Raw genomic sequence first — 72,089 nt, 5'->3', positions numbered from 1 at the left:
ATTGATCTATCTATCTAACAATAAATAAGTAAAGATAATATAATCCAGATAACTACCCGGATCTATTGTTTGGGACCTTTTTCGTCTGCTAGCAAACTGTTTCATGCTACTTTGTATTGCCTTGGCTGTGTTAATAATTCTGATGTAATTGGCTGATATTCAAAGACTCAATATAGGATGAGGAAATACAGTTTTTAACCCCTACCCCCAATATTGTTTTAATTTGATTATTCTTCAATTGAAAAATCTATCAAGCAATCTATCTATTGGTTGATCTATCTATCTATTAATCTACATATCAATCACATGTCTATCTCTCTATCTCAATCTCATTTATTTATCAATATCAATATCTCTACAATCTCTACTGAATGATTCAGCTGTCAATCTAAAGGGTGTGCTAAAAAAAGCGGATCTTTTTAAAATTCTAATTGCACGGCTTGTGTTAATAGTAGAAAAATTTAGGTCAGTTGGGACATTTTACCATGTAGCTTTCTAACTATACGTAGCACAGGAACCATTCTTATAGTTCATAGCGGTTCTAACGGTTTGCGTAATACTTTTCTACTTCAAACACAAACTGCGCAATTAGATTTAAAATTTTAAAAAAGGACCCCAATTTTTTGCACACTCTTTGTCTATCAATTTATTTATCAATATATTTGTTGATCCATCTATAGATTAATACTTCAATCAATCTATCTATTATTATTGATTTATCAAACAACTAGCGGTTTCACCCCTAGCCTTTAGGGGCTTTGCCCCAAGAGGTTTGATCAACCTATTTTTGTTTTATCTAGATTTAAAAAGAAAAAGAAAAAAATGGGGGGGGGGGTAGTCGAACCCCCTTTAAATTTAAGTTATAAAAAGAAATTTTTTTTTTGGGGGGGGGGTATTTTTCATTTTTTTGGGGGGGTTGGTGGTGTCCCACCTTACAAGAAAATAGCTTAAAACCATCACAGGACCAGTAGGTATATTCCCTGAAGAGTAAAGCCCAATCAGTTCAGTGGTTACTGAGATCTTAAGCTTCAGACAGACAGACGGACAGACACATAGACTGAAAGACATCGTACTACTTTGTATTATAACATTTTAACATGTTGTAATGTATGAATCCATATATAGGACAGACGCTGAGGCCCTGCAGGTTGCTAAACGTGCCAAGGTTGCCTACTCAGCGCTGGTTATCTTCCTACTTCTAGCCTGGTCAGCAATACTAATAGGTAGGTAAACGTGACCCTAGAGGAAAGTAGGTTACAACAGTAAAAATTTTATTTGAAATTTCTAGACTAATATAAACTATTTTTTTGTCTGAAGCAATAGATCTCGGAAACTGCTGGTACAATCAGGGAAGCTTTAAAACGGTCTTCAAGTGGGTTGAAGCATTTTTCCTGGTCTCTCGCCCCCTGGAGGCTAGGGGCAAAGCAACTAGTAAAATAATCCTTGATATTTTCACCAAAGCAATCACACAAAATCTATTAAATTGAAATTGAAACAAGGATGTCAACATCCATAAGTAGCAAAGAAGAACAAAAATTATGGATGAATTAGTTTGTTATTAATAAATCTATCTATTAATCTATCTATCAATCTATCTATCAATCTATCTATCAATCTATCTATCAATCTATCTATCAATCTATCTATCAATCTATCTATCAATCTATCTATCAATCTATCTATCAATCTATCTATCAATCTATCTATCAATCTATCTATCAATCTATCTATCAATCTATCTATCAATCTATCTATCAATCTATCTATCAATCTATCTATCAATCTATCTATCAATCTATCTATCAATCTATCTATCAATCTATCTATCAATCTATCTATCAATCTATCTATCAATCTATCTATCAATCTATCTATCAATCTATCTATCAATCTATCTATCAATCTATCTATCAATCTATCTATCAATCTATCTATCAATCTATCTATCAATCTATCTATCAATCTATCTATCAATCTATCTATAAATATAGCTGTCTGTCTATCTATCTATCTATCTATCTATCTATCTATCTATCTATCCAGGTTCTGTATTTGCAGTAAGAGAGAATATCCATGACTGTGAGAGGTGCCCTAACCAAGACCTTTGTAGGTAAATATAAGTGATTACCCTCAATCTGCATCTGAACTAGCTGAACAGTTTTTCGGGGGTGTGGGGCGGGGTGTATTTCTTCCATCCCCTCCCCCAAAAAATCTACATACAAATGTTCCTTCTCTAGATTGTATGTTTTTATGCCTGTTTATCTGTCTGTTTGTCTGTCTGTTTTTATGTCTGTTTAACTGTCTGTTTAAATGTCTGTTTGTGTGTCTGTTTGTCTGTCTGTTTATTTGTCTGTCTGTTTATTTGTCTGTTTGTCTGTCTGTCTGTCTGTCTGTTTGTCTGTTTGTCTGTTTGTCTGTTTGTTTGTCTGTTTACATGTCTGTCTTTATGTCTGTTTGTCTGTCTGTCTTTCTGTTTATTTGTCTGTCTGTTTGTGTGTTTGTTTTTATGTATGTTTGTCTGTCTGTCTTTCTGTTTATCTGTCTGTTTGACTAGAATTCTAATTGTAAAAGCATACCCTGGTGACAAAAAGTTGAACTAAAAACTAATTTCAGATCCACAACACCAGCTTGGGGAGGGGGACCAGTAGAGGAGTGTTTGTCTCAGGAAATTCATATTTTTTTATAAGGGAAAAAAGAGCCATTTTTAATATCTTTTGCTATGACAGGGTGTTGGGTCGTGATTTGAACCTATAACCTTCCCGAAAACGATCTAAAGGGATAAGACAATGACCGATAGAATGATTTATATGCAAAATAATACACAAAATTACCTCTTCTGTAGAATACAATTACTGGTTGAAATGTTTAAATACTTAACTTAATGAACCAACCAATCAAAGCTCAATAAAAGTCTCCAAAGTTGATACCCAATGTTATGATAAAACTTGTATAGGACTAGTATAGTATAGTATAGTAAATATACTACTTTGTCCTGAAGCTACTTTGTCCGAGGCTACTTTGTCTGAAGCTACTTTGTCCAAGATCCGTAATTTTGTGCATCACCATTGGGAATGTACATCAATTTATCGGCCATTATCTTATCCCTTTAGATCCCTGTTTAAAAATGTGAATTTATGCTTAGGAGAAATTTATATTCTGATGTTTAATGAAGAAAATCTGGTCGTAATAATGGAGGAGTCGTTGAGTAATTCAGTGAGAAACAAGTTGAATAACAAAATGATACTATGTATCTAAATAAAAATCCCATATCGCTTCGAAACTGATTAATATCCGGTGGATTAGAACCGGTTATCTGCCATACTGGAAAATTATGCATATCATCGTTTTATATCCAGTTTTCTACGAATATAAAAATGTACAATCATAAGATTAAAACCAGTTTTTGTTAGTCCGTGCCTGCGGCATCTCGGGGCTTAAAAAACTGGTTTTAATCTTATAATTGTACATTTTATATCCACGGAAAGCTGTTTATATAATGATGCGAGAAATAAATATTATTAAATTTTAGTAGCGGAGCTACTCTATAATTCACTTTGTCTGTCCGTCCGTAAGTCAGTCGCTATGGGAAAAAGGTGGGTTTTCTCTTCTGCTATTCAAGATAGACGGCTGATTTTTTATGAAGATTTTATGATTATATGATTATTATATGATATTATTTACTAAGTATATTTGCGATTATTTTTATTTTATGAAATCTTCCAATTTTTAACATTCACAAAACGGCCTGCTTTATTGCATCAAGATCTATGACAGATCTATATAGGAAATAAACGTCTATATATGAGCTCGAGTCTTCCAATGGTAAAATGTTTAAAACTCATAATGCTCCAATAATCCTCATTAAAATCTCATTGACCAAAGCGATAAGACCTTTATTCTATTTGTTTATGGAATGAATTAAGTTTTTCACTTCATGTAGATATTTGAATTACATTGAAGTATTTAATCCTTTTTTCATAAATAGAAAATATACCTTCATAATAGAGTAAATCTAAGAAAACTGTATTTTAAAAGAATTCGATTGTGGCGACACTTCCTTTGTGTTAAAATATTAAAACTAAAATTTTAATCATATTAACCCTTTGGTGATGGTAATGTGAAAAAAATATAATTGAAAAAATCTTTTTAAAATCATTTAAATTAATAAATATTTACTTCTTTCTTTTAGATAGTAATGGCGGGGGAGGAAAATTGATTTATTGAGAAATAGATAAATAGATATGTACTTATAGAAAACTAGCCAATAGCGATATAGTTATATTGAGCCAACTCTAGTATTATAATATGATTATTCCGTATATAATTTAGTTTGACCGTCGGTCTGTCAGTCATCCTACAAAATATAAAAATAAGGCTTCTTACATATAGGTATTTTGATTTTTCTTCAAATAATGTATTCTTGATTTTTAAAGGTATAGTCCCTTTCGTGGGAACGCCTCTTAAGGGGCATTTAGTCGTATTTTCACATAATTTTTTGAAGGTTGTTTTAGGTTAGATTGGTTATTTTATGTTAGGTTAGGTTGAGTTGGGTTAAGTAATTGCCCCTTAGGGTTAGGCAATTGGCCCCTCATGGTTAGAGCCCCCTGCAGGGGCTAGAAGTAGGAAAAAAACTGCTGTGAAAATACGACGAAACGCCCCTTAAGAGGCATTGTCACGAAAGGGACTATACCCCAAATGGTCTTTAAATCTCCTTGTCCGTAAGATTATTTTGTGCTTCGCTACTTATGGATGTTGTCATCCTTGTTTAAAAAATCGACCACAAAAAAAAACATTATTCGGAAAAAATCTTCTAATACGATATGAAAAATCTTCAAAAAATTATGTAACTAAAATAATCTTAATATAAAAGTAACAGGATGTCTGTGTGTTTCTGTTTGTGCCGAAGGATCTTGCTAACCACTGAACCGATATGGTTCTCTTTTACTTGGAAGCTTATATTAGGTCCTGGAAAGGTTTTTAACTATTTTGGAGGAGGGTACCACAAACCTCTAAAGAGAAAAAATGTATTCTTTTTACTTTAATAGCCCTAGAGGCCTCTAGGGGCGTAGCCGCTAGTATAAAAATAGTATGTATGGTCATTATGTCAAAAAATATTGGGATCATGGAAAGAAAACGAAGTTGCGGGTTTCGTCGTATTTTCACAGTAGCTTTTCTCCTATTTCTATCCCCTGCGGGGCAATCATTTACCATAACCTAACCTAAAATAACCTTTCAAAAGGTACTGTGAAAATACGATGGAACCCGCAACTTCGTTTTCTTTCCATGACCCAAATATTGTATGTGGATATTACTTCAATAGCCCTAGAGGCCTCTAGGGGCGTAGCTGCTAGTATAAAAATAAGTATGTGTAGTCATAATGTATGACCACTTTTATTTAATGTCAGGGAGGGAGGAGACAATGAGCTGTTTATTACTCTAGTCCCCAAAGTTTTATAATAACGTTTTCTTATTCTTTGGCTTAATAACTTTGGGGACATTTATTTGAGGGTACAAACGTTTCAACAACTAATTGTAATCTACAGAAGGGATAATTTGGTTCATCAAAATTGGGGATGTACATAAATTTATCAGCCATTGTCTTATCCCTTTAGATCACTACATTAACCATTGAACATACATATCATTAATTGGAACAGGTTTTTATTTAAATTGTGTTAAAAAATTAAAAAGCGAAGCTTTTCTATAAATATATCCCGTCCGTACGTCCGTAAGTGTTAACTTTTATGATTAATTTAGACATGTTAGTTTTTTCCAATCAATTTAAAACTTTGCATTGTGATTCCGGTAACAGTTAGGCATGATTTAGAAAGCATAGCAACTCTATAATCATTACCAGAAAGTACGAACGTCTATTTTAAAATTTTGATTTACATTTTTGGCAAAAATTCTTTGCCTATTTATCTGATTTTCGGAAGAATGATTCTTAGGACAACAATATACCAAATTCTAAGCAAAGTATCTTAATAATCAAACCTTAAAATGTGAGTATGTCTTTAAATTAATTTTCTGATTTTTCTGACACTCTACAAATGTTAATGTACGTTTGTCCTACCCATCTAGTATAGAGCGTAGCTTTTATGTATGTTGTCATGCTTGTTATTTATAATATTTATAAAATAAACCGGTGAAATTTATAATAAATATTTTTGTAAAAATTTTAATTCTATTTTTATGTATTAAAAGTGTAGTTACTCTATAACTAACCAGAGAGAGGGGACAATGGGCTGTTTATTACACTAGTATCTAAAATTTAATAATAACGTTTTTCTGTCCGTTGGCTTGACAACTTTGGGGAGTTTAGTGTATTTTGATTGGTTGGTTTATTAAGTTGAGTGTTCAAACGTTTCAACCACTAATCTTACGCTATAGAAGGGTAATTTTGTGTATCAATATTGGGGATGTATATTAATTTATTGGCCATTGTCTTATCCCTTTAGATCCCTGGGGATTTTAATATTTAGACTTTCATCTGCTTTCCCCATGGATCTAAAGAGATAAGACAATAGCCGATAAATTGATGTACATCCACAATTATGATACACAAAATTACCCTTTCTGCAGTTTAATTTTAGTCGTTGAATTGTTTGAACACTCAACTTAATGAATTAACAATTCAAAATCAAGTCTCCAAAGTTATTAAGCCAACGAATAAGAAAACGTTATTATAAGACTTTGGTAATAACCAGCCCATTGTTCCAAATTTATGGATTAGCTTTGCTATTTCACACCCAAGAAAGAGATAATACAATGGACGATAAATTGATGTACATACCCAAAAATTATAATTATAATAATTACCCAAATACCTCTTCTGTAGATTAAAATTACTGGTTGAAACGTTTGGACAATAAAAATTGAAGCAACCTTTAAGTATTTAACAAAAGTTCCCAAAGTTTTAGAGGAAGCTTTTAGGTACTTTGGGTACCGCTGTATGTTAGATTCCATTGCCCCTTCCTCCCATGTTAAAACCCATATTTGCTCCTTTAAAATCAGCTTTCTAATTACTTAGTAAAGACAGGATACAAATATATTCTACAAGTAACTGTCTGTCCGTCTGTCTGACCAATTGGATTAATATATATCTGTTTGTCTGTGTTTATATTTGTCTGTCTGTTTGTTTGTTTGTTTGTCTGTTTGTCTGTCTGTATGTCTGTCTGTTTGTCTGACTGTATGTCTGTCTGTTTGTCTGTTTTTCTTTCTCTTTGTCTATCTGTTTGTCTGTCGATTTGTTTGTCTGTCTGTCTATCTGTTTGTCTGTCTGTTTGTCTGATGTTTGCCTGTCTGTCTATCTGTTTGTCTGTTTGATTGTATGTCTGTTTATCTGTCTGTTTGTCTATCTGTTTGTCTGTCTGTTTGTCTGTCTGTTTGTCTGTCTGTTTATCTGTCTGTTTGTCTGTCTGTTTGTCTGTCTGTTTGTCTGACTGTATATCTGTCTGTTTGTCTGTTTTTCTTTCTCTTTGTCTATCTGTTTGTCTGTCGATTTGTTTGTCTGTCTGTCTATCTGTTTGTCTGTCTGTTTGTCTGCTGTTTGCCTGTCTGTCTATCTGTTTGTCTGTTTGATTGTATGTCTGTTTATCTGTCTGTTTGTCTATCTGTTTGTCTGTCTGTTTGTCTGTCTGTTTGTCTGTCTGTTTATCTGTCTGTTTGTCTGTCTGTTTGTCTGTCTGTTTGTCTGTCTGTTTGTCTGTCTGTTTGTCTGTCTGTTTGTCTGTCTGTTTGTCTGTCTGTTTGTCTGTCTGTTTGTCTGTCTGTTTGTCTGTCTGTTTGTCTGTCTGTTTGTCTGTCTGTTTGTCTGTCTGTTTGTCTGTCTGTTTGTCTGTCTGTTTGTCTGTCTGTTTGTCTTTCTGTTTGTCTGTCTGTTTGTCTGTCTATTTGTTTGTCTGTTTGTCTGTCTGTTTGTCTGTCTATTTGTCTGTCTGTTTGTGTTTGTCTGTTTATCTGTCTGTTTGTCTGTCTGTTTGTCTGTCTGTTTGTCTGTCTGTTTGTCTGTATGTCTGTCTGTCTGTTTGTCTGTCTGTTTGTTTGTCTGTCTGACTGTCTGTTTTTCTGTTTTTATGTTTGTCTGTATGTTTATCTGTTTGTATGTCTGTTTGTATGTCTGTTTGTCTCTGTATTTGTCTGTCTGTTTGACAGTCTGTTTGTTTGTCTGTTTGTTTGTCTGTTTGTCTGTTTGTCTGTCTGTTTGTCTGTCTGTTTGTCTGTCCATTTGTCTGTCTGTTTGTCTTTCTGTTTGTCTGTCTGTTTGCCTGTCTGCTGTTTGTCTGTAAGTTTGTCTCTATGTTTTTTTATGTTTATCTGTTAATCACTAGAAAAATGATTGGGTACTAGTCCAATTTGAAGTCCAATATCCCTTACAAATCTTAAAATACCTTACAACCTGTTTATAAAGTAGCTTTGCTATTAAGAATATTTTTTTTTTGGGGGGGGGGTAAGGAATCAGAGAGGTGACACCCAACTTATGAAAATATTGATACATTGCTTGTTTAATATTTAATTAAGTAATACTTCAGTAGCGATTCTCTTCTGCAAGTCTGTCTGTCCGTCTGTCTCTGCGTCTGTCTGTCTGCTTGTCTGTCCGTCTGTCTGTCTGTCTGCCTGTCTGTCCAGTGTCCGTCTGTATATCCGTCTGTCTGTATATCTCTCTGTCCGTCTGTCTATCCGTATGCCTGTCCGTCTGTCTGTCAGTCTGTCTGTCCGTAAGCCTGTTGTCTGTCTGTCTGTCTGCCTGTCTGTCCGTCTGTCTGTCTGTCTGCCTGTCTGTCCAGTGTCCGTCTGTATGTCCGTCTGTCTGTATATCTCTCTGTCCGTCTGTCTATCCGTATGCCTGTCCGTCTGTCTGTCAGTCTGTCTGTCCGTAAGCCTGTTGTCTGTCTGTCTGTCTTTCTTTCTTTCTTTCTGTCTGTCTGTCTGTCTGTCTGTCTGTCTGTCTGTCTGTCTGTCTGTCCGTCTGTCCGTCTGTCTGTCTGTCTGTCTGTCCGTGTGTCTGTCTGTCTGTCTACCCGTCTGTCTGTCTGCCCGTCTGTCTGTCCGTCTGTCTGTCTGTCTGTCTGTATGTCCGTCTGTCTGCCCGTCAATATGTCCGTAAATTTTCTGCAATGATATTTATTTGTATGTCTGTTTTTTCTTCTACTGTATAATTTGTTTTGATAATGGAAGAAAACGCAGTAGCGTGTTTCGTCAAAATTGAATAAAAGAACCCAAAGTTTTATAACCAACGAAAATAAATAGTGTAATTCTAAAACTTTGGGTACCAATATAAGCTAAATTCGACTGCCCGATCCCTCCCTGGGTAAATTCGTTGTTAATTTGCTCAATATTTATTTTTGGTAAAAATCAATAAAAATTAAATAATAATTATTTACTTTATACCAAGTACTGTTGAGAACTTTATATATATTACTAGATAGATAGATAGATAGATAGAGAATTAGATAGGTAGATAGATAGAATGCAGTTTGGTAGATAGATACTGTGTTTCGTAATGATTCTCTTTAATTAGAATAACGTTCGATAATGACAAAAAAAGTTTCAAAGATTTTTACAATTTTTTCATGACATAATTAAAATGACAAATATTTAATATCTAATAATACTATGTAGAACGACGTCTGTCTGATTGTTTGTACCAAAGGATCTCGCTAACCACTAAACCGATCCGGTTCTCCTTAACAGGGTAGCTTCTCATAGGTCCCGGGAAGGTTTATAACTATTTTGAGGGAGAATACCACCACCCTTCCAAGATAAATCGCCCCTAGAAAAAAATTTACCCCCTCAAAAAAAAAATTTACCCCCCACAAAATTTTTTTATATATTTTTAAAATCAAAATTAAAAAAATGGGTTTAAGGATTCAACTTAACCCTCCTCCAGCGCCCCTTAAGGCCTCTAGGGGCGAAACCGCTAGTATATGATACAGATAGATAGATAGAGAGAAAAAAAGAAAGATAGTTTATCAATAATAGATTTATAAAAGTGAAGTTTAGCTAAAATCCGTGCGTCCGTAACAGATCTTTTCGTTAATTTAAACAGGTTTGATTTCAAACTAATTCCTATAACAGTTAGGTACGATTTAGAAAGCGCAATCATTACCAAAAAGTCCGTACGTCCAAACAAACTTATTTTTACTTTTTTGACAACAAATTTTGCTTATTAATAATCCTATTTATCTGATTTTTTAAATAGTGATTCCCATTATAACAAGGTACAGTGTTATAAGCGAAGCATCTCTATAATCAAATCCTAAAAACGTAAGTATATCCTTAAACAGCATCATGTATTTATGCAGTTTTGCAACAAATTTACTTAAAATTTTGTTTTGACCTATGCATTAATATTCAGTTTATTCAGTTCTGACACTCTACAAGTGTTAATGTTAGTTTGTCCTTCTTTGAAAGCTTCGCTTTTATGGATGTTTTTATCTTTATTTATGCTAATTTGATAGATAGAGAGATAGATATAAATATATAGATAGATAAATATATAGATAGAAAGTTGAATATTTTTTCTCGTATTCCTTCGAATCCGGTGGATAGGAACCGGTTCTCATAAATACGAAAAAACTATGTCTAGCATCGTAGTATATCCAGTTTTCTACAAATATAAAAATATACAATCATAAGATAAAAAAACAGTCTTTTAGCCCGTGCCTTCGGCACCTCGGGGCTAAAAAAGCTGGTTTTAAATAATCTTATAACTGTACATTCTATTATCTATATCCGCGGAAAGCCGTTTATAATAGGATGCGAGAAATAACTATTTTTTAACTATCTGACTTTTGTATTGCTAAACTGATTTATAAGCGGATTATTATTGATACATTGTTTGTGAGATAGATAGATAGTGCTGGGATCTAAATGGATAAGACAATGGCCGATAAACTAATATACATTCCTATTGATGATACATAGAAATACCCCTTCTGTAGATTAAAATTAGTTGTTGAAACGTTTTAACACTAAATGATTCCAACAATCAAAATTTACTAAAGTAGCCCAAGTTGTCAGACCAACGAATAAGAAAACGTTATTATAAGACTTTGGAGACTAGTGTAATAAACAGCCCATTGTCCTCTCTCTCTCTCTGTGGATAGATAGATAGTGGGTAGGAACAGTATGTTTTTATTTTAACCCACTTACAATTGACAGAAGTTAAAGATCAATATCTTACATTTCATGCTTTTCAACAAGCTATGCTAGTGTCTTATTTTTGAAGATTATTGAACTTATTGAAAGGGTGTAAAAAAGACGTATATTTTTAAATTTAAATTGCATGGCTTGTGTTAATAGATAAAAAGATTATCAAGAATCATTTTTATCACACTAGTCCCCAAAGTTTTTAATACCATTCTCTTGTACAATTGCAACTTTAGGGACTTTAAATGAATTTGATTGGTTGATTCACTAAGTTGAGTATCCAAACATTTCAACCACTAATTGTAATTTACAGAAGAGGGAATTTAATGTATCATCATTAGGGATGTACATCAATTTATTTGCCATTGTTTTATCCCTTTAGATAACTGAAGATGACTTAATCTACAGAAGGGTTAGTTTTGTGTATCATCATTGGGGACGTACATCAATTTATCGAACATAGTCTTATCCCTTTAGATAACTGAAGATGACTTAATCTACAGAAGGGTTAGTTTTGTGTATCATCATTGGGGATGTACATCAATTTATCGGCCATTGTCTTATCCCTTTAGATCCCTGCAGGAGATGTGTAGATTGATTATAAATAAAACTTTGTTGTCATAATATAATAAATCTTTATTATAATATTTGGCGGCTACACATCACGTCAGAGATCTAAAGGGATAAGACAATGGCTGATAAATTAATATACATCCCCAATGATGATACACAAAATTACCCCCTTCAACTCTTCAATATTCACTATAGTCCCCAAAGTTGATAGATAGATCTAAAGGGATAAGACAATGGACGTTGAATTGATGTATATCCCCAATGATAATACAATAGATAGATAGATAGATCCCCATCTAATGATTAAAATTGGTGGTTGAAACGTTTGGACACTCATTTTAGTGAACCAATCATTCAAAATTTCATAAATTTCCTCAAGATTTTAAGCCAACGAATAAGAAAACATTATTATAAAACTTTGGGGACTAGTGTAATAAACAGCCCATTATCCCCTCTCTCTCTGGCTACACAATACATACTTAGGTCACTTCTCTTGCAGGAGAATATTTAGAATAGCGATATAGGATCAAGTCAAGCAGAGTGTGCCAAACACAACAAGTAAAACAGTGTGCCAATCTTCCCCCAAGTAAAACATAGTACGCCAATATTTCATCAAGTAAACCATAGTACGTCAATATTTCATCAAGTAAAACACAGTATGCCAATGTTTTATCAAATAAGGCAGAGTATGCCAATATTTTAGAAAGAAAGTTTAAAATAACAGACTAGAATATGGATATAATACAGAGAGAGAGGGGGGACAATGGGCTATTTATTACACATTTATTATTTTTTTAATGCTTTCTGTCAACTTGGGTAGAAGCTTTTAGTCAAATGTGCTTAATAAGTCAAACTGTTCTTAAGGTTGACAAATACATTGTTTGATTAAATCATAATTAAGAACAGTTTGACCTAATGAGCGCATTTGACTGGAAGCTTGCACCCAACTTTACAAACAATCCGCAAAAAATATTTCACCTTTGTATGAAATGAAAGGACTTAAAACTATGAATAGAGATAATCTAGAGACATATTGTCCAAATTACCTTATAGTAGAATAGTGAGGGTACATCCCAGACTTGTCATTGGTTCAAACATTTTACAGATTTTAGTACGCAAGGGCATATTTTGAAAATTTCTTACACATTATGAGTCAGTCATAAATTGTCGCATTTCTTAGGATAAAACTTTTCTTGGGTAGATTATTTTGTATAAAATATCTTCCCTTGTATGATGTGAAGCACACGACAAACCACATAATAAGTTAGTTGTGAATAATTGAACTTCTTAGGAGATAAAGTTAGCTTTCTAAAAATTATATCATAAAAATTCATAGAGCTATTTCTAGAATAGATCTTATATATAAAATAAAATTAACAATTGTTTTTGTCTGCTAAATTTAACTTTTTAAGTTTGACAAAAATTGGCTCAGATGGATTATCTAGATATATTATGTCTATTACTATAAGAGAGATTTTGTTTTGTAACATTTTTTCAGGAAAACTTTCTTTGTCTTGATAATTGTTGAAATTTCAGGAATTTTTCTTAGTTTCTTTTGTTGAGTATATCTGATAAAAAACATTTAAATTTACTTTTTCAACTGTTTATCATTTTCTAGCAGTTAGCAGGGAGGGAGGGGACATTGGGCTGTTTATTACACTAGTATACCAGCGACCGTGACTCAATATGTAGCGCATCCGCTTGTCTTTGGGAAGGTGATAGGTTCAAATCTCAGTCCGACACCGCGTCATAACTAAAGATGTTAAAATGGTTCCCACTGCTACTATGTCAGATGGGCGACGTAAATAGTGGGAGAATGCCTTGGCCCAAAACAGGCGCAACTCGCTACTATGCACAGTTGGGACTTCTCAGACAAAGGTCGTGCATCTCAGAGAGTTGGTTGTCTGAAGGGTGAATGGACGCTTTACACCGCAATCATAAGTATTGTATGTATGTTCCAAGGTGCATGGAGATAGGTCTAGACCACGAAGCGACACCTAGCCCCCTAGAGTCTTAACTCTTTATTACACTAGTCCAAAGTCCTTTCCATGCCACCTTGAACACTATCAGTGTGTGAATTTAATGCGCTCAACCATTCTAAGTATTAAGTAAGGTAACACCCAACAGATAAGCAAATCTTTGATTGCATGACTTTTGCATGGAATTCCTTAATGTGCATGGTAATGAGTTGCTCATTTTTTGTGCCAAGATTTCTATAGCATTAGTGTCACACATCTGAAATAGCAGCAGTAGGAACCAATTTATTTGGTTTTGATGCAATCTTAGGACTAGACAAGTGGATGCACTATGCATCAAGCCATGGTCATGGGTTAAAAAAATATTACAATGATAAACATATATAGACACCATGGAAACTGTCCCAATTTTGTATAACTTTTGCGGAACATGTTCCAGTTACGTCATATTTTTCTTTCCCGAAAAAGGGAACGGGGAAAGAAAAAAAAGGGAAGGGGGGAAGAAAAAAGAGATGGGAGAAAAGGGGGTTTTCCCCTTCTCTTTTGAAGAGATTTTCTTCCCCCGTTCCCTTTTTCGGGAAAGAAAAATATGACGTAACTGGAACATGTTCCGCAAAAGTTATACAAAATTGGGACAGTTTCCATGGTGTCATATATATGTTGTTCTTGTAAGTTTTGATTTGTATGTGGTAATTCAATAATCTACTGTTGAATAGATTCTAAATTTGAGTTTTTTCTTATAGAGGCCTCTATGGGCACATAAGCAAGGGGGAAGGGGTGGGTGGGTGGAGGGAGGGGGCTATTACTTGTTCATTTCTAAAAAGAAATAGTAATATAATTTTTTAGAGGGAGGTAAATTTTCTTATAGGAGCAATTTCTCTTTCGAGGGTGTGGAAGTTCCCCTCCTCATAAATTGTTAAAAACCTTCCCTGGACCTATAAGTAGCTTAACTATAAAGAAGGCTCATATCTGTTCAGCAGTTAGCAAGATCCTTTGCTACAGACAACAAATCTTACTGCTTTATATAACAGGAGGACTAGTGGCTTCACCCCTAGCCTCTAGAGGCTTTGCCCAAAGCGGTGTGATAAACCTAATTTTCTCATTTTAGATTTATAAAAAAAGTGGGTAAGGATTTTTTCATATTTTTGGGAGGTTAAGAAAAAAGCATAAAAACATCACAGGACCAGTAGGTATATTCCCTGAAGAGTAGAGCCCATTTGGTTTAGTGGTTACTGAGATTTTAAGCTTCAGACAGACTGACAGACAGAAGGACAAACAGATGAACAGACAGATAGACAGACAGACGGACAGACAGACAAACGGACATCCGGACAGACAGACAGACGAACAGACAGACAGACGTACAGACAGACAGACGGACAGACGGACAAACGGACAGACGGACAGACAGACAGACGGACGGACAGACAGACGAACATACAGATAGACTGACAGACAGACTGAAAGACAGACTGACAGACAGACGGACAGACATACGAACAGACGGATAGACAGACAGACAGACAAACATACAAATAAACAGACAAATATACAAACAGACAAACAAACAGACAGACGGACATACAGACGGACAGACAGACAGACATACAGACGGACAGACAGACAGAATAAGCAGACAAACAGACAGACATTGTTCTATTTTGTATTATGTATAAGAGGATATTCCAAATATGCTCCTTTCTATAATAATATCACTGTGGAATACCTAACTAACTAATGATTGATAATTTGATACACACATATAATAGAGTACCAATGAATTTGGTCATATTCCATTTCAGTTACCGGATCATATAATATGAAATATGATTAAAGGACCATAGAATTGAGTCATATTCAGTATACTGAAACCTGATCATAAAATATGAAATATGATTAAAGGACCATAGAGTTTGGTCATATTCGAGTTCAGAAATCTGATCATAGAATATAAAATATAAATATAGGACCACTGAATTTGGTCACATTCCATTTCAGATACCGGATCATGTAATATGAAATATAAATAGTGTACTATTGAATTTGGTCATGTTAGAATAGAATATTGAATTTAAATAGAGTACCACAGAGTTTGACCATATTCAAGAAATACCACGCTTTAACTGCTGAAAGACTGCCACAAGTAGACCCAACACCCCAAATTTGAAGCCTTCAGCTTCTATAACAAAAAAGTTCTAGGCATTTTAAAATGACATTTTATGTACAATGAAAATTTTGAAAGAATTACAGTGCTAATGTTAGAAATTTTGAAATTAAACTACGTGGCCTAGAAACAAAATTATAAGCTTATTTTTGCCATAAATTTAGGCAACCAGTAACTAATTATATTTTTACAATAAAAATACCTATTTTTATAGTCAAAATCATTAAAAAAAGTTAAGTTTAACTTGCGTTGTACCGAGTGTACTGTAGCCAATCAGAAGACTGAATCAGCTAAACAACCAATCACAGCTAAGCTTGTCTTAGTTTCCCCCTTTGTTTCCGTTTGATTTTCGTTTAAAAATGCAATTTAAATCGAATTTTTTTCATGGATTTTGACTATGAGATGTGATGTTTATATTTTAAAAATGTAATCAGTTACCGGCAATCTAAGTTTCTGACAAAGATAAAGTCATAATTTTGTGTCTAGGCGATGTAATTTATTATTGTTTTTTTCTTTTGTAAGCATTGTAAATCTTTCAAAATTTTCATTGTACATAAAATGCTATTTTGAAATGCCTAGAACTTTTTTGTTATTGAAGCTGAAGGCTTTAAATTTGGGGTATTGGGTCTATTTGTGGCAGTCTTTCAGCAGTTAAAGCGTGGTATTTCTTGCAGGCGTCCTTTAAAGGACCATTGAATTTGGTCACATTTCATTTCAGATACCGGATCATATAACATGAAATATGATTAAAGGACAATAGAATTAGGACACATTTAGTATACTGAAACCTGATCATAAAATATGAAATATGATTAAAGGACCATAGAGTTTGGTCATATTCGAGTTCAGAAATCTGATCATAGAATATAAAATATAAATATAGGACCACTGAATTTGGTCACATTCCATTTCAGTTATCGGATCATAAAATATGACATATAAATAGAGGCCCTAAGAATTGGGTCATGTTAGAATACAGGAACCTGAACATAGAATATGGAACTTAAATAGGTTCCTAAGAATTGGGTCATGTTAGAATAGAATTTGGTTGTGTTTGAGTAAAGAAACCTGATCATAAAATATGAAATATAAAAAGGGACCCCAGAATTTGATGATGATTGAATACAGTAACAAGACCATCAAATATGAAATATAAATATAGGACCTCAAAATTGGGTCATGTTCAGAATAAAGAAACCTGACCATATAATATGAAATAGGATTAAAGGACCATAGAATTGAGTCATATTCGAGTTCAGAAACCTGATCATAGAATATAAAATATAAATATAGCACCACTGAATTTGGTCACATTCGATTTCAGATACCGGATCATATAATATGAAAAATAAATAGAGGTCCTAAGAATTTGGTCATGTTAGAATTCAGAAACCTGAATATAGAATATAGAATTTAAATAGATAACCTCAGGATTTTGTCATGTTTAGAAAACAGAAACCTGGCCATAAAATATAAAGACCAACCATAAAATCTGTTCAGGTTACTGTACTCGCACATGACCAAATTCTAAGGTCCTCTATTTATATTTTTCATTTATTGATCAGGTTTTTGTTCTCGAACTTTACCAAATTCTAAGGTCCTCTAATTAAATATAATATTTTATGGTCAGGTTTAAGTACTTAAACATGACCAAATTCAGTGGTCCTCTTGTTATATTTCATATTTAATGGTATGGTATTTGTCCTCAAACATGACAAAATTCAGAGGCCCTCTTGTTATATTTCTATGGTATGGTATCTGTACTTTAACACCACCCAATTCTGAGATACTTTAATTTTGTTTTGTATATATGGTCAGGTTTTTTTTAACAAAACATGACCAAATTCCGAGGTTCTTTTCTTATATTCTATATTCAATGGTCTGGTATCTGTACTTTAACATGACCGAATCCTACGGTATTCTATAATTTGTATTGTATAACAGCATATAATATTAGATAGTCTGTCTCTCTTACTCTGTCTCTCTCTCTCTCTTTCTCTCATTCTTTCTCTTTCATTATCTCTCTCTTTATATCTCTCATTTTCTCTCACTACATCTCACTCTTTCATTCTCTATTTCTCTCTCTTTCTTACTATCTCTCCCTCTCTCTCCCTCTCTGTCCCCCTCTCTCCCCCTTCTCTCTCTCTCTGTCTCTCTCTCTGTCTCTCTCTCCCTCTCTGTCCCTCTCTGTCCCTCTCTGTCCCTCTCTCTCCCTCTCTGTCCCCCTCTCTCCCCCTTCTCTACCTCTCTGTCTGTCTCTCTCTCCCTCTCTCTCCCTCTCTGTCCCTCTCTCTCTCTCTCTCTCTGTCCCTCTCTCTCTCTCTCACTCTCTTTCCTCTCTCTCTCTCTCTCTCTCTCTCTATCTCTTCTCTCTCTCTCTCTTCTATATATTACTACCATAATTTGAATAAACAGTACTCAGGGATCTAAAGGGATAAGACAATGGCCGATAAATTGATGTACATGTTAATAAACATAATTACCCCCTGTGTATTTTACAATTAGTGGTTGAAACGTATGGACACTCACCTTAATGAACCAACCAATCAAAATTCAATAAAAGTCCCCAACGTTGTTAAGCCAAAGAATATGATTAATTTATTATAAAACTTTGGGAACTAATAAACTAATAAACATCCCCTAAACATGATGGCCGATAAATGGATGTACATCCCCAATGATGATACACAAAATTACCCCTTCTGTAGATTACAATTAGTGGTTGAAACGTTTGAACACTCACCTTGTTAATGTTCCAACCAATCAAAATTCAATAAGACAACGAATAAGATTAATTTATTATAAAACTTTGGGGACTAGCCTCCCCTTCCTCCCTGGACTCAAAGCCCCAAACTTTTCCATAAGTTTTGATATTTACTTTTTCAGACACAACCAGCCAGGGATCTCAAGGGATAAGACAATGGACGATAAATTGTTGTACATACCCAATGATGGTACACAAAAATACCCTTTTGTAGATGTAAGTTATTGGTTGAAAAGTTTGGACATTAATGGATTTGAATCAAGCAGTCAATATCAAATGCAAGCAGGGAGGGAGGGGACATTGGACTGTAAATAATTGTATATGAATATCCCCAATCAGTATAAACAAAATTACCCCTTATATAACTAATAAAACGTTTAGACACTCAACTTAATGAAACAACCAATCAAACTTCAATATTAGCCCCCAGAGTTGTTAGGCTAGCCGCTAACGAGTAAGAAAACATTATGAAAACTTTGGGGACATAAGTTTGACGGATTATGGGGCAAGTTTGACCATCAAGTTATTCTACATCTATTTTAAATATTAACATATGATAATAGTTATTTCTCGTATCGTATTATAAACGGCTTTCCGCGGATATAGAATGTACAATTATAAGATTAAAACTAGTTTTTTTAGCCCCGTGGTGCCGAAGGCACCGGCTAAAAAAACTAGTTTTAATCTTATGATTGTACATTTCTATATTCGTAGAAAACTGGATATAATACGATGCTAGACATAGTTTTTTCGTATTCATGAGAACCGGTTCCTATCCACCGGAGATTCGCATGAATACGAGAAAAACATTTTTATTTAGTTGTAGGGTACTAGTGTAATCTACAGTCCAATGTCCCCTCCCTCCCTAAAACAAAAAAATAGTTATTTCTTTCATCGTATTATAAACGGCTTTCCTCGGATATAGAATGTACAATTATAAGATTAAACCGGTTTTTTAGCCCCGAGGTGCCAAAGGCACGGTCTAAAAAAACTGGTTTTAATCTTATGTTTGTACATTTTTATATTCGTAGAAAGCTGGATATAATACAGTGCTAGACATAGTTTTTTCGTATGGATGAGAACCGGTTCTTATCCACCGGATTCGAATGAATACGAGAAATTTTTTTATGTTGATATTTAAATTAGATGTAGAATGACTAGGTGATCAAACTGGCCCCATAATCCAAAGTTTTACTAATGTTTTCTTATTCGTTAGCCTAACAACTTTGGGGACTATTATTGAAGTTTGATTAGTTGTTTCATTTAGTTCAGTGTTCAAAGGTTTCAACTAATGATTGTAAGTTATATAAGGGGTAATTTTGTTTATACTGATCGGGGATATACATTAATTTATCGGCCATTGTCTTATCCCTTTAGATCTTTAAAATTCTTGGAAGATATAAACATATCTTATTTTTAAAAGCGAAGCTTTTCTATAATTAGGGTCGGTCCGTCCTTCCGTAACGATTAGTTTTTTTTTCATTAATTTAGGTATGTTAGAATTGTCATATCGATTTCAAACTTTGCATGATGATTCCTGTAGTGAAGTACGATTTAGAAAGCGTATCAACTCTATAATCGTTACCAGAATGTGCGTACGACCAACCCAAACATGTTGCTTTTTAACTTTTTTAACAACAAATTTTTATGTGATAAAATTATTTGATTGGTCTTGAGTTTTGGAATACTGATTTCTAGGACAACAAGTGTTAATGTTCGTCTGTCCTACCGTTTCAGAGCTTCGCTGATGTTATCATCCCATCTTTATATAGGATTCATTCCAATAATACGAGCGATGAAAATTTTCGAATATATGCATATATCTAGAAAGCTAACTTTATCTTAAGAAATTCAACTTTTCATAGCTGACTTATTAAAAACTTTTTTTGTTACATTATACGAGGAAATACATCTTTACATGATATAAAGGGGGAAGTAGGTTGTGCTAAAAATCCGTAAAGGTGTGAGGAGTTTTAAGTAAAAACAAAAAGTAGTAGAACGGTAAAAATTTATGTTAAAAATTTAGTGAATATTATCGTTCTAATACTGTTTTTAAGGTTGTAAACTCACACTTTTACGGAATTAGCACAACCCTAACTCATTATGCGAATAAAATGAAAATATTATCAAAATCAAAATCTGTATAATTTCTACCCAATTATAGGGCTGTATTGTTCTTCCACTATTAACTGATTTAGAGATTATGTATCTAGATTATATCTATTTGAGGCTTTAGGGGCACATGAAATGTTTTTTTTTCAATCTTTGTTAAGATCAGCTGTTTACAGGACATATGAGAATTACCCTGTAAAGGAGTATCATATCGGTTCAGTGGTTAGAGAGACTATTCTGTACACACAGACAGACAGATTTAAATAACTAATTAACCGGGGAAAATGTCAGACCGATTAGTTACTTTGAAAATTTTATTGAGATTTTCAATAATTTGTCATTGTTAGGGATTTATATACAATACCTGCTAAATAAATAAATAAAAAAACATACCAAAGTACAATGCCAGAGTGTTTAAAATGTTTAACTTTTTAACAAAAAATCTTCCAAAACTTAGTTTAAAAATCTTTGAGATATGTTTTAGTTTTGGTTTTGATTGGTCAACTTTTAAAAGAAAAAGTAAAAATAAATAAATTAAAACCAACCAATAAAAAAAGTGCCAGTATAATTCTAGTCCTTACTGGTGGCTACTCTATATCTGTTAACGTATACTGGTCCCCAAAGTTTTATAATGACGTTTTCTTATTCATTGTCTTAACAATTTTGGGGACTTTAATCAATTTTGATTGGTTGGTTCATTTAGAAGAGTGTTCAAACGTTTCAACCACTAATTGTAATCAATAGAAGGGATACTTTTGTGTATCATCATTGGGTATATACATCAATTTAATGGCCATTGTCTTATCCCTTTAGTACCCTGCCTTTTTTATGGATATTGTCATCCAAAAACATTTCTGGGTAAAATTTTCAATTTTTCACTTCATTGAATCATAATGATCTGTAATTTTTGTTCGACCGTTTTTCCCTAAGATTAATTGAATTTTAACAGGAGGCATCTAAAGGGATAAGACAATGGCCGATAAATTTATGTATATTCCCATTAATGATACACAATACGTATGGACACTTAATTTTATAAACCAATCAATCAAAATCATTAAAAGTCTCCAAAGTTGTCAAGCCAATGAAAAAGAAAACGTTATTATAAAACTTTGGGGACTAGTGTAATAAACAGCCTAATTTCCCCTTTCCTCCCTGTGTTTATCCCCAATGATGATACACAAATTTACCAAAATACTTGACTATTTATTTTCTCGAAATCCATTAATCTGTTATTAAAAGAGCTTCATTTTTTAACAGAGCTGGATCTTTAAATCATTTTAGTGGTGAACCAGATCGGGGTGCGCCTTATTTCAGCCAATCACAGCGATTCCTTTCATTAAATGCTGTGTTCTCATTGGTGGAAAGTTGGCTCACCCCGATCTGGCTCACCACTAAAATTATTTAAAGATCCAGCTCAGCATCCATAAAAGCTCAACAAAACAGACAAACTAACTAATGTAGAATAAAAACGAATTTAATATTCATCATTTTATAGAAATCTCTGAAATCTAAAGGAATAAGACTATGACCGATTAATTAATATACATCCCCAATGAAGATACACAAAATTACCCTTTCTGTAGATAAAAATTAGTGGTTAAATCGTATGGACACTCAATTTTATAAACCAACCAATCAAAATTCACAATAGTCCCCAAAGTTAAGAACCCAACGAATAAGAAAACGTTATCATAAAACTTTGGGGACTAGTATAGTAAAAATCCCATTGACCCCTCTCTCTCTCTGTAGAAATCTAGTAGATATATATCCCAAAATAAATAAAATACAGGATGTTTAATGTAACAATATTTTTAAGAATTGATTATAAAAATGCTTTGTATACATCCGACAAAGCCTAAATTGTGTCAAAAATAATCAATGTGAAGTCATAAAAAAATGAGGGATTATCCATTTCCTCTGCTTGGGGTTTCTTTTCTTCTTTTCCTGTCATCTCCATCATTTTTATGACGTCACATGGGTCATTTTTGACACAATTAGGGCTTTGTCATACCTACTTGTCATAGTAATTTTTCTTTATAAAACTAATATTAGAATGGGAAGTGGTCGACTCCCCCCACCCCCTTTCAAGTGCCAATAAAGGTGGAGCCGTAAGTTTTCTATAATACAAAGTAGAATGATGTCTGTCCGTCTGTCCGTCCGTCCTTCTGTCCGTCCGTCCGTCCATCTGTCCCTAAAGATCTCGGTAACCACTGAACCGATTGGATTCTACTCTTCAGGGTATATACATATTGGTCCTGTGGTGGTTTTAAGCTATTTTCATGGGGGGTAAGACACCCCTAACCCCCTCAAAACAAAAAAATACCTCCCCATTTTTTTTTGTAGAAGATATCTTTGGTCCTTTTTTTGTGGGAGATATCCTTAGTTCTTTTTTTTGTAGAAGATTTCCTTGGTTCTTTTTTTTTACGAATTTCACCTTAATTTATTTTTATCACCTCTTGGGGCACAGCCCCTAAAGGCTAGGGGCGAAGCCGCTAGTATATTATAAAGTTCTAGGATGGTTAACGGCGTATGTATATACAAGCTTTTATGATCTCGAAAATGGTTGGAGTTTGTCAAAAATTTAAAGACTGGAGTCGTATCGGTCCAAGGCGGATTTTTGCATAATTTTAAATTATTTTTAAAAAATTCCTTAAACCAAGGAAGGGATACCGCCCCCCCCCCCTTCTTTTAAAGGGTGCTAATTGGGTAAATTTATCTTAACCCTGTGGGGCAAAGACCATGTGCTGATTACTAGCCTATACTTAACCTAAACTAATCTAAATTAAACATTTACAATTAAAAAGAAAATAATCTTGTTAAAATGGACGTACATATTTTCTTGATTATAAAGTTGTTACGCTTGTTATATTATACCTAATTGTTATAGGATTCATCATTTTAAAAATACGACGAATCGCCCCTTAAGATCCATTCCCGGGTATCTATACATTGCAGACGTACGGACGGACCAACCCTAATTATAGAAAAGCTTTGCTTTTAGAAATGCTAAGCTTTCAAAACTAAATTAATGAAAATATTTCTTTACAGAGGAATTAAAATTGCTGAGTGTTAGAAAACAAAATAGAATGTTTAGTATATAATATACTAGCGGCTTCGCCCCTAGAGGCCTCTAGGGGCCCTTTCCACCAGTTTCAATTTTAGTTTGAAGAAAAAGTAAAAAAAAAAAATTGGGAAGGGGGGCATTTTTTTCTAGGTGCGATTTCTCTTGGGTTGGTGGTGATAACCTTCCCCAAAATAGTTATAAACCTTCACAGGGCTTATGAGAAGCTACCCTGTAAAGGAGAACCATATCTGTGCAGTGGTTAGCAAGATCCCTCGGTAAACACAGACAGAGATTCTTTTACTTTATGTTGATTTTTTTTTACTTTTTCACGCTATAATTATCCTATTCATCAAATTTTTGGAATGGTGATTCCTAGACCAACAAGGCATAATGATTTAAGCAAAGAAGGAATAATCATAATAATGTAAGTATATTTCCTTATAATAAAGTAACAGGATGTCTGTGTGTTTGTATGTTTGTACCAAAGGATCTCGCCAACCGCTGAACCGATCGGGTTCTTCTTAACAGGGTAGCTTCTTATAGGTTTTGGGAAGGTTTATAACTATTTTAATAATAACAATAATAATGTTTATTTGGTGCTGCTAGGTACCCCCTAGCTTAGGAGATAGCACATACAATACTCTAAATTGCTGCTATCTATCAACAATTTAGAGTTTACATTATGATGTTTAGTCTCATACAAAAATAAAATAATATATACTAAGAGTTTAATTATTAACTAAATATAAATTGGTGTAAAAGGAAAATTTTCAGGATATGCACCAGGAGCTACAGGAGTACTATCTTGACCAAAATGGGGATAGTGTATTTGATTCCTGAAGCCCCTTTTTAAGGAAGACAAAAAGAAAAAAAGAACATAAAAAAATTAAATGTTAAAGGGAAAATCGAAACTTTAATTTAGTTAAATTGAGTTGTGAGGATGGTAAAAAAAGAAAAACACAAATAAACATTTATATTATGTTAGAGAAATCAGTAAATAATAAGAAGGATGAAAAAAAAAAGATAAAGGATTTTAGAGAAAAATAAAACAAATTAAATCAATTATGAAAGCAAAGAGAGTATAAAAGGAAAAATTATAAGATAGATCATAATTTTAATACCATATTTTAAGTTTTAAAATTTCATTGAAGATTAATAAGTAAAGTTTTTATTTAAAAAGAAAGGAGAAAGAAAAAAGCACATAAAAAGGAAAAAAAGCAATACTTCAAGACTTTGTCATTCTATTTTATTATTTTTCAAAAACAGAAATTTCTCAATTCAAAATAATATCTTTTTATAGAATGCCACTTTGATCTTTGCCCAGTATTCAACCCTCCCCTTCCCGCCAAAAAAAAAAAACAACAACACTCCCCTCCCCGACAAAAAGACAACTCCCCCCCCTCCTTAAAAAAATCACTAGGTTTTTTATGAAATCAATTTTTAAGATCTGTTTATGCACTCAGAACAGTTTTCTCTATTACAAATAAAAAATTTCCAACAAAAAATCTTTAAGTTTCATACAAAACTGTTTTCTTGACATAACTGTGCTAAAAGTATACATAACCTCGTCATTATTATTATCATTTTCAGGATTAGGATTAGTATTAGGAATAATGATTTCATTCCATAACTTTGGTAGATCAGAGTAAGGGAATTTTTTAAATGTCTCAAGTCTAACAAAGGGAACATTGTACTGTTGATTATTTCTAAGAACTCTTGTTGTTCTTGTGCTATTTCTAATCCATAAGTTATCAAAAGAACATGGAAGCCTATGATTAACGTAATCAAACATAAATTGTAATTTAGAATAGACAATTTGTTGAGTTACAGGAAGAATTTCTAAATTTTTAAACAAAATTGTAGTATGTGCATTATATTTTGAGTTGGTTATTATTCTCAGTGCTTTTTTTTTGCTGTTTTACAATTTTATCAAGAGTTGATGCTGCTGCACTTCCCCAAATAGGGGCACAATATGTAAGATGACTATGGACAAGTGAATTGTATAGAGTTTGCAACGCTTTTCCACCAATAATATGTTTTGCAGCATTTATAGCAAGTAATGAGCGTGAAATCTTTTTATTTATCATATCAATATGATATTTAAAGTTTAATTTAGGATCTAGATAAACGCCTAGAAATTTAATTGCAGGAGTTTCACTCCTTGAGGTGACATATGAAAGTTTGTGTACCAAATTTGGATCATTTTGATTATCATTATTGTGATCAAGATTAATACTAATGCTATCAAAGTCAATTGTTGATTCATCTTTTGTAAATATCATAAATTTAGTTTTTGATGGATGTAGGCTTAACTCATTTGTTCTAAACCAATAAGTTATTTTTCTTAATTCAATATTAAGAATATCAATAATATCATGAAGGTTTTTACCCGAAATTAAAAAACTGGTATCATCAGCAAAAAGTAATGTAAATAGAGTAGTACATTTAGCTAAGTCATTGATATAAATTAAAAATAGTAAGGGTCCTAAAATAGAACCTTGAGGTACACCTTTGTTAATATATTTCATATTAGACTTTTCATTGTTGATGTAAACAAATTGTTGTCTATTTGCTAAGTAATTTTTAAACCATGCCAATTCTGTACCATTGATTCCAAGCTTAGAAAGTTTGTCCAGCAAGATTCTATGAGAACAGCAATCAAAAGCTTTTTGTAAATCACAAAAAACTCCAACTGTATACTTTTTATCATTACTATTCTTTACAATTTCATTTATTAGATGAAAAATGGGCTGTATGGTTGACTTTTTTTCTGGAACCCATATTGATGTTTGTAAATAAGGTTATTTTCATCAAGATATGCAGTAAGTTTATTTGCAACTATTTTCTCAAGGATTTTTGAAAAGATTGGCAAAAGACTTATTAGTCTATAATTAGACATGTTACTTAAAAGATCAGATTCTTTTGTTTTAAGTTTGAAAATTGGCAAAACTTTGGCTATTTTGAGCTCATTTGGAATGTTGCCTGACTGTAAGGATAAATTTATAATGTGAGTGAGAGGAATAGCAATATTTTCAATGATTTTTTTCATAAGTTTATTAGAAACATCTAGCATGTCTTGGCTTGATTTAGACTCTAGACCATTTACAATTGTTACTATATCTTTAGGCTGAATATGAGTAAATGAAAATATGGAGTCAGATGCAGTGGTATAATAAGTGCAGTCTCTATCTGATGGATTTATTTTAGATGTTATATCATCTGCAATGGTTGTAAAGAATTCATTAAATTTGTTAGAAATATCTTTCCCCTCCTTATAGCAAACCCCATCACTAAAAATTTCAGTTATGACTGAACTTTTGTCATTGTGCTTCCTTATTGCTTCCCATAATATTGACCATGTTTTTCTCAAATCATTCCTATTTTCTTCAAAAGATTTTTGAAAATACAATTTTTTCCCTGTTTTAATTGCTTTGTTATAGCATTTTCTATATTCATTGTATTTAGAAATGTTATCTAGAGTTGGTTCTCTAAGTTTAATGTCATATAACTCAAATTTTGTCTTTCTAGATTTAAGCAAAGCATTTGTCATAAAAGGTTCAACTTTATGAATATTTTTATTTAGTTTAACTTTTTTAAATGGGAAATGTCTTGAGTATGACTCATTAAAAATACTATAAAATTTATTATATGCATCTTGAGCACTGTAATTATTAGACACTGAACTCCAATCAGCGTTTAACATATCGTGTTTAAAAGAGGAAATATTTTCCTCATTAAAATTTTGAGTTTGAATAAAAACAGGACCAGACTCTTTAACTTTGTCAAGAATAATAGTGCAAGTAGGGAAATGATCAGAAATATCTGCTGTAATTATAAATGACTCAAACTTATTTTTATTATCATTGGTATAAATATGATCTATGAGAGTAGCACTGGTATGAGTGATCCTAGTTGGCAATGAGATTAATTCTAAGAAACCATTTGCAAAGCTATTTTCAAGTAGTGATCTAGTTTTATCATGTTGCTCAAATTTTAATAGATCAAAATTTAAATCCCCAATAATATAGGAAGGATATCTGCGGCTATTTAGATCTGCTTGTAAGTCAGAGAACAAGTTGATAAACCTGTCTAACTGCTCACTTTCTGTTAGATTAGGATGTTTACAATTTGATCTATAGACGTTTGTTAGAAATATTTTATCATTTTTCCCAATACTAATCTCTAAAGTTAAACTTTCAATTATTTTTTCCTCAAATCTAGATAAAGCTTTTATTTCCTTGAATGCAATACCTTTTTTTATATATATACCAACCCCACCCCCATTAGATTGAGATCGACATTTGTATATAAAATCATACCCCTTTAAATTAACATAATCATCATTTTTTATATTCCAGATTTCCCCTAAGCATATTATGTCAAGATAACATCCTTGCCTCAAGAATTCATCAACAAATTCTTGAAAATCAATAAATTTAGATTGAAGGCTTTGAATATTTAAACCTATAATTTTTAGACCTTTCTTTGATTTTAAGTGGTTTATAACTTTACAAATATCAAAGTATTGGCATTTTATATCAATATTTTCATATGGATTAAATAATAAATCTTCATTTATCGTTTCATTATTTAAAATTGAGAAAAAATTACTGTTTAATTCAAAATTCAGAATCCTATTTTGCTCCATTTATAAAACATTTCAGGCAAATGATATAAAAAAAAATTAGTTTAAAATAGGAGTTAAGAAAAAGAAAATTATACTTATGAAAATAAATAAAATCATTAAGTAGATTATATGTTTGAAATATATATATAAACATTAAGGATTGATAAAACAAAGAGTAGAATATAAGCCGTTTGACAATGAAAAAAACTTTAGAAATTGACAAAACATTGTAAATTGTAATTAAACAAGGATGACAACATCCATAAGTAGCGAAGCATAAACAATTAAATAAGAATATAGATATTAGTTGAGAAAAGCATGTATATTAGGAAAAAATCACGAAACCTTTTCAACATTTGTTTTTAATTTCTTAATATTTATTTATATTTCAGTACTATGACTAACAGACTGACGGTCAAAGTAAATTACATACTGGATGCTCAGAACAACGGGAAATTTAATTTTGATATTTTTAACTACAAAAATTTAAAAAAACGGACCATAAACACCAAAGATATGAAGAAAAAATTAAAAAATATAAAAATAGCCAAAAACCTGCAAAAAGGCAGTCTGACGACATTGATGTGTTCTTGAAACGAAAGGAAATTTAATTTTGATATCTATAACTGAAAAACTTTGGAAATTGGGCCATAAACACCAAAAGTATGGAGAAAAATGTGAAAAATACAAAAATAGCCTAAAACCTGCTTAAAGACAGTCTAACCGTCATAGTTGTTTTCTTGAAACGACAGGAAATTTAATTTTGATTCTATAACTGAAATAATTTTGGAAATCGGACCATAAACACCAAAGATATGAAGAAAAATGTGAAAAATACAAAAATAGCCTAAAACCTGCTAAAAAGCGGTCCTATCGCCATTGATGTTTTATAGTTAATTGTGCTCCTTGCTAATGGGAATGTTGTCAAAAAATTTCAGCCTTTTATCTTTTATAGGAGCCGAGAAAATCACGTTTCCCCCAAACTAAGACGGACAGACGGACAGACGGACATACGGACAGACGGACAGACGGACAGACGGACATTTCAAATTATAGAGTAGCTTCACTACTAAAAATCATAAATAAAGAAAAATTTAAGTGTGGGTATATGTATAAAAATGAAAATGTATTTGTATGCATGTGAGTAAAGGAAAGAGGAAGTGTATGTGTGTGTGCGTGCTTGCGCGTGTGAGTAAAAAAAGTTTAAGTTTAGGGGAAGGTACCAACAATGTACAATGATTTAAGAAGGAATAATCATAAAAATGTTTAAATATGTATATCCTTAAATAGAATCATTTATTAAGGAAAGAAGGTATCCTAACTTTTGTGATTTTTAAAAAAATTGCTAGTCGGTGTTTTTTAGTAAGAAGTAGATCTATAGAATTTAGATATGCAATCGTTTTTTTTTGTAGACCTCTTATTTTTAAAGTAATTTTTTTAAGTTTTTTTAATTGAGTTGGTTTTAAGGTACTAAAACGCAACAAAAAAAGAAGAAAAATTGCCATTATGAACAAAAATTTTAAGACCTTTAATTTGACACCTTACTTTTTGAATTCTGTTGAGTAATTATTGAACCCGGTTTAATCAAAACTTATCAATCGACTTATAAATTCCATTTTGCTATTAAGTTCTGATACTTTACAAGGTTGAATGTTCGTTCGTCCTACCCTCTGATATTTCAGACAGACAGACAGACAAATTGATTCACAACTATAGTTTTTCTCTCATCGTATTATATCCAGCTTTCCGCGGATATAAAATGTACAATTACAAAATTAAAACCAGTTTTTTTAGACCCTGAGATTCTGAAGGCACAGGTTAAAAAAACTGGTTTTAATCTTATGGTTGTACATTTTTTTAATCGAAGAAAACTGGATATAACACAATGCTAAACATGTTTATTTCGTATGGATGAGAACCGGTTCTAATCAACCGGATGTTGATCGATTTCAAATGAATACGAGAAAAATATTTTAAAACATTTATTAAACATTAACAAAAATTATGAAAAAAATACATTATTTTACAGAAATAAATAATTATATAATTTATTAGTAGCGAAGCTACTCAATTAATATAAGTAAAAGGTCCGTATGTACATCTATAATATGTTAGAAACGTTTTAAAGGAAACTCAAATATCTCGGCTATAGTTTAAGATAGGCGGCTGATATTTTGTGACCAATATACATCTGAGGTGGATTCTTAAAAAAAATTATTTCGTGAAAAATCCACCAAAATCACATTAAAAATCTACAAAAATTAAGCGAAATCATAGAAGGGTTATGAACATAAAATTTTTGTAGATTTTTATGTAATTTTGGAGAATTTTTTACGAAAACAATTTTGCCCCACTGAGTGATTAGTGGGGCAAAAGTTTTTTAAGAATTCACCTCTGGTCTAAGTTTTGTGGTGTCTGTTCGTTTGTCGTTAATGCTTGGGGAACAATAACAGATCTATAGTATAGATGAATATACAGATAACTACATGACCCCCTTTCCCGAGGTCCTTTTTTCCTGCTACTTGGCTGTGTTAATATTTCCGACACTATTAGTTGATTTTCAAAGACCCAATTGAGAGTCGGCACAAGGTTCTTGGGATGTTTGTTTATATACAGTTATTTAACAATATTTATATACATATACATATAAATAAGGAGGGGAAAAGTAAAGAGAGGGGAAGGGAAAAGATAGAAGAGAGAAGGGGAAGGGTAGGGGGAATTTGAAGGAAGGGGGAATGAAAAAAAGTAAAATAAAATAGACCGTCTAACTTTATCGACAGACAAATACAAACAATTATTAAGTAGCATCGCTCCTAAAAAATTACAAAATAGTTAAAACTACCACACTGGCTTTTGTCATTTAACAATTTCATCTAAGATTGGAAAAGCGGATCAACGGCAGTTAACGGTAAAATATTGCTGGTAACGAATATTTCCAAAAATCTATAAATCTTAAAGACTGCAAGCTGCCAAACGGCTGAACGTACAGATCATACCTGCACACCGTTTTAAGCGGCATAAGAAGACCTACAAATAATCTGGAATAGCCATAAATCAATAATGCATAATTATCTCAGAGTGCAGAGAAATGCACGAAAAGACATATTTGACGCGTTTTTTCTTCAGTGAAGCTTTCCCTGTGCATAATTGGATCTTGGCTATTCCAGATTATTTGCAGGGCTTCTAATATGCCTCTTAAAATGGTGTGTGGGTAATATTTTTGGAAATATTCGTTGCCAGGAATATTTTACCGTTAACTGCAGTTGATTCTGAAAAGCTTCTAAGACTTTTCCAATATGGCTTTGAAACCGATTAATATCCGCTGGAGTATTACCAGTTCTTAGTCATACTGAAAAATCATGTACAGCATCGTATTACAGATAATTTTCTACGAATATTGAAATAAAAATCAACTTATGGCTCCTAGTCCTCGTGCTAATAAAACTGTTTTTAATCTTACAATTTTCATTTCAATATCCGCGGGAAGCTGTCTATAATACGATGCGATGAATAACTATTCCGAGCAATTGTTATTTGATATTAAAACTATATAACACAGAATAATACTAGCGGCTTCGCCCCTAGCCACTAGGGGCTTTGCCCCAAGAGGTGATCAAAAAAAAATTTGGCGAAATTCGTAAAAGGACCAAGGAAATCTTCTGCAAAAAAAAATGGGGTGGGATTTTTTTTTTTTGGGGGGGGTGTCCCACCCCCCAAGAAAATAGCCTAAAACCACCACAGGACCAGTAGGTTTATACCCTGGAGAGTAGAATCTGATCGGTTCATTGGTTACTGATATCTTAAGGGACGGACAGACAGATGGACAGACATCATTCTACTTTGTATTATAGATAATACTAGCGCACCTAGAAGCCTCTAGGGGCACTTATAGTGGGATGGGGAAGTCAATATACCCCCCCCTTCCATTCATTTTAAAAATTAGGGTCGATTTATCTTGGTAGGGTTCATGTAAAATTCACCGTAAAGGAGAACCATATCGGTTCTGCGGCTCAAGAGATCCTTTCTCTACGGACAAAAAAAGCTTAATACTATATAAAATAGGTTATTTTTTGAGAGAGGGTATTTTTATTTACAAGCCCTTAGAAGCCCTCTCCCCCATTTTCAATTCTAAGGTTAAAAATTTAGATTTCTTTATAAAATAGTTATAAACCTAAAACAAGATAAAACCTAAAGGAGAGCGATGTCAGTTTAGCAGTTAGCGAGATTTTTGTATACACAGATAGAGGACAGTCTTTTTATACACAGGTAGAGGACAGTCTTTTTATACACAGGTAGAGGACAGTCTTTTTATACACAGGTAGAAGACAGTCTTTTTATACACAGGTAGAGGACAGTCTTTTTATACACAGGTAGAGGACAGTCTTTTTATACACAGGTAGAGGACAGTCTTTTTAAACACAGGTAGAGGACAGTCTTTTTATACACAGGTAGAGGACAGTCTTTTTATACACAGGTAGAGGACAGTCTTTTTATACACAGATAGAGGACAGTCTTTTTATACACAGGTAGAGGACAGTCTTTTTATACACAGGTAGAGGACAGTCTTTTTATACACAGGTAGAGGACAGTCTTTTTATACACAGGTAGAGGACAGTCTTTTTATACACAGGTAGAGGACAGTCTTTTTATACACAGGTAGAGGACAGTCTTTTTATACACAGGTAGAGGACAGTCTTTTTATACACTGGTAGAGGACAGTCTTTTTATACACAGGTAGAGGACAGTCTTTTTATACACAGGTAGAGGACAGTCTTTTTATACACAGGTAGAGGACAGTCTTTTTATACACAGATAGAGGACAGTCTTTTTATACACAGGTAGAGGACAGTCTTTTTATACACAGGTAGAGGACAGTCTTTTTATACACAGGTAGAGGACAGTCTTTTTATACACAGGTAGAGGACAGTCTTTTTATACACAGGTAGAGGACAGTCTTTTTATACACAGGTAGAGGACAGTCTTTTTATACACAGATAGAGGACAGTCTTTTTATACACAGGTAGAGGACAGTCTTTTTATACACAGGTAGAGGATAGTCTTTTTATACACAGGTAGAGGACAGTCTTTTTATACACAGGTAGAGGACAGTCTTTTTATACACAGGTAGAGGACAGTCTTTTTATACACAGGTAGAGGACAGTCTTTTACTTTTTGTTTCTTCCTATTTTATAAAGTAGTAAGATTTTTTTGTCTGTAGAGAAGGATCTCGCTAACCGCTGAACTGATATGGTTCTCCTTTAGCGTGAAGCTTCTTATTGGTCTAGGGGAAGTTTTTAACAATTTGGGCAAGGGTAGCTCCACCCTCCCAATAAAAAGGACTCCCCCCCCAAAAAAAAATATTTTCACTTCTTTTTCTTTTAAAAACTTAAATTGAAAATGGTGGTAGGTTTGTATCAACTCTCACCCCTTCCTCCAGCAACCCTAAAAGCCCCTATGGGCGCAGCCGCTAGCTTTCATTAAAAGATCGGGAATAGTCCCTTTTGTGGCAACGCCCCTTTAGGGGCGATTCGTAGTATTTTTAAAATGGCTCTTGATAGGTTATTTTAGTTTAGGTTAGATTATCTTGGGTTAGGTGATTGCCCCGCAGGGTTAGAAATAGGAGAAAAACTACTCTGAAAATATGGAGAATCGCTCCTTAAGGGGCGTTGCCACGAAATGGACTATACCCAAAGGATCTTAAAAGAATGGAGACTGGATTAATCGAAGTCCAATGTTCCCTCCCTTCTTGGTTTTCACTCCATCAGTTATTATACACTGCTCGGGACCAAACCTAAAAAAAAAGAATATTATCCTTTTATAAATGTAACGTGATGTCTGTGTGTGTGTGTGTGTGTGTGTGCAGGGATCTAAAGGGATAAGACAATGGCCGATAAATTAATTTATATCTCAAATAATTACATTTAGATTACAATTAGAAGCTAAAACGTATGGACACTCAATTTAATTAACCAACTAATCAAAATTCGTTAAAAGTCCCTAAAGTTGTTAAGTCAACGAATAAGAAAACGTTATTATAAAACTTTGGGGACTAGTGCAATAAACAGCCGATTGTCCCCTCTCTCTCTGGAACATTTTAAAACCATTTTAGAGCTTTGCTTTTATGGATGTTGCCATCTTTGTTTTTAAAAGCGAAGCTTTTTAATAATTAGGGTCGGTCGGTATGTCTGTCCATACGTAACGTATAGCTTTTTTAGTTAATTTAGGCATGTTAGTATAGTCCTTTCGATTTCCACCTTTGCATGATGATTCCTGTAGTGAATACCAAAATGAAAGTACGTCCATTTTAAACATGTTGTTTTTTATTACTTTTTAACAACAATTTTCTATGTGATATAATCATCCGTTTTATCTGATTTTTGGGGTACTGATGCCTATTACAATAAAGTACAATATTAAAAGCAAAGTATCTCTATAAAGAATCCTAAAATGTCAGTATGTCCTGAAACATAATCCTGTATTAAATAAGTTTTGCAACTTTACGTACAATTTGGTCAAGACTTATATATATTTATATTTTGTATATTCAGTTCTAACACTGTACAAGAGTTCATGTTCGTTTCGTCATACCGTTTCAGAGCTTTGCTTTTTTGATGTTGCCATCCTTGTTTTTAGATAAAATTGCAAAAACTCTTTGCCTTTAGGAAAATATAAAGTAAAGGAAATTAAATTTTTAACAAATTTTCTTCAAAAATTTATCTCTAAAGCCAGGGAGGGAGGGGACATTGGACTGATAATTGTTTGGGTAGTGGTACCCAAAGTTTTATAAACATTCATTTGCTACAAATCTTTGACTGCTTTTATTAAATCTTAATAAGATAGTACAAAGGAGCAGTGTCAAACATTTTACGCCATTTTTTTAAAATCTAACAAATGAGTATTTTTTCATATAAAGTGGAGATGTAAGTATAGTTATTTCTCGCATCGTATCGTAAATAGCTTTCCGCGGATATAGAATGTACAATTATGAGATTAAAACCATATACCATTTTTTAGCCCTGAGGTGCCGAAGGCACTGGCTAAAAAAACTGGTTTTAATCTTATGATTGTACATTTCTATATTCGTTGAAAGCTGGATATAATACGATGCTAGACATTTTTTTTTGGATGGATGAGAACCGGTTCCTTTCCACGGGATTCGAATAAATACGAGAATAGTTATTTCTCGCATCGTATTATAAACGGCTTTCCGCGGATATAGAATGTACAATTATAAGATTAAAACTATTTTTTTTAGCCCCGAGATGCCGAAGGCATGGGCTAAAAAAACTAGTTTAAATCTTATGATTGTACATCTTTATATTCGTAGAAAGCTGGATATAATACGATGCTAGACATAGTTTTTTGTATGGATGAGAACCGGTTCCTATCCACCGGATTCGAATAAATACGAGAAAATTAATTATTTATTGTCTTATCCTTAAAGGTCTCATACAAAATTCTAAATTCAGGTTTCTTTTTATGATTATAGTAGGGAATGAAGTGGACTTTGGACTGTAAATTACACTGGTACCCAAAGTTTTCTAAAAAACTTTGATTACTTTCATTAAATTTTGATTAGCAATTATTTTTAAACTAATAGTGTTCAAAATTTTAACCATCAATTGAATCTAGAAAAAAAATTAGTCTATCATTATTTGGGATGTGTATGTAATTTATTTTCTCGTATTCATTTGAATCCGGTGGATAGGAACCGCTTCTTATCCATACGAAAAAACTATATCTAGCATCACATTATATCCAGCTTTCTACGAATATAGAAATGTACAATCATATGATTAAAACCAGTTTTTTTAACCCGTGTCTTCGACACATCTCGGGGCAAAAAAAACTGGTTTTAATCTTATAATTGTACATTCTATATCCGCGGAAAGCCATTTATGATACGATGCGAGAAATAACTATTATCATTTTTGGGGATGTGTATGTAATTTATTGTCCATTGTCTTATCCCCTAACCTGCCTGGGTATAGTTTTACCTCATATGGGCGAGACTGCTGTCCATGACATTCTAATGTCAATGTGCAACAACCCAGGATAACTAAGTAAGGAGAGCCGAATCTCTCCTTTTATGTTCAAACACCTGAGGTGGATTCTTAAAAAAGATTTGCCCAACTAATCGCTTAGTGGGGCAAAATTGTTTTCGTGAAAAATCCACCAAAATCACAATAAAAATCTACAAAAATTAAACAAAATCATAGAAGGGTTATGAACATAAGATTTTATTAAATTTTTGTAGATTTTTATGTGATTTTGGAGGATTTTTCTCGAAAACAATTTTGCCCTACTAAGCAATTAAAGGGGCAATTTTTTTTTAAGAATCCACCTCTGGGTTATTACACAACCTACTCTTTGATTGCATGACCTTTTTCTGAGAAGTTCTAACTGTGCATGGTAGTTTTGGTGAGCCTGTTTTGGGACAAGACATTCCCCCTACTGTAACATTGAATGTTGTGCACCTGACATAGCAGAAGTAGGAACCATTTTTTATGTCTTTAGTTATGAAACGGTGTTAAGCCGTTATTCGAACCTATCACCTCACCGACAACAAGCGAGTGCACTACGTGTTGAACCACAGTTGCGAGTTATCTTTTTAGTATAATTCACAATGTCCGTCCGTCCGTCAGTCCGTAACGCTATGGGGGAAATGGGATTTACTCAGCTCCTATAAAAGATTTAAAAAGATATAAAAGCTATTTTTATATTTTTTACATTTTCTCCCTTATCTTTGGTGTTTTTGATCCAATTTTAAAACTTTTTGGGGATATCATTATCTAAATAATTTTTCCCATTATACAAATAAAACAGGGTTTTGTGTTTATTTTCTCCAATAAAACAATTAATAAATATGTGGTATTCGGCAACCGTGAGCCATGCCTATGGCAACCCTGACCTGGGTTCGGGGAAGGGCCGAGGGCCCTCCCCCGAGTCCTGGGGAAGGGGTCTGCCGACCCCCTCCCTATGCCTAAAATTGATGATAGATTCTGACAGCCTTATTATGGTTAAGCTGTATTGTTAATTCCCCCCACCCTTTCCAGGGATGGGGGATCATTATTGCCCAAACTGACTATTGTATATGTATTATATTGATTCTGTTTATGATTACTTATTCCTATCTGTGTATTTATTGTTTGTTGTATATAACTTTAGTAAACCTTAGACCCTGTATAAAGGAGCAACTGAATAGACTCTGTTTATTATTTAGTGATTGCTAGAGAAGCGTAGCTTCTCTATAGTATAGGTGTCCACGTCTGTTCGCACTGCCGTAGTCATTTGAACTCTGGTGTCTGCCATTTAACCTAGGCGGATACCACAACTTTTGGTGACAGCTGTGTGAGATTACGGCAAACCACAAGTGTAGAGCAGACGCGCAGCTGAGGCTAAGGTACTCCCAGCAGTGAAACTGGCAAAACTGACACAAGCAACCTGAATTACCCACCCTGGATAGCAAGGTCTAACTCTGTATCCGGCAGTTGTGGAAGCGAAACCTAGCAAAAGACCACTAAGTGTGGCGGAACCCGAGCTGCGGAGAGTAGCGAAATCGGACGAGAGACTGCGGAGAGCAGCGAAACTTGACGGAGAACCGCGAGAAGCGCCAACATCTAACGGAGGATTGAGCGCTCAAGGGCTGAAACATGCCTGCGGACGGGCTGAAACAGGCCAAATAAGTGCAAACGGCTGAAAATAGGCCAACATTTACTGCAAGAGATAGCAGGATCCGAACCAGCGGCGCTGCAGGAAGGGACATTCCCTGCCGCCACCAGCCGGATTCGGACACACGGCGCTGCAAGACGGGACATTCCCTGCCGCCAACAGGCTGAAACAAGCCAAATAGCTGCGAGCTGCGAGCGAAAATACGAGTGTAGTGTACCAAGCAGAAGAAAAACTACGTTAACTCCAAGTATCCTGAGAGGCTACAGCGCAGCCACCCATCTAGAAAACAGATATTATATCACATTTTAGGGATTACCACCCTAGTGTGAAAGCTGAACAATAGATTTATGAGCAAGGCTTGGTAAACAAATTTGTTGTGTATTGTGATAAAGCCAAAAATAGAACAGGCTTGGTAAGCAAATTTGTTGTGTATTGTGATAAAGCCAAAAATAGAACCTAGATGTAATATAACAATGCATTGATAAACAATCTAACCCCCTAAGCCTTCAGCACAACAAATCCACCCCTTATCCCAATGGAAGGGGAGGGGCCCACCATAAACTGAAGCAAATACAATTGAGGTGACATAACAATAAGCTCAGGATTAAGGAAAAGGCACAATTACCTCACCATCCAGTTACTTCAAACCTACAGCACTCCCCCTCCTACCCACACTTGAATAAGTCCGCCCACAGTGTGGAGATAGCGACCGGGAGAACAGAGCGCCATTTACGGGTCGCGCAGCAGAGCTTGGGACGCACAAAAAATTCAACGGACGAATAAGACAAAGCGGACCAATGAGAGAGCAGATTGAGGGATAGGTGCGCGTTTTACCTGTGTGCGCAAATCTGATGGCGCGTAGGCGCGTTGCAAGGAAAGGAGATTTCACGCACACACACACACACACAGGAGCGGAGCTACTCCATAGCATCCAACAGAGATATTTTTAGAAAAAAAAGACTTGCAAGCTCCTCCCTCCTATCTATAGTGTGATAAGGAAAACCAAATCAGTTCCTGACAGCAGTTCAGACCCTCAACAACTATCTACACCTACCAGCCTACTCTACCACTCAGAAGCTAGTGACAAGTACTCTAGGTACACCTAATTTAAATCTTTGTAGTTAAACTACCAACCTAGTGATAAACAGTGTTGGCTGCTAGGCTAGAAAGCCTCAAGTGTAAACCACTTATAGTATTGACTTAAAACTTTGTGTCCCGCCGCTGAACCTTTGACCCGATGGAGCAGCCAAAAGCGCAAGGAGGCGACCAGCTCCAAGGATGGCTCCAGGATGATCCCCAGCCGGCTCCAGCCGAGTACCGCAAGCTGATGCTGAGTAACCTGCCGGAGTATCGAGGACCGCCCAAGCAATCCTGGAATTCCCACATCAGGAGATTAGAAATGTCATGGGCGGCTTACCGTGTGCCCCCCCATGACACACTGAATCGCCGCAACGCCCTTTTACTATCCCTGGCGGGGCAAGCGGCGGAGATGGCCTCCCATCTGTTTGGCGAGGCAGGCCAAGCCTTGACATACGAACAAGTCAAGGCCGAGTCTCAGACCCTGAAGCAAGCCTTCAGAGATTATAGGCAGCACTCGACAGAACCTATACAAGCATACATATCCACAAAGTGTGCATTGTATAGGGAGGCCTATAGCCACGAGGATCTTGAATTATTGATCGACGAATTAAATCGTGGCATTCGTAACGCTAATGTGAAACGTGAAATGATGGGACATGAGATCGCCTCGGTACCTGAGTACACGAGGCGAGCCATGTTTACCGTGACCATGATCACCAAGCAGCTGAAGGAGGGTGTGTGCCTAGTGGACGCCACCGACGGGCTCACGGGATCGGCCAGCGTCCAGTTGCCCCAATATGATGAGTCGGAGCCAATGGAGATTGGCGCCTTGGCTCCGGGTCTCCACCAGATGGGGAAGGTCGCCCCAGATGACAAGATTCCAGGCCGCTGCTATCGCTGCCATGGGAAAGGCCACCGAGTCCGAGACTGTCCTACGCCTATGGAGGTCAGCCTAGAAGAGAGACGCACACAGCCACGCCGTGACCGTCCTGCAAATGTGACCGTTGCCATTACGCAGGCCATACGGCGGCCGAGTGCAAGGCTGACTGGGACCAGGTAGCCGGCCGGAGACGCGTCGCTGACAAGGGCGCTCCCTAAGGAAAGCCCAGCAGAGTAGCCAACATGGAAGGGAGCGCGCCCCCAGCCACACTCCAGCAAGCAGCCGCCCCCAACGCAACGGGCCGAGCCGAAGGAATGCCGCAGTTTGGAACCATCCCAGCTAGGATCAACGTGCTGGAAGGAGCGGCTGAACCCAACCGGGTTGGCCTGGGCTTCAGCCTCAACCACTTGGGACCGGAGTTCGTGCAGCCCACTAACATTGCAGAGCCAGAAGTCCTGAGGCCTCAACCCTTCAGCCTCAACATGATGGGGCCTGCCAGACCGAGTCTACCCAGCAAGAGTGGAGGGGCGCTACCCAGCGCCACTGAGACAGTGTACGGGGAGGCCCTGGCGGCCGCTGAGCGAGAGAGGCAAGAGGCGCTAGCCAGCGCATCGGAGTCGATGTATGGGGCGCCATCCGGTGCCGCCACCTGGGAAGGACGAGAGGTGCGCCCCCGCACCCCCAAGCTGATGTCTGGGGCGGCAACCGCCGCCGCCACCTGCGATGATTGGGGGGTGCTATCCAGCGCCCCCACCCTGGTGCCTGGGGCGACAACCGTCGCCGCCACCGAGATACCTGGATCCTGGAACGAGCCAGCAGCCCCAGAGGGAGGGGTGACATCCGTCACCCCCAGTCAGCCAGCGCCACCAGCCAGCAGGGAGGGTCCAGCTATCCATCAGCCAGCGCCACCAGCCCGCAGGGAGAGCCCAGCCATACACCATCCAACGCCCCCTGCCAGCAGAGGGAACCCAGCTGCCCACCATTCCCAACTGAGCCAGGATAAGTTAAATTTGACAAATGTATTGTATCCAAAGTATTGTAACCCTCCAGCCTTGCCTGTGCCTCCCGCACCAGAGGCTGGGGAGATTGAAATTTGGGATTATAAGGACTTGCCTGTGCCACATGCACCTGAGTTCCTAGGGCAGGGGAGGGATGTAATACAGGGCGAGCCTGTGCCACATGCACTCCAGCCCCATGCCACTGGGCATGCCATGGACAAGGGAAGGGACCCCTTGGGGCTAGGGGAGCCGACACCCAGGCAGGCGCCAGTCGCCTGTCAGTCTGTCATTGGGGAGGGTATCAAGATGCCCCGGGCACCCAAAGATAACGCTCAATGGAAATTTATATCTAGCCAGGAGCAGCCTAGCAGTGTCCAGCCCCAAGAAGCAGCCGTGGCCCGAGCCGAGGATCCCCAGATGCGTGCGCGAGGTCGATGGCTGTCTGGTAGATTCTCACACTGGTGGATGGTTCAGTGGGGCCTACTGCTCGCAGCCGTGTGGCCTACAACTAGCTATGTCCTGGTAGGGTGGGACTGTGCCAACCCCACCCATGTCACAGCCTACAACAAGGAGAAGATATGTAGCACGGAGCCGCTACACCAGGAGGTGCCCTTGGGCCATGAGATACATGTCCTGCAGCAAGTCAAGATTAGGGAAACAACGGGATATAGCTGTCAACTCACCGTGTCCCAGTGGACATTTAGGTGTGGAGTATGGGGCCACCTCAAGGTGACCTCGGTCCCCACCCTCATGCGGCCAACCAAGATTGATCCAGAAACGTGCCGAGACCTGGCCAGGAACCGAGTCTACACTCTGCCAGGCAAGACCCAGCCATTGACGTTTCAGCTGAACCATCCCCTGTTCTTCACCCTCGATATGGTGGGCGCCTTGGTCAACAGCCCCGAGGGGGTGGGTTGTGAAGGGGAGGACGTCCATTTCGAGGGCCAGCTGTACCGCAATGAATTAGTGCTCCAGGAGCGACGGCTGCTGGTCAAGGAAGAGACCTATGTAGTCGAGAACGGATGGGTGGAGTCCCAGTCTGACCACCTGACCCTAGAGTGTCCCCATTCCGAGCTGTCCTGCATCACTGGAGAGGCCACCTACGTGTGGGACCACCTGGGGAGAGATTGCCCCTTGAGGCTGATCCGCAGCCTCCAGCCTAGCCTGGTGATGGATGCGTTTCTGGTTGACCATCAAGCCCAATTCTTCATCAACATGACTACCCCCACCTCAATAGTGAACTGCAACTTTGAGGCCCATGCAACCAACCACCCAGCATTGTTCGTGGCAGCCGACCCGGCCGCGGCAGCGCTGCCCAGAGTATCGGCCAGGGACGTGGATGTCCCCCCGCAGGCCCAGATACATGCAGGTTACATCGGATTTACCCTGGAAACTTGAATGAGAAGCACCGCAGCAGAAGAAGTAGTGGCCAATTGCTGGAAGCTCCAGCAACTAGACCCGGCCCATCCGGTGCGTGTCCAGGGGAGCACGTTCTCTGTGTTGAGGGGAGATGTATTGCTCCAGCTTACCTGCCAACGCAATAAATATGTTGTCAGGGAGAGCAATGAATGTTGGGACAAGGTGCCGGTGGAGCCCACAGGATTTGTAGATGCCGTGACAAAGGTGTATAGCGGCCACGCCACCAAAATTCCCTGCTCCTCCACCTACCCCCTAACTGTACACGCTGAGGAAGGATGGATAGAGCTAACCCCCACACCGAAGAAGAGGCCACCCCCGCTGGATACACCCAAGCAGCTGCTGACAGAGCCCTTGGATGACTTCAGTTCGGGAGGCTTGTATTCGCAGGCTGAGCTGAACGACTGGCAGCAGCTGCTAGTGTTCCCAGCGTATAAGGCCGCCATGCTGACCGGCCTGTCGTATGGCTCATGCGTTCAGCAAGGTAGCTGTTCAGCCACCGGAGACCATGGGATCGTGTCCTACGATATTGACCGACTGGCGGAGGAAGGAGAAGCAACCCTGGATGTCTGGGCTGGGTTCAGACAGGCTATTCACGAGTGGGGAGATGGCGCAGCCATACTGTGTCTGCTGTTGTTGATCCTCAAGCTGCTTGGAGACTTAACCATCATTTCTCTGGCAGCCGCACAAGGAGGTGTACGGGCCGCCATGAACGCGATGTCACAAGTATTCCTGTACCACCCAACCTTGTATCGCAAGGCCTTGGCCAGAGCCAGGCTCACCCATGCCAAGTCCCGGGACTTTTCAGTATACTGGGATGCCATTCCTATCGGCCGGGAAGCAGCCGAGGAAATGGTATCCATGCAATCAGCCGATAGTGGGAATGACCGCCCAGGCAGGCCTGGGCCACACTCTGGAAAGCCCCGCAGCCCCTCGGGAGGCCAGGCTGTCGCCCAGACGGTCAACCTGGTAGCCAGTGCCCCAGCCGCTGCCAACAACAACCAGAATGCCCCGTTACTGACCGGCCCCGCAGCGGCTGTGCCCCACGCCAACCTGACACCTGCTGGCGCCGAGCTACGTGTCCAACAAAAGCCAGCCTCTACCTTCTATCCCACGTTGGGGGCCCATCAGCCCTGAAAATCACCACTAGGATTCCATTGAATCATTATCGCTTGTATATAAATTAGCCCTAAGGAGCGGGCCGAAGGCCTCAACCACTGTCAGAAGTCTGGCAGGGAAACCCCCTCCCAGCCTTCCGAGGGGAGAGTTGTGGTATTCGGCAACCGTGAGCCATGCCTATGGCAACCCTGACCTGGGTTCGGGGAAGGGCCGAGGGCCCTCCCCCGAGTCCTGGGGAAGGGGTCTGCCGACCCCCTCCCTATGCCTAAAATTAATGATAGATTCTGACAGCCTTATTATGGTTAAGCTGTATTGTTAATTCCCCCCACCCTTTCCAGGGATGGGGGATCATTATTGCCCAAACTGACTATTGTATATGTATTATATTGATTCTGTTTATGATTACTTATTCCTATCTGTGTATTTATTGTTTGTTGTATATAACTTTAGTAAACCTTAGACCCTGAATAAAGGAACAACTGAATAGACTCTGTTTATTATTTAGTGATTGCTAGAGAAGCGTAGCTTCTCTATAGTATAGGTGTCCACGTCTGTTCGCACTGCCGTAGTCATTTGAACTCTGGTGTCTGCCATTTAACCTAGGTGGATACCACAAATACACTTCAAATCTACTTGTACATATTACCATCCATGATTTTATTTTTTATGCTTCGCTACTTATGGATGTTGTTATTCTTGTTTTATCATAATTGGTGTTATAGTTACCTGTGACATGCTCAAAGGATCCTGATTTGTTCCTCCCTTTCTTGTGGAATTATTACTGGGTGACCTTAAAGGAAGCCTGCTCGAAATACACTGCTTTAACAGCAGAAAGACTGCCAAAAGTAGACCCAATACAACAAATTTGAATTTTGGGTATTGGGTCTAATTTGGAAGTCTTTAAGCAGTTAAAGCAGGCTTCCTTTAATATAAAGACACATAAATTTCTTTGAAAAAAAATGAAAAAATTATTAAATATGAAATGAGAGGACTATAATAACTAAAATGTCGTGTTTGTTATAAGGTAATTATTAGGTAAACAAAAGTCAGCTGATACCAAGTACAGCCAGTGCAAATGCCCCGTAATATTATATAAACAAAAATGTCGTCTTAATTATGAGATAATTGATGGATATACCTTGATCCTTTGATACTGCTGCTGTTGTAAGAAAACTGGAATTGATGTCTGTTGTAAAATTTTATTAATAATTTTTCTCTTAATCATTTTAAACTGATTAAGATCCAGTGGATTAGAACCTTTTCTCATCCATTCGAAAAAAAACTATTATATACAGTTTTCTAAGAATATAAAAATGTACAATCATATCCGCGGGTAGCTGTTTATAATACTATGCGAGAAATAACTATTATCATTAAACAGCTCTATCAATAACTTTGTCCGTTTGTCTGTATGGCTATGATGGAAACATGATTTTCTTAGTTTTTTCTGAAGTTAGATGATCAAAACCAACATTATTGTGAAAAATTTACTTATTGATGATATACAAATCACTCTGTAGATTAAAATGATTGAAAGGTACAAACCAATAAAATTCATTGAAATAACCCAAAGTTTTGGAGCAAACAATTAAGATAACGTAGTTGTAAAACTTTGAGTACCAGAGAATAATTTACATTCAAATGTCTCCCTTCCTTTCCCCATACTGTGTTACACTTACACAATAAAAGATGAAAAGGAGATTGACAAGAACTTTAATTAAGAAGAGCAAAGCATTTCTATGACTTGGTCTAGTGATGCAGTGACGTGCACAGTTTCCCCCTCCCTCCTCCCACCAACCTTTCTACAAAATCCCTAAACAAAAATAGTTGTCTATGGTGCCCTAGCAAAATGGGGATGGCTGTCACTGCTTTTGGCCTACCTATTCTATTGAAGTAAGGAAATACCTTATACCCCATTTCTTTTCTAAAAGGTTTCTTTCCCCCTTCCCTTTCTCTTTCCCACTTCTATGACGTCACTAGAATAGGTAGGCCAAAAGCGGTGACGTCTATCCCCATTTTCCTAGGGCACTAAACACAGCTATTAGTTTCCCATTTCCTTAAAAGTTTAAAAGTAATAAATATAAAAATCATTAATTCCTTGATGAATTTTGACTGGTTTTGCTGCTTTCAATATTCTTTTCATAGGCCCTACAAAATATAAACAAGGATGACATCATTCATAAGTATATAAACACAAAAAAAATTATTGGTTATAATACGGACATGGTGATTTTACGCTCAAATTTTTAAATCAAGAATAAATTTACTGGAATTAAATCACAAAACCGTTTGCATTTAAAAAAAAAAAAAAATTTGTAGTATGCCTGACAGACTGATGGACCAAGAAATTTTCATGCTCTTTGCTCAATGGTATATTGAATCTTCATGAAAAATCTATCTTGAAGAAAATAAATTGTTGCAGATGGATGGTCAGATTGACTAACAAAATGAATTATAGTGGTGCTTAACTACTAATGATTAAAAAAAATTACATCAATCCTACATTTATATTTCTTAACTTTTTGTACCTGAACCTGGATAACCTCTAGAGGACAGGTACACCACAAGGTCTTACTTTAGTGTACCCAATATTTGAGAACCTTTTAGTAACAACAAAAGAAGTTAAAAATGGTTCCTACTGTTACTATGTCAGGTGCACAATATTAATAGTTACAGTAGGGGGAATGTCTTGGCCCAAAACAAACACAAAAAACTACCATACAAATTAAGGACACAACTAATTACCATACAAATTAGGACACAACTAATTACCTACACAGTTAGGACTTATCAGACAAAGGTCGTGCAATCAAAGAGTTGGGTGTCTGATGGGTGTTACTTAACCTAATTCCCCAGATGTTTGGACAGAAAAGTAGACATTTAGCTCCCTTTGGTTATACTGGTTTGTTGGACCTGGTGATATTTGTTTGAGTGTCATGGACATAACAGCATCCCAGCACGTATGAGGTAATATATCTTACCTATAAACATCTTCTCTCTCATCTATGATGGACTCTTTGGTCTGGGCTGAATCACTTCGGTTTAGATCTGAAAAAAAGAGAACATTTTTTTTATTTAGGTTTAACCAAGGAAAGGAAGAACACTGCACTGTAAACTTTACAGGTACCCAAAGTTTTAAATGTATGTTCTGTCCTATCCTGTTGCTTAAAAACTTTGGGTTATTTGGTTAAAGTATTATTTATTAGTTTGTTCAAGTAGAAGTGTCCAAATAATGAGGATATTTATATGTTGGGTCCTACTTCCATCAGCCATATGTTTTAGGGACAGACTCCATTTGGTGCAATGATATGCGCCCTTATCCAATTAATGTTTGTTATGCTTGTAATAAAATCATGTAATATTGACCATTGAAGTTTTGCAAACAAATGAAGATCTAGCCCCACATGTATTGTATACATCCTATTTACTATAATTGATATCACAATACTATGGATATTTATATGTTAAGTCTTATTTCTTACATCAATTCATCCTACTTACTTTTACTACAACATGTGACCATGACTCAACACATAGCACATCCGCTTATCATCGGGGTTGAGTCCTACTTCAATCATCCATTTGTAGAAAAAATTAATTTTCTAATTAATTTTTTTTATGCTTGTAATAAAATCCTTTAGTACTGATCATTTCTCAAACAAACAAAGATCTAGCACCATGTGGTTAAACATCCATCCTACTTCCCTTTACTACAACCTGAGACCGTAACTCAACACATAGCGCATAGCACATCATCGGTTAGGTGATAGTTTCAAATCCTGGCTTAACAATGCCTCATAACTAAAGACGTTAAGAATGGTTCCTACTGCTACTATGTCAGGTGGTACTTACCTGTACTACAATTAATATCACAATACTGGCTGGCAGCTGTCACAGTTCTCACAACATCCTTCAATCTCATACCAGCAATCTAATAATGCATATCTTTATAATAAAGTAACAGGATGTCTATCTGTTTATTTGTTTGTCTGTTTGTTGGTACCGAAGGATCTCACTAACCGCTGAACTGATATGGTTCTCCTTTACAAGCTTGCTTCTAATAGGTCATGGGAAGGTTTTTAACTATTTTGGGGAAGGTACCAATATTCTCCCAAGAGAAATCGAACTTAGAAAAAAATTCCCCCACCCCCAAAAACATTAAAAAAAATAAAGGGATGGGGGATAGGGAGGGTGATCAACCCACCCAAAAAATCTCCTCAAATATTTTTTTACTAATTCTTTTTAAATCTAAAATAATTGAGTTGTTGAATTCAACTTCCGCCTTCTCAAGTGCCCCTAGAGGCCTCAAGGGGGCGTTTCTGCTAGTACAATATTATGACAGGGGAAAAATTGTCGTCAGCTGAGGTTGCTAACATGGACATTACTTATTGATCATTTTGTTAATCCAGTAGGAAAGAGTAGATGAGGTAAAGGGGTTGGATTTTTTTTTTTGAGGCGGGGGGAAGTGGTCATTATTTTTATTAAATGGATGTATTATTACTTGGATCTTACACCAGTTTTCCATATTCTCTAGTGAAAAACGCAGTTGGCTAAAAATATAGGTAAACCCCATCCCATACCAGCCCCTCCCCTCCTTCTAAATGAACGAACTGACCAATAAGAGAGTTTTATCTTGGTTATAAACCTTTCCAGGACCTATGAGAATCTACACTGTAGGAGAACCATATTGGTTCAGTGGTTCCCGTACGGAAATTCTGGTAACGATTATATAGCTACGCTTTCTAAATTGCTAACTGTATTAGAAATCAAAGTTTGAAATCGATATGACAATTCTAACATGCCTAGATCAACAAAAAGAGCTCATTATTACGGTTAGACGGGTTGGACCGACCCCAAGTAGAGGATAGCTTTCCTTTAAAAAATAGTGTCAAAACTGAATAATCAGAATATAAATGTATGAGAGTCGAAGCAAAATTGTAGGTAAATATGTTGAAAAGTTGCTTGATAAAGGATAATGTTTATTGACATACTTACGTTTTCAGGACTTGATTATAGAGATGCTTAGCTAACAATATTGTACTTTGTTGTCCTTGGAATCAGTATTTAATCAATCAGATACAAAGGATAATTATATCACTTTAAAAATTGTTGACAAAAAATTATAAAACAACATGACGTACAGTATTCTGGTAACGATTATAAAACTACGCTATCAAAATTATACCTAACTGAAATAGGAATCATCATGCAAAGTTTGAAATCGATAAGACAATTATAACATGCCTAAATCAACGAAAAGAGCTAATTATTACGGTTAGATAGGTTAGACCGACCCTAATTATAGAAAAGCTTCATTTTTAAAAACCCAATAAATCAGAGAGACAAACGAACATTTGACTAACATGAATGAACAGGATACTAATCTGTTTAAAAAATTATAAATAATATTTGTTTATCATCATTTAAATCATCATTACAATAATTACTGTTTTAATAAGATATAAAATACACAAAATGAATTTTTTTTTTATAAAAGAGGGGGGTAGGATTCTGGTAAAATTCGAAAAGGTTATGTGTTATAAGTTAAAAACAGTAGTAGAACGATATAAATTTATGTTAACTTTTTAAAAAAATTTTGTGTCTAACTATAGTTCTTTTCAATAAGAAATACACATATTTAGTGAATATTATCATTCTACTACTATTTTTAAGCCTTAAAACACACACATTTACGGATTTTACCAGAAACCTACCCCTCTCTTTGTCATAAGTGGAGAAAGACGCTCAAAAATAAGAGATGTGACGTCATAAAAATGAATGCTTATCCATCTCTTTTTTAGGGGGTTTCTATCCCACTTCTCCTCTCATCTCCCATCTCATTTTTATGACGTCACATTGAGCGACTTTTTCCATTTACAAATTGTCTCTAAAAAGTAACTAGATGTGTGTCTATCTGTGTAGTATAGGAGCTCACTAACCACTGAACCAATATGGATCTCATTTACAGTAAAGCTTCTTATAGATTTATATTAATTTTGGCATATGGTACATTCACACTAAAATCATGAGGGGAACCTCGACTTCCCCCTTCCCCCTCATTTACTTAAGTGCCCCTTTAGGCATTTTTTCCATTTTCATGGCGAAAAAAGTTACCCTTTTAATAAAAAAAAAGTATTCTCAATTTATCTTAGATGATCAAAACTGATTAATATCCGCTGGATTAGAACCGGTTTTGTGCTATGCTTAAAAATTATGTAGCATTTATTTTCTACAAAAAAAAATAATCAGAATCTTATAATTTTTTATTTTACTAGTCCCGGAAAACTGTCTATAATACGATGCGATCACTATAAAAGAATAAAAAAATCAAATATATTTTGTTGGGGGATTTTGTTAAAAGTATTTGAAGATTTTTTTTCTTCTCAAAATCATTAATTTTAAAATAAATTTATAGTTGTTGCAACGGGGAGGGAGGGGACATTGGGCTGTTTATTACACTAGTCCCCAAAGTTTTTATGATAACATTTTTTTAGCTTAACAACTTTGAGGACTCTTATTGAATTTGATTGGTTGGTTCATTTAATTGAGTGTCCAGACGCTCAAACCACTAATTGTAATCTACAAAAGGTATATTTTTGTGAATCATCATTATAGATGTACATCAATTTGTCGGCCATTGTCTTATCGCTTTAGATTTATGTGTTTCAAACTTTTTAAAAGAAAAATCAGTTATAAACAAGGATGACAACATCCATAAGTAGCAAAGCACAAAAATTATGGATGGATATCGGAAAAAAGTTAACTATAGAGCAGTGTCATAAAAATTTGAAATCATGAAACCTTAAAACTCTAGGAATCAACATCTAGCATCGCAAGGATAAAATGTTTCTCGCAGCAGGATATCCCCCATCCCCATGCAAATCTACGTTTCACCTAGCTTATACCAATAACGAAATTAATTCTGAAAAAAAAATCACGAAACCTATACGTGGTTTTCAGCTGTCGTTTGGGAGCAACATATAGTAAAATTGACGACCTCTCCAAATATTATTAGAAGCGAAGCTTTTCTATAATTAGGGTCAGTCTGTCCGTACGTCCGTCTGTAACAGATAGCTTTTTTTGAGACTCGTTAAATTGTCCTATCGATTTAAAAATTTGCATGGTGATTCCTGTAGTAGTTATGTACGATTAGAAAGCGTGTCAACTCTATAATCATTATCGGAATGTCCGTACGTCCATTTTTAACATGTTGATTTTTTTCACTTTTTTAACAACAAATTTTTATATGATCTAATTATCTGATTGATCTTATTTTTGGTGTACTGATTCCTTAGACAACAAAGTTCAATATCATAAGCGAAGCAACTCTATAATCAAGTCCTATAAATGTAAGTATGTCCTTAAATATTATCCTACATCAAGCAATTTTTCAACAAATTACTAAAAAATTTGCTTTGGCTCTTATTCATTCATATTCTGATTATTCAGTTCTGACACTATATAAGTGTTAATGTTCGTTTGTCCTACCGTTTCTGAGCTTCGCTTTTATGAATGTTGTCATCCTTGTTTAACCTACCTTTGCCTCGTCATTCCTGTGGGCCAGATATCTACATAGACATACAGACAACAGGGATATCAGAACAATTACTAAATAGATAGATAGATAGGTAGATAGATAGTTAGATAGATAGATAGATAGATAGATAGATAGATAGATAGATAGATAGATAGATAGATAGATAGATAGATAGATAGATAGATAGATAGATAGATAGATAAATAGGTAGATAGATAGTTAGATAGATAGTTAGATATGTAGTTAGATAGATAGATAGATATACAGATAGTTAGACAGATAGTTAGATAGATAGATAGATAAATAGATAGATAGATAGATAGTTAGACAGATAGTTAGATAGATAGATAGATAGATAGATAGATAGATAGATAGATAGACAGATAGTTAGACAGATAGTTAGATAGATAGATAGATAAATAGATAGATAGATAGATAGTTAGACAGATAGTTAGATAGATAGATAGATGAGATAGATAGATAGATAGGTAAGATAGATAACAAATGGTGTTGGGAATATAAGGGAGGGAGGTAGTTATCTGTATATACATCTATACTATCAATAATACAAAGTAGAATGATGTCTGTCCGTCTGTCCATTAAGATCTCGGTAACCACTGAACCGATTGGATTCTACTCTTCAGGGAATATACCTACTGGTCCTGTGGTGATTTTAGGCTATTTTCTTGGGGGGGGGGGGGTGAGACACCGTACCCCAAACCCCCCAAAAAATAAAAATTCCACTCGCTATTTTTTTAAAATTATTTAAAATAGTGGTGGAGTGCGGGATCTCCAGGTAATAAAAAATGTAATTATATCTCTTAGGGCAAGGCCCCTAGAGGCTAGGGGCGAAGCCGCTAGTATAGTCCACATAGAATTAATAACAAAAGATTATTTGTAAAACATCATGTTTGATGCTTTAAAGTAATCTTCAGTTACAATTATCTTTTAATACTGACAATATTATTTCATTCATAGATTTTTTCAATAAAATTTTTAATATTTTTAAAATATTGAGATTACAAATAAACATAGATAGATAGATAGATACCTGTGGCAACAGCTGAAATAATTGCAGAGCCAATGAGAGATGTCACAGGTTCACTAAGAAACTCACATCTAAACAAAATTTGGTCATCTTCTTAATCATTACAGAAATTATCATATAAAGATTGAAATCGATAGGACAACTCGGTACACCCACAAACCTCCTACTGCGACAAACGTCTTAATGCGACAAACCTCCTAAACCTCATATTGCAACAAACATCCTAATGCGACAAACCTAAAAAAGGGACAAATGTCCTAATGCGACATCTCTTTAGTAAAACGTCCTAAATTTTTTCAAAAATTATGAAATAAAAAGAATCTTCCAAATTTAAGGGCAAAATCCTCTAATTGTAAAAATATTTAACAATATCAAATTCAAAATGGCACAAAATAAAATAATATACAATATAAAACACAGGGAAAATTTTTTTTACTGAAATTTATTTTTTTAATAACTTTAACCATAGGCTAAATTTAAAAAAACTGTCCGACAGTTTTCCCAAAGTCTGTGTAGGCTATCAAACGGAAAGGTTTCGAACCCGCTACAACCGTGCTTTACAAAAATAGACCTTTAATTTTTTAAATAAAAAAATATATATTTCCTCTTATTTTAGAACATTTTAAAATCAAATTTGGAAGATTTAATTTTTGAAAAAAAAATTTAGGAGGTTTTACTTAACCCATTAGTGCTGAGCGCCACTTTTATGGACCGATCGAGCTGAAAATCTCAGGGAAGCTTTATAATGGTAAAAACGGAATTCCAATTTTTTTGTTTTGCTCTAGTGGCGTGCACAGGAAAGTTGCAATAAAACCCGGTTCGGTGCGAGTAAAAAAACCTTGCGGCATTAATAACCGTTTTTGGCGTTTTTTGGAGCTTTCCCCTGGCATTAAAGCCTGTTTGCGACCTAAATACCCGGTTATTTGGCCCAAAAAATTAAAAATGTAATTTTTGAACGCCCAAAGTGAGATGAACACTTTTTAAAACTACGATACGATCCGTAATTGAAAACTACATAACCTCATGTAATTGATAGAGCTACAACTAACATACAAAACAATTTATATCACATTTAAGATTTTGGCTATAGGTACCACCCCTTTTTGGTTAATAAACCCGGTTTTTGTTGTTGTTGTAAAAAAGATCTATTAGTAAAACCGGGTAATGAAAATTTCAGACTTTCCCCCCATATGCCGAGCCGGGTCTATATAGAACGTAAAAAAATGATAAAAAAATCATATAAAAAATAATAATTTGAATAAAACGAATTCACAAATGAATGTAAATGCCAATAAACTTTAAATTTCACGAAAAAAATCACTAACTTTACTTCATAAACAAAAAGTTAGGAGGGGTATTTTAAAATCACCTTGTTTTTCTTAGTTTTCAAATTTTGTTGAGCTATACCGGCAAACGGAAGTAAGCAAATCTGCCTGCTCCAGGGGGAAATGAAAACCAGGGTAGTAGAGGGGGGATTCATACTGAGAATGATGCAATCCTAAAACTGAGAACCGTTTTTTTTCGGCATTTTCTGGAACCGGGCGTTAAAAGCCGGTTTGTCACTAATGGGTTAAGAGCTTTCGCATTAGGAGGTTTGTCGCAGTAGGACGTTTGTCGGTGTACCGACAATTCTAACATGCCTAAATTAACGAGAACCTTAAGTAAAGAAAAGCTTCGCTTTTAAAACACGCATTATATATTACTTTGTCCAAAAACCAAAAAGTATTAAGTTGAGTAACACCCAAACAGACAACTAACTCTTTGATTGCACGGCCATATTGCCAGAAAAGTCCTAACTGTGCATATTACGCCTGTTTTGGGCCTATGCATTACCACATCCCAACTATTACTTTCGCGCACCTGATTTGAAACAGTGTATTGTATATAGAAAATGATGTCATACAATACAAATGACCAATGATATAGGCAAGTATACTTTGTGTTTGACCAATGGAAAATTGTATACTGGCCTATCATTGGTCATTGGACACTATACACTGTTTTAACATCTTTATTTATGACGCAGTGTTGATCTGATATTCGAATAACCCAGCTTATACCAATAACAAAATTAACTCGAAAAAAAATCATTAAACCTATACGTGGTTTTCAGCTGTCGTTGGGGGGGGGGCAACACATCGTAAAATGGACGACCTCTCCATTTGCCCCCCAAATATTATTTAAGATTTATTTTATTTGTTGGTTATACCCTATTCCTGGAATAAACCACCTACCCAACAACCATCATTGGAGATTTACATATATTTATCGGCTATTGTCTTATCCCTTTAGATCCCTTTGTATTTACCCCTTCTGTAAATTAAAATTATTGGTTGAAACAATGGGGATGTACATCAATTTGTCGGCTATTGTCTTATCACTTTAGATCCCTGGTCTATTATATATAACCTGTAGCAGAAAATTTTAAAAAAGCTTTGGGTACCAGTTTCTAAAACTTTGGGTACAAGTTTCTAAAACTTTGGGTACTAGTTTATAAAACTTTGGGTATCAGTTTAAAAAACTTTGGGTACCAGTTTATGAAACTTTGGGTACCAGTTTATAAAACTTTGGGTACCAGTTTAAAAAACTTTAGGTACCAGTTTATGAAACTTTGGGTAGCAGTTTATAAAACTTTGGGTACCAGTTTATAAAACTTTGGGTACCAGTTTATAAAACTTTGGGTACCAGTTTATAAAACTTTGGGTACCAGTTTATAAAACTTTGGGTACCAGTTTTAAAAACTTTGGGTACCAGTTTATAAAACTTTGGGTACCAATTTATAATACTTTTGGTACCAGTTTATAAAACTTTGGATACCAGTTTATAAAACTTTGGGGACTGTTTTATAAATATCTGACCTTATATCAGTGATGCATGGTAGCTGCCATTTCACAATTGATTTGTCCGCAGTAGTTGGCACAATCTACAACAAATAAGGCGCTGAAAGTCGCTCAATGCTGACGTCATAAAAATGAGGGATTATCCATCTCTTTTTTTAGGGGCTTTCTTTCCCACTTCTCCTCTCATCCCCCTCATTTTTATAACGTCACATGGATCATTTTGGCATAATTTGGGCTTTTTAAATTAGTTTGTCTGTCTGTCCTTCTGTCTGTTTTTCCGTTTGTAATGCTGCTTTCTATTTGGTACTCATACTCTCTTTCTCTGTCTATTTTCTCTCTCTCTTTATATTTACCTTATCCTACAACAAAGTGCAATTAATTTGTCTGTCTGTCTGTCCTTCTGTCTGTTTTTTAGTTTGTAATGCTGCTTTATATTTGGTACTCTCTCTCTTTCTTTCCCTCTCTTCTTCTCTTTACCACATCCTATAACAAAGTTCAATTATTTTGTCTGTCTGTCCTTCAGACTGTTTTTCAGTTGTAATGTTGCTTTATATTAGGTACTCTCTCTCTCTCTCTCTCTCTCTGTCTCTCTCTCTTTCCCTCTCTTTCCCTTTACCACATCCTATAACAAAGTTCAATTAATTTTATTTTTTTCTGTAACAAAGTAAGTTATTTATCAAATCGTATTTTGAACAGCTTTCCACGGATAGTAAAATGAAAAATTATGAGAATTATTCCGTTTTGGTTGTCCTAAAAATCTACTATCTACTATGATTATTGAAGGGTAGCATATCAAGAGAAAACATCCTTAGAAACAAATGAGCCCCCCCCCCCAAAAAAAAAATATACTACTTTTTTAACAACTAAAATTAAAAATGAGCGAGAGTGAACTTAACCCCACTCAAACCTCAAGTACCTGTAGAGGCCTCCAGGAGCGTATCCGCTAGTCAAATATATAATCTTTACTGTACTTTTCTTTTCCTATTATCCCATTTTGTTTCCCTGTTTTCTTAATGTGGTTATGTTTTGCTTATTTTGTACCTGGTTTTCATAGCCATAAATATTAAAGTATAACAGTGACATTTCTGCTAAGACTACATATATGATAAATATTTAAATTGATCGATGAACAGTTAGATATAAAGTTAAATAGATGGCTAGAAAAATAGATATTTTGGTTATTTAATGGATTGTTTATAATACAATGTAGAACGATGTCTACTGTTCGTTTGTCTTAAGATCTCAGTAACCACTGAACCGATTGGGCTCTACTCTTCAGGGCATATACTGATCCTGTCATTTTATTTTTACTTTTTCTTTTTAATTTTATATTTTGGAAAAGGGATTGAAAAGTCCCAGTACCTTTGGGGCGAATCCCCTAGAGGCTAGGGGCAAAGCTGCTAGTTATCTTTTAAAAGCTAAGCTTTTCTATACTTAGGGTCTATCCGTTCGCAAATGGCAAAAAATTTACTTACATTTTTGTTTTGACTTATACATTTATATTAATGCGCCATTATATTTAGTTCAGCATGTTAATGTTCGTTTCAGAGCTTTTATCCTTGTTTCGTAAAAAATTTTTTTTATGGATTCGGATTAGGGTTGGTCCGGATACTTTAATGGCCAGATACGGGATATCCGGCTGATTTCTAATGCTGTGTATCTGGTATTCGGTCGGATATATGGCCAATGCGGCTATCCGGCTGATTTCTAATGACAGATATCCGGTATCAGGATAGTATCAATATCCGGTATCCGGCCGGATATCCGGCCCAACCCTAATTCGGATCCAAATAGTAAAAAATAACCTGAAATTTGATCAATGTTGAGTTAAAAACTTGATTATTTCTTGATTTGATTTCTAGACTTGATCCATCCTAAATATAACAAAAATGGGGTATAGTCCCTTTTGTGGCAATGCCCCTTAAGGGGCGTTTCTTCGTATTTTCACAGTAGTTTTTCTTCTATTTCTAGCCCCTGAAGGGGGCTATAACCTTGCAATCACCTAATCACCTAATCACCTAACCCAATATAACCTAACCTAACCTAAAACAACCTATCTGAAGCTATTTTAAAAATACGATGAATCGCCCCTTAAGAGGCGTTGCAACGAAAGGGACTATATCCCAAAAATGACAAACGGACAGATCTTAAGACAATGGACAATAAATTGATATACATCGCCAATGATGATTAGCAAAATTAACATAATTGATGAAGACGAAGAAAAGGTTAATGTGACGTCATAAAAATGAGGGATGAGGAAAGGAAGAGTGGGAAAGAAAACACCTAAAAAACGATGGATAATACATCATTTTTATGACGTCACATTAACAGACTTTCTTCCTCTTCAAATTGATTGAACACGACACTGCTTATTTAAAACCAACCAATCAAAATCGGGTATAGTCCCTTTCCTGGCAACGACCCTTAAGAGGTGTATTGTTGTATTTTCACAGTAGCTTTTCCCTATTTCTAGCTACTTTGAAAATATGACGAAAAACCCCTTAAGAGGCATTACCATGAAAGGGACTATACCCCAAAAAATCTGATTTTTTGTTCATTAAGATGCAAGAAATGGCAATTAAGAAAACCTGTTTTATTTTCAGCTGTTGATGAGTTGAAAGTTTAAAATCTGGTTCTAGTCTCCTAAAAAGAAAATTAAGATTAGGTATTAACAGATCTATAGTATAGATGTATAAACAGATAACTACCTCCCTCCCTTTTTCAATGACATTTTTCGTCTACTATTAAATTGTTTTCTGCTACTTAGCTGTGATTTTATTTCCAACGCCATTTGTTATTTTTCAATGACCCAATTGAGAGTCGGCACGAGGACATTGTGCTGGGGCGATACAGTTATTTAACCCTTTCTCCTTCTATTGTTTTACTCTAATTAGGTAGCAATTATTTTAAACTATCTATCTATCTATCTACCTAGAAAGTAAGATATATATTCTCCAAGAATTAGTGTCATCAACATCTTTAACCCGAAGGCTCCACTCACAGACCTAAACAAGGATGACAACATTCATAAAAGCCAAGCTCTGAAACTGTAGGACAAACGGACATTAACACTTGTATAGTGTCAGAACTAAATAACCATAGTATAAATGCATAAGATTCAAAGCAAAATTGTGAGTAAATTTGTAAAAAAAATTCTTGATACAGCATAATATTTATGGACATACTCACATTATTAGGACTTAGAGTTGGTTTGCTAATGATATTGTATTATGTTGTCCCAGGAATCAGTATACCAAAAATCAGATCAATCAGATTATTACATCACATAAAAATTCGTTGTCAAAAATTATAAAAAAAAAATCAACATGTTTAAAATGGACGTACGGACATTCTGGTAACGATTTTAGAATTTCTAAATCGTTCCTATTTAATATATGAACCACCATGCAAAGTTTTAAATCGATAGGACAATTCTAACATGCCTAAATTAACGAAAAAAGCTATCTGTTCCGAAGGGACGTACGGACGAACGTACAGACAGACGGACGGACATACCCTAATTGTACAAAAGTTTCGCTTTTAAAAAGCCAAACTAACAACGAACATTATACAAAATTATTCCCTTAAAAGTTGAAAAGTAATTAAATTTCAAAGTATAATTCTTAAGTCCATGAATCTAAAGGGATAAGATAGTGGTTGATAAATTAACGTACATCCCCAATGATTATACATAAAATTCTCTCGATTACAATTAGTAGTTGAAACGTTTGGACGCTCAACTTAATGAACCAACAAATCAAAATTCAATAAAAGTTTCCAAAGTTGTTAAGCTTACAAAAACATTATTATAAAACTTTGAGGACTAGTGTAATAAACAGTCCAATGTCCCCTCTCTCCGTGCTTAAGGCAGATAAGTTCTGAGCTGGATCTTTAAATCATTTTAGTGGTGAGCCAGATCGGGGTGAGCCAACTTTCCACCAATGAGAGCACAGCATTTTATAAAATGCCGCGCTGTGATTGGCTGAAATTCGGCGCACTCCTATCTGGCTCACCACTAAAATGATTTAAAGATCCAGCTCTAGTAAATTTAGAATGTAAGAATCCTTATATAAAAGTAATAAGAATAATAAGAATAAGAATAAGATTTATTTTCAAATCGGTTTAGTTATGATAAACATATTACATAGCATTTTTAGATATTATAAATCACATCATTAATAAACTTTAACTAATGTGTTATCTACGATTATGAGGCATTCCATAAACCATAGGTGTATTAAATGGGGCCTTCAGTGTTCAAAATAATTTAAGTATTTACATATTTTAAAAATTATTTTAAAGATTGAAATGATGTAATTGAAAAGAAAAAAAAATAAATTGTTTTTTAATCTTAACCCTTACAGATCGGGCCCCTATTTCCACCTTAATAGATCGGGGGGGGGGGGGGTCATATTGACCCCCCCTCTATCTCGGCTTCTGTTAGAGATAAAGACGTAAAATTTTTTTCTGGTGGTTCATGTGTATTTTTAGAGAAAATTACTTTTCCTGGTCATAGCGGTCAGGCCGCTCCTTAGCCGCTTTTTAGCGGCCAGCCGCTAAATTTTAAAACAGCTGTAGAGCGGCCAATTTTGCAGCTAGGATGACAAAATTTTAGGACGAACTTTTATTTTTCATAACAAAAAAATTACTTTTTCTGATCATCGCCGAAAAACGGCAAATAACGGAAACCGCCATTTTCGGCGGTTACGGCGGTAAAACGGCGGTTGGCGGCGCCAATTAATATTTTTATCTGTTTATTGTTGCTCAAGAATTTACCAAAAAAATTTATAGGTCTCTAGCTGTAATAGTAGCAACGATATTCATGATATATGTCTGTAGTAAAAGCCGGACAAAAATCGGTCATATAGTCGGTCTGGGTGCGGTCAAACGGTCATAACACCACTTTTCTCATAAGGTCATTGATATCTCAGTATTCACCAAAAAAAATTTTAGGTTTCTACCTTATACCCAAAAGTCATAATGTAGAAATTAAGATTTATTTAGATTTTAAAAAAAATTTTGGTGCTACCCAACCGACTTTGACCGGACACCACGACCGACACAGACCAGATATCCTAATAAAATCAACTCTTGACGACGCATAATTACTAAAATTAAAAAGTCATGAAGTCACAGCTCTCCATCTTACCTACAAAAAAAATGACATTAAAAAAACTAGAGGGGGGGGGGTCAATATGACCCCCCCCCCCCCCCCCGATCTGTAAGGGTTAATCTAAGCTCTCTCACAAGCAGCATCACATAAAATGGCTCAAATTTTTAGCTAAATAATATTTAAAAAAATAAAGAAAATCCGAATTGTAGGTGTAAAATAATCAAAACCATGGCTATGCAAAGATTAAATAAGATTGTTAGGAAAGCATTCGTTGCAGACAGCCTTATTACATACTGTTTCAACTTGAATCATTAAATAAGCTGTAAGGTTTTTAATAAACATTTTACGTGGTTGATAAGAATTAAGAAGGTCATTAAAGCAATTTTTATTCCAAAGGTTAGGTAAACAATAGTATGGGAGATTCTCAATGCTTTTGTATCTAATAATAGGGATATAAAAATGATCACCATCCAATCTCCTGTTGTTTCTTATGTTATTATAAATCTCGTTTTTTCTTTTCCATGTCTCCTGGAAAGAGAGTGGAAGCTTGTCATTTATATAATCATACATGAAAAGAAGTTTGGAATAATCTACTAATTGGGGGAGAGGCATAATATTTAATTTATTAAACTTTTCTGCTGTATGTGAGTTATATTTAGTACCAGTAATTAATCTTATTGCTTTTTTCTGTAATTTAATCAATGGCTCAAGGTAAGATTTAGGACAGGATGACCAAATTGGTAAACAATACAATAAATGAGAATGAATGAATGAATGATAAAGAGTGGTTAATGATTTTTTGCAAAGAAAGTTTTTAGCTCTATTTATCATATACAAAGAACTAGAAACTTTTTTTCTAATAAAATCTATATGATACTTGAAACTGAGATTAGAATCAATAAATACACCTAGGAATTTTATTGCAGGTATTTTACTTCTGCTATTAACAACACCAATCTTATCTATCAGCTCAGGATTGTTTTCATTATCATTATTAGAATCAATGAATACATTGATATCTTCCCAGTCTATTGTGTCTTCTCTTTTGTTGAAAATCATGATTTTTGTTTTCTCTGCATGTAAAGATAATTTATTTGCCCTAAACCAATTGTTGATTTTTTTAAGTTCATTATTTAGTTTAATAATAATATCATTTAGGTTATCTCCCGACACAACAAAACTAGTGTCATCTGCAAAAAGCAATGTAAATAAATCAGTAGCACTGGGAAGATCATTTATATAAATTAAAAACAAAATTGGACCAAGTATCGATCATTGTGGCACTCCTTTTGTTATCTCCAAGTATTCTGATGATTCATCCCCAATGACTACAAATTGTCTTCTTTGATTTAAGTAATTTTTAAACCAATCCAGTTCTTTATTTTTTACTCCTATTTTTTCTAACTTTTTTAATAAAATGTCATGGCTAATTGTATCAAAACCTTTGGAGATATCGCAGAAGACTCCAATTGAAACCTTATTATTATTTTTAGCTAAAGCAAGTTCATTTATAAGGTGCATTATGGGATGTAAAGTAGACTTTTTGGCCTGGAAACCATATTGGTGTTTGAACAGAATCTTATTTTCAAGTAGAAAGTCATTCAATTTATTTGCAACTATTTTTTCTAAGATTTTAGAGAATATTGGCAAAAGACTTATTGGTCTATAGTTAGTTGGTAAAGACTTATCACCAGCATCAGATGGTTTTAATTTACAGATTGGCAGAACCTTAGCAATTTTTAATTGAACCGGAATGACTCCTGTAAAGAAAGATCTATTTATAATATGGCATAAAGGAACAGCTATAAGGTTAATAATTTTCTTCAAAATTGAATTTGAAATACCAAACATATCAGTTGAGTTCTTAGATTCCATGCCTTTTACAACATCAATAACATCTTTAGGATATATCTGACCCAAGGTAAACAAAGAATTTGATTCATTTAGCAATTCACAAGGATCAGAGAATGAGGGATTAATATTCTCTTCAATTTTATTTGCTATAGTTGTGAAATGTTTGTTAAATTGAGTAGCAATATCTTTATGGCTAGAGAAAGTTAGACCCTCATATCTAATTTCATTAATGACTGATGATTTGTCATGTGTTTTTCTTAAAGCCTCCCTTAAAATTTGCCATTGTTTTTTTAGGTCAGATTTATTCTCAAGAATGATGTCTTTATAATACATTTTTTTCGCCAGCTTTATTAAAGAGTTATATATATCCCTGTATTGCTTATATCTAGTTGTATTCAAAACTGTTTTGCTTTTAGAATATTTAGCTGCAAGTTTTAATTTTTTTACCCTGCTCTTAAGCAACCCACTTGTCATGAAAGGCTCTTTTTTGTGTATTTTTTTATTAAACCTAACCTTTTTAAGGGGGAATACATTATTAAAGGTCTCAGTATAATAATTCATAAAACAAGGATGACAACATCCATAAGTAGCGAAGCACAAAAAATCATAGATGGGAATGCGTACAGGTAGATTTCTAAGGTTTTTACTAAAATCAAGAATAGATTTATTGGATAAAATAAATATGAAACCTTGTTTTATTTTGTATGATGACAAAATTGGATCAAAATAAACAAAGATATTGGGAAATATGTAAAACATATAAAAAATAGCCAAAAACCTGATAAAAGGCAGTCTGGCCGTGGTTGTTTTCTTAAAACGACAAAAAATTTAATTTTTAAATCCTTAAAAACTTTAAAAATTTGGAAAATCGGACCATATACACTGATGATATGGAAAAAAGTGTCAAATATATTTATAAATAGCCTAAAACCTGCCAAAAAGGCAGTCTGGCCGTCATGGTTATTTCCTTTAAAGACGGGAAATTTAATTTTGATATCTACAACTGAAAAAATTTTGAAAATCGAACTATAAACACTGAAGATATGGAGAAAAATGTTAAAAATATAAAAAAAAAACAGCCTAAAACCTGCTGAAAGGGCAGTCTGGCGGTCATGGTTGTCTTCTTTAAAAGACGGGAAATTTAATTTTGATATCTATAACTGAAAAATTTTTGAAAATCGGACCATACACTGAAGATATGGAGAAAAATGTGAAAAATATAAAAATAGCCTAAAACCTGCTAAAAAGGCAGTCTGGCCTTCATGATTGTTTCTTTAAACGACAGAAAATTTAATTTTGATATCTGTAACTGAAAAAATTTTGAAAATCGGACCATAAACACTGAAATTATGGAGAAAAATGTGAAAAATATAAAAATAGCCTAAAACCTGCTAAAAATCGGTCCGACCGCAAATGATGTTTTATAGTCAATTGTGCTCCTTAATAATGGGAATGTTGTCAAAAAATTTCAGAATTCTATCTTTTATAGGAGCTGAGTAAATCCCATTTCCCCCATAGCGTTACGGACTGACGGACTGACGGACTGACGGACTGACGGACGGACGGACAAAGCGAATTATAGAGTAGCTTCGCTACTAAAAATTATCAAAGCTAGTTTGAGTGTTATTTATGCTTATTACATCTTCCCAGGATTGAGAGTTAAGTATTTCAGAAAATTGATCAAATTTTTCTTGGTTAAATTCTCTAAATGTTACATATTTAGGGTTGTTCTTAGGTTTAAAAGATTCAGAAAAAATAAAGCAAGGATAATGGTCTGAGATTGGATTTAAAATGACACCAGATGAATATCTGTTTGATATATTATTTATAAATATATTGTCGATACAAGATGCATTAGTATGTCCAAATCTAGTTGGTTTTGATATCATAGCACGGTTGGTTTTTTATTAAATGAATAAGTTAGGGTACAATGTTTGGCACTTTCGATATAAGTAAATAATAATAACAAAGCCACAGAATACGATAATACCTTCAGAAAAATCGATGAAAATAGTTTTCATACTAAATTTTGTTTTTTTATATTTTTTCTAAAATGTCATGACAGAAGATGCAAAATGTCGTCTTAGTTTTTTGAAAGGATTAATCTTCTCTGAAATCTAAATTATCAAAATATTTTTTTTGGTAAATGATTATACGATATATGTCAAACATTTTATCAGAAAGAAATATTTAAAATTGTGAAGTAGAAACCTGAATAATTTTTCTTGTGGAAATAGTTTTCTGCAAATGTTGATAAACATATGTCTGCTAGCATTAAGATGTTTGTACTGCCAATACACGTTGGGTTTCATTTAAAGAATTTCTTTAAAATGTTTTTTTTTTACATTGTATACCAATAACGCAATATTTGCTATCAGAAAACCCCCGACTAAGACTCGCCTACGACTCAATCTTTTAGGATTGCTTTGTAATTTACATTTTTGAAAGTCTTTCAACAGTATACACAGCAAATTCTCTCTTTTTTAACTAACTTTCCGAATAATATACCTAAAGCATTTGAATTGACAAAGGCTATGCTAATATTTTTACCATTCAAGTTTATTTAATATTCTAATAAATAGCGCAACCCTCCAAGTTTATGACTACTTTTCATGAACATATGATCTAAAGAATAAGCTCTGACGCAATGTCATATAAGGATATTATAATATTCATTTAAAAAATTATTATTTTTGCATATATGTTACATTTTACAGTGTTTTGTGGCTCAAAAGAAAGACAATTAAAAATTATTTCATATTATATAGTTTAAATTACATAAGATAACCTAGAAATAGTAAAAAATTCCCTTTCTTTTTTTGTCGCAAAAGAGAATTCAACAAAGATTTTCATTAAAAAACACCTTAGTGTAAAAATTAAAAAAGTTAAACATGGTCACAAAAAGATTCAATTAGTTTATTAAATGTTTCATTTTCAGCAAATGACGATTAATCTCTATTACAAAGAATAAAGTGTAAAAAGATATTCTCGTTTTAATTTTAAGCAACTTAAAATGCATTTTAATACCTTTTAATGATTTATTTTTTAAAACATCATTTTATAAAATGTTATTGATTTTTAAAGTTATATATTAGAATGTTTTTAAATTTTGTTAACATTTTGTTTTAAATGTAGAAAATTGGTAATTCTAAACATTCAAAAAATGATTTTATTAAATTTTCATCACTTAAATTGCATGTTTGATGAAATTTTCAACTGATAATTCAAGAAAAATCGTTTAAGTTTTATTATATTTTACTTTGAAATGTTAAAAAAATATATTATTGTCAAAAATGTGGAAGTTATACTTTCCTCAAAAAAAGACCTAAAACATGCAAATTAACACGTGTAATGAGATTTTTTTCTTTCAGGTTTAATTTTAAGTAATTATTGATATTTTTTGTAAAAAGGATTTTATATAAAAAGTTTTAAAACTCGAGTTATGTAGTGGTTCTAAAAAAGGTTGCGAATTTATGCAATTTTCTTGCAAAAAAAATTTTCTAGGATTTTAAAAATAGCAAAGGGTGTTATTAGACGTACTTACAGATACAATTGCTAAGTCATTTTGGCCAAACACTAAAATAAAGTTTTGACATCTGAGGGTCCAGCCGTGATAGGTAAATAACCATTTGCAAAGTTGCACTCTAAAAAATCATTTGTCTTATTATGGTCTTGAAATTTCAAAATATCAATATTAAAATCTGCTAGAATATACGAATTTTTGTTGAGAAGAGATAAGTTGGCTTGAAGGTTACCATATGTATCAATAAATTTTTCTAGTTGTTGTTCAGGCGTTAAATTAGAATTAATGTTGTTTGGTGGGCGATAGATATTTGTAACTAAAGCTTTTTTATTAGTATTAATTTCAATTTCAATAGTTATACTTTCAAATAAGTTTTCTTCAAAAATACACAAATCCTCAATTATTTTTCCCTTTAATGATTTTTTACAGTAAATCCCTACCCCCCCTCCTTTTTTCCCTCCTCTCCTAGTTTTAAAGTAGAAGTCATAATTATCTAAATGAAAGAAATCTGGGTTTGAAATTTCAAAAATTTCCTGAAAACACAAAACATCTATGTTTATATTAAAATTGTTTAAGTTAGATATAAATTCTAACAAGCCCTCAAATTTTGAGTTCAGCGATTGAATGTTCCAAGTAATTAAAGACAAATTATCATTATTTCTGTATTTTTCGCAAAATTCAAGTTCCTCAAAATATCTAGAGTCAAAATTAATTTCATAAAATGGATTATCGAAATTTATATTACTGGAATCAATGTTTGACAATTTCCTAACGAAGTCATAGTTCAAATCATTTTCCACCATATCCGGACTTAGCAAATTATCATGATCCATTAAATATAAGATAATGATTGTGAGAGAACAAATATAAGACTATAGTCATAATTCTTATTAGAAGTAAAAACAAAGAGAAAAAAACTAAAAATCTAAAAAAAATCTACAAAAAAAACTGTAGCAATAAACGAGAGTGTAGAATGTAAATAAAAAGACCCAAGCATTGTTTATATGAGGCTGGGAGTAAATACAAAAAAGTAAAATATTCTAAAAGAAAAAAAGTTATTAAAGTATTATACTTTACTGATATATAATGATGGTAGTGATTGTTTAAATAAAAAAAAAAAAATTTTACTAAGTAAATGTATTGAAAGGAAGATCTTTTATTTTTAAATTAAAACATTAGAAAACACTACAAGATAATAGGTTAGAGTTAGGGCTGCTATAATAAAAATTTGTTGCTTTGTACAGTATGACCCTCAAAAAAGTATTTTTAAGCATCTGCAGCCCTTATTTCTCAATGAATTATTAAAAAATGCATATGTCCTTGTTCTCCATAGTATTCCACGTAAGTAGATATAAAAATATTTTTTTTACCTCCATTAACACCGGAGATTTTTAGTGCTAAAGTTTTGAAAAAGTGACTGAGGAAAAAGTAACTTTTAACATGAAACGACTTTTTTAGCAAAATTAAGCTATAAATCCTTTTATTTTTGTTACTAGCAGAAACTTTATACAAAAATGAAATAAAAAATTTAGTTTTTGAGTAAAAAGCATTTTTTTACACATATTTTTTGAGTCTTTTTAGTTTAATGATATTTTGAAAAACTTACTTATTAGGCAAAATTGTTTAAGATTAAAAAACCAAATAAATCTCTATGAATATAGCAGGAAAATTGTTTTTGTTTCACAATCCTAACTTTAATAACAAAAAAGTTACAAAGAAAATAAAAATAAAACATAATGATTTTTAGTCTAAAAAGCTTAATTTACCCCCTATTAAATAATTGAGATGTCAGAAAAGTAGGCGGAGCAACTGTCATAATTAATCCTTTTCTATAAATAAGGGTTAATAAATAACCTAAAATTTACAAATAATCAATTCATTCAGTAGTATTTTTTGCCATTAAAAATTTATATTTTTTGGTGGAATAAAAAAAAAATATTTAGTTAACTTGTTTTTCTTTGTGTCTCATTATTCAGTTGCCAGAAAAACATAATATAACCATCCAAAAAATAAGAGAAACAAAAAAAAATTCTTTTTCTCAGTCACTTTTTCAAAGCTTTAGCTCTAAAAATCTCCGGTGTTAATGGAGGTAAAAAAAAATATTTTTATATCTACTTACGTGGAATACTATAGAGAACAAGGACATATACATTTTTTAATAATTCATTGAGAAATAAGGGCTGCAGATGCTTAAAAATACTTTTTCGAGGGTCATACTGTATATTATATTTAAGACATTTGAAAATTTATTAGCGGGGGTTGTAAGAAGAGAATGAAGGGTAATATGTGTTGCCAAAGCAGAAATTTATGGAAATACAAAACTAATTGACAACAAAACATTTACTTAGTAATAAAATCTTATAAAAATGAATGAAAATATGTTCATTTGATGAAGTAAATCTTATTACAAAAAAAGAATAAAGAAAGAAATAAAATCTGTGTCTATCTGTTTGCTTATAGCAAAGGATCTCACTAACAACTGAACCGATATGTTTCTCCTTAATATTGAAGCTGCATAAATGTCCTGGGAATGTTTATAACTAATTTAAAATTATGATTTTTATTTTAATATTCGTGGAAAACTGTCTATAATACGATGCTATACATGATTTTCAGCATGATTGAAAACCATATAAGAAATATATTTCTCGTATTCATTCGAATCCGGTGGATAGGAACCGGTTCTCATCCATACGAAAAAACTATGTCTAGCATCGTATTACATACAGCTTTCTACGAATATAAAAATGTGCAATCATAAGATTAAATTCTATATCCGCGGAAAGCTGTTTATAATACGATGCGAGAAATAACTATTCGTAATCAGGGCACCTTCTTCACTCTATTGCAGTTTAGCATCAAATATAAGTCGAAACAAAATTGTCAATATATTTGTGAAAACTTCCTTCTCCTGTGGGGGAGAAGCCGCAAAAAGACTAATGGCAAAGAATTTTTAAAATCAATAAAAAAAAAGAAACATTTCAAAGGTTTTTAAAAATATAAATCAATATAAAAAGTTATAAAGAGTTATAAAATGTTATAAAGAGTTTTAAAATGATATAAAGAGTAATAAAATGTTATAAAATACAAAAAAATATGTAAACAAAATTTTTAAAATTCTCCCCTGAACCTTCAGAAATAAAGCCCCTAGAGGCTAGGGGCGAAGCCGCTAGTATACATATATATCAGGAACTAAGAAATATCCAAAATCAATCTAAATTATTTTTTAGGGGGCAGATAAACAAGTCGTCAATTTTACTATGCACCTCCCCCCCCCCCCCAACGACAGCTTAACATCATGTATAGATTTCATGATTTTTTTTCTCGAATTAATTTCGTTATTAGTCTAATTTGCATATATACATATATAGAGAGAGGGAGGGGACATTGGACTGTTTATTACACTAGTTCCCAAAGTTTTATAATAACATTCTCTTAATCGTTGGCTAAACAACTTTGGGGACTTTTAATCAATTTTGATTGTTTGATCCATTAACTCCATTAACTAGAGTGTTAAAACATTTCAACCACTAAATACAATCTACAGAAGGGGTTATTTTGAGTATCATTATTGGGGATGTACATCAATTTATCGGCCATTGTCTTATCCCTTTAGATCCCTGATTGTCAGAACTATTTACTTACATATAACTTTAATATTAAAACTAATTAAATAAAAGCAGGGACAAGGGACGCTAAAAATTCCTATTGATGATAAACAAACAAAGCTATTGGTTGAAATGTTAGACCACTTGTAGTTTTAACCAAGTATTTAATAAATGTTCTCAAAGTTTATAAACTAACAAATAGGAAGATAGATAGATAGATAACAAAGATAGATAGATAGGTGGATAAATAGATAGATAGATAACAAAAATAGATAGGTAGGTGGATAGATAAATAGATAGAAAGATAGGTGGATAGATAGATAGGTGGATAGATAGATAGGTAGATAGATAGGTAGATAGATATATAGGTGGATAGATAGATAGATAGATAGGTGGATAGATAGATAAATAGATAGATAGATAGGTGGATAGATAGATAGGTGGATAGATAGATAGGTGGATAGATAGATAGATAACAAAGATAGATAGATAGATAGGTGGATAGATAGATAGGTGGATAGATAGATATATAACAAAGATAGATAGATAGATAGATAGATAGGTGGATAGATAGATAGGTGGATAAAACTTTGGGTACCAGTATGATTTACAGTCCAATGTTTTTTTCTTCAATGTTCTATCCTTGATAATCCGTGATAAAAACTAATTAAAACCAGCTAAAGGGGTCAGTTAAATTTTAATTGCCGAATGTGTACACAGTTTCCTCGGTGTTTCCTAATCCTATTTCAATATTTACTACTAGCTAAAAAACTTTAAACTTCCAAAAATAATCTAAATTTGAATGTATAAACGATTTATACATTATTCATTCAAAATTTAAATTTTTGAAATTTAGATTTGTTCTTTTGGAAGTTTGAAGCCTTTTAGCTAGTAGTAAATATTGAGATATGATGAGGAAACACCGAGGAAACTGTGTACACATTCGGAAATTAAATTTCAGTTCATCTTAAATCCAGCTAAAGGGGTCAGTTAAATTTGAGTTACCGATTGTCTACACAGTTTCCTCATCCTATCTCAATATTTACTACTAGCTACAAGACTTCAAACTTTCAAAAATAATCTAAATTTGGATGTATAAAGTATTTATACATTATACATTCAAAATTTAAATTTTCAAAGAAGGCGTCTTAACTTTTTTGCTTTTTATTTAAGATAGCTAGCCGGTGCTTTTAGTAAGAAGTAGATGTAAAATTTTTCATAGAATTCAGATATGCAATCAGTTTTTTTTGTAGACCTCTTATTTTTTAACCCTTTACAGTCGGGCCCCTTGCCGCACCTTAATCGGTTGGGGGGGGGGGGGGGGGGCATTCAACGCCCCCCCTAATTATCTCAGTTCCTATTAGAGCTAGAGGGCTAATTTTTTTTGTGCAAGTCCCCTGTTTGATAATGAATTTCCGACCTTTTATAAGTCTAAGTCAATTTTCGCTTCCTTCACCCTTTTATTTAACAACCTTTGTTTTCAAACGGCTGTAATTTTCTTATTTTTGAAGCTAGAAGAAAAATTTTTTCCCAGAAAATGTTTATTTTTATGTAAATTTTACATTAGAAATATCAAAATATAAATTTCAGCGGCCGCAGCTGTACTTGGAAGCTGCCAGCCGCCGCAGTCGGCGGTCGGCGGGAAAACAGCGGCGGATCTTCATGAAATTTTAATACGTTATGTAGACATGTAAGAAAAGCTTAAGTTTAAAATTTGAAGTCTCTAAGTCAAAAATTGCGACCACAGGAGCCTTTTAAAGATTTCTGGAGACCTGGAGGATCAGGAACTGCAGGATCATACCTGGAACCTGAAAGTGACTTGAACACCTGTATTCCATATAAGGATGTACTACTAGAGGATTTTTTAGTATTTTGGTATGATAAAATGCTTTGTTTTAGTCAAAAAAAAATTTTTGCTCTTTACCTGGATGACCCTGCCAGGTTAGCTGGCATCCTGTGCCCGCCAGGATGGAGATATTCAAAAAATTCCAACTCTCAGTTGTGTGTCATACCCATACTTAAAGTCAAGCAGTTTGGGCTCTTTATCTTTCACACACAGAAAATGAGATAGAAAAAACCGGATGAGGGGGCGTTCAATGCCCCCCCCCCCAACCGTTAAGGGTTAAGTAATTTAAGTTTTTTTAAAAAAATAATTAAGTTGGTTTTAAGGTACTAAAATGCAACAAAATAAAAGAAGAAAATGGCCAGTATGAACAAAAATAGTAAGATCTTTAATTTGACACCTTACTTTTAAAATTCTGTTGAGTAATTATTGAAAAAATCTATTTTTTTAACCTCGGTTTAATAAAAACTTTAAACCTAAATATTTTCTTAAACAGACATAAAAAACATGGGTTTATATATACCTTTAGAATCAGAAAAATATTACAAATCCATTTTATAAAACTATAATAAAAAATATAAGTTTATTTTAAGAATCATAATTTTCGTCTTTAAAGGGTTGACTTGAACAAAACCTAAATAAATGTACATACACTGTAACAGATATTTTATAAACACAAGAAACAATAATGCATTTTTAACTGCATTGTTTTGAAGTTTATAAACAGACTGAAGCATACTTGTTCATAATTTTTCATTCTTTACATGTTATGTAAGTATCACTATTTTTATTGTAGTAACTATTGTATATATTGTTTGAACATTATCCATTTTTTTGTCAATTCTATTGGTTAAGTTTTGAGGTGAAGCTTCTTGATTTGTCAATTTTTGAGATTTTTGATTGGCTAGTATAACCCATTAGTGCCGAGCGCCACTTTTATGGACCGATCGAGCTGAAAATCTCAGGGAAGCTTTATAATGGTAAAAACGGAATTCCAATTTTTTTGTTTTGCTCTAGTGGCGTGCACAGGAAAGTTGCAGGAAAACCCGGTTCAGCGCGAGTAAAGAAACCGTTAGGCATAGATAACCGTTTTTGGCGTTTTTTGGTGCTTTCCCCCGGCA

At 34.4% G+C, this 72,089-nt stretch overlaps 4 long non-coding RNA genes across 4 annotated transcripts in view; 1 reads left to right on the top strand and 3 right to left on the bottom strand.

Annotated features, from left to right (window-relative positions):
- LOC145306873 (uncharacterized) overlaps positions 1–2,667 on the top strand; it is a 6,853-nt gene extending 4,186 nt beyond the window's left edge. Inside the window, exons 3-5 of the long non-coding RNA XR_013875251.1 lie at positions 1,126–1,223; positions 2,044–2,110; positions 2,614–2,667. This is a non-coding gene — a long non-coding RNA (uncharacterized LOC145306873). The remainder of the gene's footprint in view (positions 1–1,125; positions 1,224–2,043; positions 2,111–2,613) is intronic.
- Positions 2,668–33,919: 31,252 nt separating this feature from the next.
- LOC145307148 (uncharacterized) lies at positions 33,920–44,787 on the bottom strand. Its single transcript, XR_013875317.1, has 3 exons — positions 44,738–44,787; positions 44,326–44,389; positions 33,920–34,225 (listed from the first exon to the last, which is right to left on the bottom strand). It is a non-coding gene; the product is annotated as an uncharacterized LOC145307148 (long non-coding RNA).
- An 863-nt stretch (positions 44,788–45,650) lies between these two features.
- On the bottom strand, positions 45,651–48,124 carry LOC145306897 (uncharacterized). The gene is made up of 4 exons (XR_013875253.1): positions 48,101–48,124; positions 47,452–47,530; positions 46,581–46,647; positions 45,651–45,747 (listed from the first exon to the last, which is right to left on the bottom strand). It is a non-coding gene; the product is annotated as an uncharacterized LOC145306897 (long non-coding RNA).
- A 3,012-nt stretch (positions 48,125–51,136) lies between these two features.
- On the bottom strand, positions 51,137–56,900 carry LOC145307279 (uncharacterized). The gene is made up of 4 exons (XR_013875378.1): positions 56,830–56,900; positions 55,043–55,107; positions 52,188–52,255; positions 51,137–51,207 (listed from the first exon to the last, which is right to left on the bottom strand). It is a non-coding gene; the product is annotated as an uncharacterized LOC145307279 (long non-coding RNA).
- Positions 56,901–72,089: the final 15,189 nt, after the last annotated feature.

The sequence above is a fragment of the Acartia tonsa genome, chromosome 15, assembly GCF_053477335.1.
Source record: "Acartia tonsa isolate MP-2025a chromosome 15, ASM5347733v1, whole genome shotgun sequence".
NCBI lineage: Eukaryota > Metazoa > Arthropoda > Copepoda > Calanoida > Acartiidae > Acartia > Acartia tonsa.
Note: the sequence above shows the minus strand (reverse complement) of the source record. Positions and strands in the feature narration are given on the sequence as shown.